Below are 72,089 nucleotides of genomic sequence, written 5' to 3'. Positions count from 1 at the left end.
TAGAAATGGTTTTCTCTGTCTGTTATTTTTTCACATCTAAATGTGGCCATACAACTCCCTTAAAGTGAAGGTAACTAAATGTGACCACATGTAACATGTGGATCTGCATTAGTATAGCATCACAAGTCCCAATGCAAAGTTACACCTCTCTTTTCTATTTTTCCAGTACATAAAACCGATCAGAATTCCAAAGAATGCCGAAGTCATGTCAGAATAGTTTTTTTTACAGGCTGTGAAGTAATATGGAGGACCCGGCTAGCCAGCCTATCCCCTACAATGTCAACTCTGACAGAAATATCTTCAAATAGATCACTTCAAATGAAACCAAATCGTGTGCACTCATGACTAGTGGTTGTCTGTCATAGTTGAAGTGTACCTATGATGAAAATTACAGGCCTATCTCATATTTTTAAGTGGGAGAACTTGCACAATTGGTGGCTGACTAAATACTTTTTTGCCCCACTGTATATATATTTATACACAGTGGGGAGAACAAGTATATGATACACTGTCGATTTTGCAGGTTTTCCTACTTACAAAGCATGTAGAAAAGCATGTAGGGGTCTGTAATTTTTATCATAGGTACACTTCAACTGTGAGAGACGGAATCTAAAACAAAAATCTAGAAAATCACATTGTATGATTTTGTGAGTACACCCCTCACATTTTTGTATATATTTGAGTATATCTTTTCATGTGACAACACTGAAGAAATTACAGTTTGCTACAATGTAAAGTAGTGAGTGTACAGCTTGTATAACAGTGTAAATTTGCTGTCCCCTCAAAATAACTCAACACACAGCCATTAATGTCTAAACCACTGGCAACAAAAGTGAGTACACCCCTAAGTGAAAATGTCCAAATTGGGCCCAAAGTGTCAATATTTTGTGTGGCCACCATCATTTTCCAGCATGGAGTACACGTCCTGGTAATCCGTCTGGCCCTGCGTTGTGATCTGAGGACCCATGGCAAACCTTTTCAGTCTCCTGAGGGGGAATAGGTGTTAGCGAGCTGTGTTAGCGAGCTGTGCGGCTAAGCAGCTAACTGCCTATGTAACAGTAGAACTTTAGACCGTCCCCTCGCCCATACCCGGGCGCGAACCCGGGACCCTTTGCACACATCCACAACAGCCACCCACGAAGCATCGTTACCCATCGCTCCACTACTTCAAGGTCTCAGAGCAAGTGACGTCACCAATTGAAACGCTATTTAGCGCGCACCGTTTACTAAGCTAGCAGTTTCACATCCGTTACACCTACTGATCAACCTATTGTGTGTATTGAACATTCATATTGGACTGTAGCAGCTAGCTGGCTACTGATCAACCTATTGTGTGTATTGAACATTCATACTGGACAGTTTTACCTATAGAGTAGCACCACCACCCATCAGCCCATTCTCTTCTTGATGTCAAAGTATTGTTGCTATAGGAGTTTTTGATTAATAATCCTATTTATTTCAAGCCCCACTAAGATGTCACCATACTATTCTTTTAAAGCACCACGATGTAAGACATACATCATCAGAGTGGGCCTCCAACTTAAATGTAAACAATGGAGCAAATGCATCACATGTGAACATCACTTGATTATCGGAGGGGTGTATTATGACATCATATAGAACTACTCAGACATTCCAAATCAGGCTTCATCCATATCATGAAGGTGGATATTGATCCAACCATTTCCAAAGTAATGACCGGGCTGATGGAAACAGGATATGCCTGTACACTTTTCTAAATGCCGACAGACGATTTGTTACTTCGTTTGACATGGTGGGGTCATTTTGTGTCAGTAAAAATGTATAAACGAGAAGTGGCGGCATTAATCCTTTATGCGCAAATATTGACTTAATAACGATCATGTCTTAGTTAACTTGGAGTCACGTGATGATATATTGTGTGGTCCTCCCACTACGATTTAGGAACCCATGCAGTTTATTAGGCTACAGATTAAATAAATGATGAACTTCACAGGGTGGTGAAAGTGCATGTGTTGAGCTTGATGCTCCTTTCCAATACATTTTGATGGTCTTCTTCTGGTGACATGATGATGATTGATGCTTGGTTGCCATTTGACAAATAAAATAATATCTCTCTTATCCATAATAATCTCATCATGTAGGTAGCCTACCAACACTGTATATGTGAGCTGTTGGCTACAGTGCACGGGACAAGAGGACTTTTGCTATATAACTCAACGGTTTTTCAAAACCATCAGTAGAGTTGAAAATGCGATGGAAACCCATTTAACTTGCATTTTTCATTCAGTTCATGGGAATTCAACAGGAAAACATTTTTTTCCGTGCACTACGTCATCACGCAAATACTTTTATCCGCAATAAATCTGTTTGATGCAAACATTTCCGGTGGGAAAATTCATATATTGTTTCATGCAGATTTGAGAATATCCACATGAAAATCTGTCTACATGGAAATTTAGCTACTAAGGTGGATATTGAACCAACACCTGCCGCTTATTCAAACCAGCCCACTTGGCAAAGACCCCAGTTCAACATTCAGTTTCTCGTTACATTTCTTTGAAACGGATTTTGGTTGCAAGTTGGGTGAAACACAAAATATCACCTGTCACTGGATTTAGGTTGCCAGTTGTGTGAAAATTAATAAAAAATACCTTATATAAATCCAATCCGTTTTCCACATTGAATAAACATCATCACATGGATTTGTTTTGTTGAAATCAAATCAAATAAATGTTATTGGTCACATACACATGGTTAGCAGATGTTATTGGTCACATACACATGGTTAGCAGATGTTATTGGTCACATACACATGGTTAGCAGATGTTATTGGTCACATACACATGGTTAGCAGATGTTATTGGTCACATACACATGGTTAGCAGATGTTATTGGTCACATACACATGGTTAGCAGATGTTATTGTGAGTGTGGCGAAATGCTTATGCTTCTAAATCCGACAGTACAGTAGTATCAAACAGATAATATCTAACAAATTCCACAACTAAACCTAATACACATAATCCAGTAAAGGAAATAGAAGTATAAAACATGGATGAGCAGAAACACAGCAGCTAAGCTGCAATATATAGTGAAGGATACAGTGTACTGTACAGTATATACAGTTGAAGTTTACAAACACTTAGGTTGGAGTCATTAAAACACATTTTTTTACCCACTCCACAAATTTCTTGTTTACAAACTATAGTTTTGGCAAGTCGGTTAGGACATCTACTTTGTGCATGACATTGTTCCAACAATTGTTTACAGACAGATTATTTTACTTATAATTCACTGTATCACAATTCCAGTGGGTCACTAGTTTACATACACTAATTTGACTGTGCCTTAAAACAGCCTTGGAAAAGTCCAGAAAATGTCATAGCTTTCGAAGCTTCTGATAGGCTAATTGACATCATTTGAGTCAATTGGAAGTGTACCTGTGGATGTATTTCCAGGCCTACCTTCAAACTCAGTGCCTCTTTACTTGACATCATGGGAATTTGTTTTTAAAATCAGCAAATATCTCAAGAAAAAAAAAATGTAGACCTCCACAAGTCTGGTTCATCCAAATGGCTGAAGGTACCACGTTCATCTGTACAAACAATAGTACACAAGTATAAATACCATGGGACCACACAGCCGTCATACCGCTCAGGAAGGAGGCAGAATCTGCAGAACTTGCTTTGTGGAGAGTAGTGTCAAAAAAGCAGAGCATCTCTTTATTATGGCTAGACCTCTCACCATCTTTACAACCATTGAATCTATATGTTTTGACCATGACAGTTTACAATCTAAGGTAATGCCAAGTAATTTAGTATCCTCAACTTGTTCAACAGCCACACAATTCATTACCAGATTCAGCTGAGGTCTAGAACTTGAGGAATGATTTGTACCAAATACAATGCTCTTAGTTTTAGAGATGTTCAGGGCCAGTTTATTACTGGCCACGCATTCCAAAACAGACTGCAACTCTTTGTTCAGGTTTTCAGTGACTTCATTAGCTGTGGTTGCTGGTGCTTATATAGTTGAATCATCAGCATACATGGACACACATGCTTTGTTTAATGCCAGTGGCAGGCCATTGGTAAAAATAGAAAAGAGTAGAGGGCCTAGAGAGCTGCCCTGCGGTACATCACACTTCATATGTTTGACATTAGAAAAGCTTCCATTAAAAACCCTCTGAGTTCTATCAGATAGATAGCTCTGAATCCACATTATGGCAGAGGTTGAAAAGCCATAGCACAAACAATTTAAAACAACAGGTTATGGTCAATAATATCAAAGGCTGCACTGAAATCTAACAATAGAGCTCCCACAATCTTCTTGTTATCAATTTCTCTCAACCAATCATCAGTCATTTGTGTCAGTGCAGTACATGTTGAGTGCCCTTCTCTATAAGCATGCTGAAAGTCTGTTGTTCAGTTATTTACAGAGAAATAGCATTGTATTTGTTCAGACACAATTTTTTCCAACAGTTTGCTAAGAGCTGGCTGCCAGCTTATAGGTCTGCTGTTAGAACCAGTAAAGGCCGCTTTACCACTCTTGGGTAGTGGAATTACTTCGGCTTCCCTCCAGGCCCGAGGACAAAGACTTTCCTCTAGGCTCATATTAAAAATATGACAGATAGATGGAAAGCTACTGAGGACAGTAGCGGACTCTATAGCCACTCCTAAGTTGTCAATGCCAGGAGGTTTGTCATTATTGATCGGTAACAATTGTTCCACCTCTCCCACACTAACTTCACAAAATTCAATACTTGCACTGCTTTTCTATCATTATGTTTTTTACAAGTTTTTTTTCATCATTCTTTATATCATTGATCTTGGCTTCATAATAAAGTTGATTATTTTTTTGAGTTTGGTCACATAATTTCTCAATTTGCAGTATGTAAGCCAGCCAGATGTGCAGCCAGACTTATTAGCCACTCCTTTTGCCCCATCTCTTTCAAACATACAGTTTTAAATTCCTCATCAATCCATGGAACAGTTCTAACAGTCCCTTTTTTCCTTTGGTTGCTAAGAGCTGGCTGCCAGCTTATAGGTCTGTTGTTAGAACCAGTAAAGGCCGCTTTACCACTCTTGGGTAGTGGATTAATTTGGCTTCCCTCCAGGCAAGAGAACAAAGACCTTCCTCTAGGCTCATATTAAAAATATGTCAGATAGCTATATCTGTCTATATCTATTATCCACTCCTTTGGCCCCAACTTTTTCAAACATACAGTTTTTAAATTCCTGATCAATCCATGGAGCCTTAACATATCTAACAGTCAGTTTCTTAACAGGTACATGTTTATCAATAATTGGAAGAAGCAATTTCATCTGGTAAAAACAGGTCAACACATTATCAGTCAACAATATAAGAACAATGGGAGCACTGTGTATGTTCTCTGATGAGTTGTGAGTCAATGAGATGTGAAATATCAATATGCACGCTAAGAGAAGTAATTTCTCTCTCTTGTGTGGATTCTCTAATGACGTTTAAGTGATTATTATGAGTAATATGTTTTCCCAAAATCTGAGCTTTTATCCTCTGTGTCTCATGTTCTTTTAGGCTTCCTAATTTGGCAAAAGTTTGCACCCTGGGAGGAGTGGTAATGCATCTCCCCTGTGTGTATTCTCTTGTGCTGGTTCAGGGTCCCTAACTGGCTAAAACACTTGCCACACTGGGAGCAGTGGTAAGGCTTCTCCCCTGTGTGAATTCTCTCATGTTGTTTCAGGCTCCCTAACTGGCTAAAACACTTGCCACACTGGGAGCAGTGGTAAGGCTTCTCCCCTGTGTGAATTTTCTCATGGGCTTTCAGGTGTCCTTTCTGGTTAAACATCTTTCCACATTGTGAGCAGTGGTAAGGCTTCTCCCCTGTGTGAATTTTCTCATGAGCTTTCAGGTGTCCTTTCTGGTTAAACATCTTTTCACATTGTGAGCAGTGGTAAGGCTTCTCCCCGGTGTGAATTTTCTCATGTTTTTTCAGATCCCCTGACTGGTTGAAACTCGTTCCACACTGGGAGCAGTGGTAAGGCTTCTCCCCTGTGTGTATTCTCGTGTTTTTTCAGATCCCCTGACCAGTTGAAACTCTTCCCACATTGTGAGCAGTGGTAAGGCTTCTCCCCTGTGTGAATTCTCTCATGCTGTTTCAGCTCCCCTGACTGGTAGAAACACTTTCCACACTGGGAGCAGTGGTACGGCTTGTCCCCTGTGTGTATTCTCTCATGTTTTTTCAGATCCCCTGACCGGTTGAAACTCTTCCCACACTGGGAGCAGTGGTAAGTCTTCTCCCCTGTGTGTATTTTCTCATGAGCTTTCAGGTGTCCTTTCCGTTTAAACATCTTTCCACATTGTGAGCAGTGGTAAGGCTTCTCCCCTGTGTGTATTCTCTCGTGTTTTTTCAGATCCCCTGACCCATTGAAACTATTTCCACACTGGGAGCACTGGTGTCGTCTTGCTGGTTTGGACGTCCCTGGCTCTGGTTCCTCTGAGTCTGGTCTTTCTCCTGCCAAAGACAGTGTTTTTAAAAATAGAGACCCGAATGAAATCTCCACATGATAAAACAACAGTGCTACTAGAGTAAACCCTAATCAGATCTCTCAACCTGAGGCCAAACAAATGTAGAGCTTCCTGGTAATTACTTATATGTTTACACTACTTATTTTATTCATCCTGTTTTACAAGTCAGAACACAAAAAATTAAACAGTTCTAGCACACTGAAGACACAGACTTTGCTAGATTCCAATCGAGCAGGTGGTTCTAAATATATAACTTTCATAGCTGTATGATACAGAATGTGACCTACACACTTCCTTAAACATAAAACAACTAAAGAAGTAATTTTGTGTAATAGTTTTTACATCGAAGACACAAAGCACATCAGTAACATCTCCCCGTTGTCGAAAGGGTTCGACACAATGTTTAAATGGCCCAATTTCTTACTTAGACGTTCACGGGTTTTTAGCATTTTGACTATCGCTGATGTCATATTTTGGGTAAAGTAAAAAATAATGTGAAATATTTGGAAAGATGTTCCTAAAACTGATAGTAACTACAATAAACAAATTATAAATGCAACATGTAAAGTGTTGGATGTTTCATGAGCTGAAACAAAAGACTGCAGAATTTTACACATCCCAGTTAGTTAACATTTATTCTCTGCCAAGATAATCCATCAACCTGACAGGTGTGGCATATCAAGAAGCTGATTGAACAGCTTGATTATTACACAGGTGCACCTTGTGCAGGGGAAATTAAAAGGGCACTCTAAAATGTGCAGTTTTGTCACACAACAATGCCACAGATGTCTCAGAGGGAGCGTGCAATTGGCATGCTGACTGCAGAAATGTCCATTTTGATATTGTTTTACATTGGAGAGAGACAAAGCACATCAGTAATATTTCCCCGTTGTCGATAGGGTGGACACAGAGAAAAAATAGAACGTCTTTAGAACGTTGTTTGAGGCTTCCACTGTGAAGGAGGGGGGAATGAGAGCTGTTTCAACCAGAGGTCTGCCAGAGTAGCATGAGCTGATCACGCGCTTACACGTGAGAGAGACCTGCGTTCCATTGCAATTCTAAAGACAAAGGATTCTCTGGTTGGAACATTGTTGAAGATTTATGTTCACAACATCCTAAAGATAGATTCTACACATCGTTTGACATGTTTCTACGAATTGTAATATATCTTTTTAAATTTTTCATCTGAACTTTCGCCTGGACTTGCCCGCGCCTCGTGAGTTTGGATTTGTTTACCAAACGCGTTAACAAAAGGAGGTATTTGGACATAAATTATGGACTTTATTGAACAAATCAAACATTTATTGTGGAACTGGGATTCCTGGGAGTGCATTCTGATGAAGATCATCAAAGGTAAGTGACTATTTATAACGCTATTTCTGACTCCACAACATGGCGGGTATCTGCATGGCTTGTTGTTGTGTCTGAGCGCCATACTCAGATTATTGCATGGTTTGCTTTTTCCGTAAAGCTTTTTTGAAATCTGAGAAGTGTATCTATAAGGATACGAGAGAAGTGTATCTATAATTCTGTGCATAATACTTGTATCTTTTATTAAAGTTAATATGAGTATTTCTGTAAATTGATGTGGCTCTCTGAAAATTCGCCAGATGTTTTCGAGGCACAACATAACTGACCATAAAGCGCCAATGTAACCTGAGATTTTTGGATATAAATATGAACTTTTTTGAACAAAACATACATGTATTGTGTAACATGAAGTCCTATGAGTGCCATCTGATGAAGATCATCAAAGGTTAGTGATTAATTTTCTCTCTATTTTTGCTTTTTGTGACTCCTCTCTTTGGCTGGAAAATGGCTGTGTGTGTTTTTGTGACGAGGCTCTGATCTAACATAATTATATGGTGTGGTTTCGCTGTGAAGCTTTTTTTTTTTATATATCGGACACGATGGGGAGATTAACAACAGGTTAAGCTTTAATTTGGTGTATTCAACTTGTGAATGCATGAAAGTTACATATTTCAAAAAATATTTTTGAATTTCGCGCTCTGCCTTTTCAGCGGAATGTTAGCCATAAGAAGTTCAGACTCCATAATGTTTCATCATTAGATGCTACAGTCCTCCTTTAAGACTCCATAATGTTTCATCATTAGATGCTACAGTCCTCCATTAAGACTCCATAATGTTTCATCATTAGATGCTACAGTCCTCCTTTAAGACTCCATAATGTTTCATCATTAGATGCTACAGTCCTCCTTTAAGACTCCATAATGTTTCATCATTAGATGCTACAGTCCTCCTTTAAGACTCCATAATGTTTCATCATTAGATGCTACAGTCCTCCTTTAAGACTCCATAATGTTTCATCATTAGATGTTACAGTCCTCCTTTAAGACTCCATAATGTTTCATCATTAGATGGTACAGTCCTCCTTTAAGACTCCATAATGTTTCATCATTAGATGGTACAGTCCTCCTTTAAGACTCCATAATGTTTCATCATCAGATGCTACAGTCCTCCTTTAAGACTCCATAATGTTTCATCATTAGATGTTGCAGTCCTCATTTAAGACTCCATAATGTTTCATCATTAGATGCTACAGTCCTCCTTTAAGACTCCATAATGTTTCATCATTAGATGTTACAGTCCTCCTTTAAGACTCCATAATGTTTCATCATTAGATGTTACAGTCCTCATTTAAGACTCCATAATGTTTCATCATTAGATGTTACAGTCCTCCTTTAAGACTCCATAATGTTTCATCATTAGATGGTACAGTCCTCCTTTAAGACTCCATCATGTTTCATCATTAGATGTTACAGTCCTCATTTAAGACTCCATAATGTTTCATCATTAGATGTTACAGTCCTCCTTTAAGACTCCATAATGTTTCATCATTAGATGGTACAGTCCTCCTTTAAGACTCCATCATGTTTCATCATTAGATGGTACAGTCCTCCTTTAAGACTCCATCATGTTAAGAATGTGTCTGGAAGCGCTACTCTATCTATTCTACTCTCATCCTTTCAGTTTTAATAATATTTCATAATAATAATGTTATAATAGGTAATAACTAACTTTAATAACTAGGGTTAATACCTGCCTGGCGCCCCAACAAAAATATTTCTTTACCCCCCTCTAACAATACCGCTACAGAATTAGCATAGTAGGCCATGTAATTTAAGGTAATCTGAAATATTTAGGACTAACTTATTCCTTGACACCCATTCTGAAACTCACTGCAGCTCTTTGTAAGTGTTGCTGTCATTTCAGTTTCCGTGGTAGCTGACGTGTACAGTGTTGAGTCATCCGCATACAGACACACACTGGCTTTACTCAAATGTCGTTGGCATGTCGTTGGTAAAGATTGAAACAAGTAGGTGCCAAACAGCTGCCCTGTGGAATTCCTGATTCTACCTTGATTTTGTTGTACAGGCTTCCATTAAAGAACACTCTCTGTGTTCTGTTAGACAGGTAGCTCTGGGGTGGCAGGTAGCCTAGTGGTTAGAGCGGTAGGCCAGTAAACGAAATGTTGCTGGATTGAATCCCCGAGCTGACAAGGTAAAACTCTGTCCTTCTGCCCCTGAACAAGGCAGTTGGCCTAGGAACAGTGGGTTGTCATTGAAAATAAGAATTTGTTCTTAACCGACTTGCCTTGTTAAATAAAGATTCCTTTAAAAAAAAATGACCTCTTTATCCACAATATAGCAGGGGGTGTAAAGCCATATGTTTTTTCAGCAGCAGACTACGATCGATAATGTCAAAAGCCGCACTGAAGTCTAGCAAAACAGCCCAAACAATATTTTTATCGTCATCAATTTCTCTCAGCCAATCAGTCATTTTTAAGTGCTGTGTTCATTGAATGCCCTTCCCTATAAGCCTGATCACAGCTTTCCTCAGTATTAGTTAATTAATTAACAGTGTCTAGAGTTTAGTTTGCCTGTTCAACAGTCAATGTAATATCCATAATGTTTTAAGGATAAGTTTTTGTAAAACAAGCACCTTACATTGGATCATCTTGAAATTTTCTCTCTAAATCTAACTTTCATCAAGGTTTTATATGGTCTATTGGTTTCTCTCTTTTCATTGGCAGAATCCTTTTTCAGTGTTATGATATTCATAACATCCATATCCACCAGTCTATCTTCCTGTCAACTAACATAACTCTGCTGGTTGTCCTGGTAACAGATACCAGTGGGCAGATCTATTGTATTTGTTCAAACTAAATTACAGCACTTACTTTGATGAGTCAAATCTGATCCTTTCATCTCTTCTCCTCCTCTCACAGTTCCACTCAGCCCCGTTGTTTTCCTGCAGTCCACCAGCAGCACAGACAACCTCTTCATACCCAGCGGTAAGGTGCTACCAGGAGAGGCACGACACATGGACTCCGGGAGGGTGGAAGGCCTAGCGTTGTCCTAGTAACCATAAAGAGGGGACACAGATGCACATCATTATGGATGCTGATGTCACAGTTGTCATAAAGTGTTTTATAGAAAACCAGCCCAAGCCGATAAAGCAAGCTGTATGCTAGACCAGACCAAGCTGTACCATCTGGTGTTCTGATCTGGAGAGACTCTTCTCTGAGTCGTCAGCATCAGGATGTTGTTGAGGCTCCGCAGAGGATCCACCATAGTCATGTCTCTCTCCTGTGTGAATGAGAACATCAAACAGATGGTAAACTTATGATCTTCTATTGCAATCACAGAGTCTTACAAGAGGCATGAATGTCTAAAAAGAGCCTAAAATGGCCACTTTCATCTTGATTTCCTAAAAAAATATTTGTGATGCAAATGTAAAAGGGTTGTTCCACAAAATGGGTGCCTTTTTTATATTTTAAGTAGAACATACGCACCAATATTGAATTTTAAAAGACTGTTATACTAGATGAGGGGAACTTTAATGTCGACCACATGGAGAATTCAATACATCTAATTGAAAAGTCGCAAAAGTATATTAACCAATGGCAGATCGACCATTTAACAATTCCTACAGTAAGAATGCCCATTAAAAACCCCACATTAGTTCAACAACTGCATAGTTTGTGTCCCTGTTTTTAAGACAGTACTCACTGGTGTCAATCGGATCTTCTGTCTCCTCCTTTTTCACTCTCAAAACGTCTTCATCCTTCACGTTTATTAAGATAGCATCCTCTTCCTCTCTGAAAGGTTCTTTCTCTTCTTTCACTATAACAGCCTCCTCTTCCTCCTTTTTCATTCTGAAAGATTATTTCTCCGTAAAACAGACCTCTTCATTAGCAAGGGAGGAGTAGTTCAGTGAGCTCATGGTCAGGGATGTTAGCTAGCTAGCTAGCTAGCATTAGCGACTAGCCTAGTGCTAACCTCAGTATCAATCTTTAACAAGTTTGCAAATTGAACAAGCACATTAGGTTAAAGTTCACCAGTAGATACGTCAACCGAAATTTGTCTAAAACACTGAGATTAGCTAATGTACAATAACATGGTCTAAAGAATCAATCTTTCAGTTTTATGTTGTCTAGCAGGCTACCGAGGTGGTTGAAAGAGTTGGCGCCTTGTTGTTCTTGAAGAAGCGTCCCGTCCAGTCCATTACACGTCACGCAAGAAGCATCACCTGAAAGACGCACATCGCCATCTGCTGGCTGGAGTGGGTAACGCAGTTTGGAAACAATAAGTACTACACTTTTTGTGTTGGAAAGAGCGTCATAATAATTTAACAATAAACTGATATATTTTCTCTTACGTCTTACAAATGATACTTTCCTGTACACAGACGTAGAAGCTTAATATGAATATGTGGATGATGAATAAATACTTCTACGAATAGGTAGTGTGTTAAAACACATTTGTGTTAATACTCTGTTCATTTTTCACATTCGTTTTTATTAGATGTGACCATACTTTTCCCTTAAAGCCACGCTCTATACGATACAAATCATACTGTAAACAATAGACCAAATGCATCACATGCAACAGAATCGTCTGAATGAATTCACCCCTGATGATGCGTAAACACAGTTCACTTTCACAACTGCCACGTTGTATTTCCTCTCACATCAATTCGCTCACCTTTTCCCTTCGCTTGTGGACGTCAATGCACAACACATCAGCTGTAGGTGACCAGGAGTTAAAACCTTTCCAAACCAAACCATTTCATATCTGCTACACACAGCCTACATCGTTGTCACCATATTAGCTAAAGTCAACACAGCTAATATAAGTAACTTGTTAGTAAACCTGCTACGATCATGACAGAGCTCCTCTGTGGAGATGCTACATGTTTCAGCATTAGATGCTACAGTCCTTCAACAATGGATGTCATATGAATCTTTACCACTTGGATCTGTAATAGGAGTAGTATTTTTCCTCGACTTACCTGTGTCCCCGCACATTGACTCTGTACCGGTACCTCCTGTATATACCCTCCACATTGACTCTGTACCGGTACCTCCTGTATATACCCTCCACATTGACTCTGTACCGGTAATACCTGTATGTAGCCTCCACATTGACTCTGTTCCGGTACCTCCTGTATATAGCCTCCACATTGACTCTGTACCGGTAATACCTGTATACAGCCTCCACATTGACTCTGTACCGGTACCTCCTGTATATAAGCCTCCACATTGACTCTGTACCGGTACCTCCTGTATATAGCCTCCACATTGACTCTGTACCGGTACCTCCCGTATATACCCTCCACATTGACTCTGTACCGGTAATACCTGTCTACAGCCTCCACATTGACTCTGTACTGGTAATACCTGTCTACAGCCTCCACATTGACTCTGTACTGGTAATACCTGTCTACAGCCTCCACATTGACTCTGTACTGGTAATACCTGTCTACAGCCTCCACATTGACTCTGTACTGGTACCTCCTGTATATAGCCTCCACATTGACTCTGTACTGGTAATACCTGTCTACAGCCTCGCTACTGTTATTTTCCTGCTGCTCTTTAATATTAATTTTTTGTATTTTTAGACATAACACTTATTTTTCTTAAAACTGCATTGTTGGTTAATTAAGGGCTTGTAAGTAAGTATTTCACTGTAAGCATTTCACTTGTATTTTGATTTCATTCATACATTTCTTACATTAATTTATTAATATGGAAAATATAAATATTGAAAATATAAATGTTTAGATTTTTTATATATATTGTTGAATATAATCTACTTTAAGGGTATATTAGTTCCAGGATCTCTGCTAGTCTTAAAGTTATGGGCAATTTAATACAGAGATATTAGCATAGTAGGACATGTAACTTAAGGTTACCTAACATAACCCCTGTTCTATGATATTATAAGCCTCGTTAGGGGCGGAGTCTAGGGAGATCCAATCAAACAACATCTGTCAAGCAACAGCTAATAGCAGATGACTCCACTTCCTATATAAGGGACATAGTCGCTCCCATCTTCACATCTAAGTACGTTTGTCTTCCATGTGTGAAAGGTAACCTAGTCAACTACCAACTACCATAGAGCTCATATACTTTACCGTGCCAAGTCTAGACAGGACCATCGCTCAGAGGTCCCCACTCTACTCACCGTATGTGTAGTGATGTCCAGTCAGTAGAACCTCATGAAGGTTCATCACCACAACATGCATCATTACAGATCTCTTGAACAGAGATGCCTTTAAACAATGTATATGTTGTAGCCAGACCTCTGGTGGATTGAGCCATCAAGCCCTCTGGAGGTGTCAGATCCTTGCTACTATAGAACCTCATGAAGGTATATCACCACAACATGCATCATTACAGATCTCTTGAACAGAGATGCCTTTAAACAATGTATATGTTGTAGCCAGACCTCTGGTGGATTGAGCCATCAAGCCCTCTGGAGGTGTCAGATCCTTGCTGCTATAGAACCTCATGAAGGTTCATCACCACAACATGCATCATTACAGATCTCTTGAACAGAGATGCCTTTAAACAATGTATATGTTGTAGCCAGACCTCTGGTGGATTGAGCCATCAAGCCCTCTGGAGGTGTCAGATCCTTGCTACTATAGAACCTCATGAAGGTTCATCACCACAACATGCATCATTACAGATCTCTTGAACAGAGATGCCTTTAAACAATGTATATGTTGTAGCCAGACCTCTGGTGGATTGAGCCATCAAGCCCTCTGGAGGTGTCAGATCCTTGCTACTATAGAACCTCATGAAGGTACATCACCACAACATGCATCATTACAGATCTCTTGAACAGAGATGCCTTTAAACAATGTATATGTTGTAGCCAGACCTCTGGTGGATTGAGCCATCAAGCCCTCTGGAGGTGTCAGATCCTTGCTGCTATAGGACCTCATGAAGGTTCATCACCACAACATGCATCATTACAGATCTCTTGAACAGAGATGCCTTTAAACAATGTATATGTTGTAGCCAGACCTCTGGTGGATTGAGCCATCAAGCCCTCTGGAGGTGTCAGATCCTTGCTACTATAGAACCTCATGAAGGTATTTTTTTATTTGCATTTATTTAACCTTTTTTTAACCAGGAACTAACTAACTATATTTAACCAGGAACTAACTAATTGAGAACAAGTTTTAATTTACAACTGCGACCTGGCCAAGATAAAGCAAAGCAGTGCGACAAAAACAACAACACAGAGTTACACATAAACAAATTGGCAGCAGAGAACTGGAAGGAAAGGCAGCCAAAGGAAGTGTTGGCTTTGGGAATGACCAGTGAAATATACCTGCTGGAGCGTGTGCTATGGGTGGGTGTTGCTTTGGTGACCAGTGAGCTGAGATAAGGCTGGGCTTTACCTAGCAAAGGCTTATAGATGACCTGGAGCCAGTGGGTTTGGCGACAAATATGTAGGGTAGTATATGGGGCTTTGGTGACAAAACGGATGGCACTGTGATAGACAACATCCAGGTTGCTTAGTAGGGTGTTGGAGGCTATTTTGTAAATGACATTGCCAAAGTCAAAGACCGGTAGGATAGTCAGTTTTACGAGGGTATGTTTGGCAGCATGAGTGAAGGAGGCTTTCTTGCGAAATCGGAAGCCGATTCTAGATGTAATTTTGGATTGGAGATGCTTAATGTGAGTCTGGAAGGAGAGTTTACAGTCTTACCAAACACCTAGGTATTTGTAGTTGTCCACATATTCTAGGTCAGAACCGTCCAGAGTAGTGATGCTAGTCTGGCAGGCGGGTGCGGGCAGCAATCGGTTGAAGAGCATGCATTTAGTTTTACTAGCATTTAAAAGCAGTTGGAGGCCACGGAAGGAGTGTTGTATGGCATTGAAGCTCGTTTGGAGATTTGTTAACACAGTGTCCAAAGAAGGGCCAGATGTATACAGAATGGTGTCGTCAGAGTAGAGGAGGATCAGAGAGTCACCAGCAGCAAGAGCGACATTGATATATACAGAGAAAAGAGTCGGCCCGAGAATTGAACCCTGTGGTACCCCCATAGAGACTGCCAAAGGTCCGGACAACAGGCCCTCCAATTTGACACACTGAACTCTATCTGAGAAGCAGTTGGTGAACCAGGCGAGGAAGTCATTTGAGAAGCCAAGGCTATTGAGTCTGCCGATAAAAATGCGGTGATTGACAGAGTCGATAGCCTTGGCCAGGTCGATGAAGACGGCTGCACAGTACTGTCTTTTATCGATGGCGGATATTATATCGTTTAGGACCTGGAGCGTGGCTGAGGTGCACCCATGACCAGCTCGGAAACCAGATTGCATAGTGGAGAAGGTACGATGGGATTCGAACTGGTCGGTGATCGTTTGTTAACTTGGCTTTTGAAGATTTTAGAAATGTTGGGCAGGATGGATATAGGTCTATAACAGTTTGGGTCTAGAGTGTCTCCCCCTTTGAAGAGGGGGTTGACCACAGCAGCTTTCAAATCTTTGGGGATCTCAGACGATACGAAAGAGAGGTTGAACAGGCTGGTAATAGGGATTGGAACACTTTCGGCAGATAATATTTAGAAAGACAGGGTCCAGATTGTCTGGCCCTGCTGATTTGTAGGGATCCAGATTTGTAGGGATCCAAAAAATCTAATGTATGTACCAACGACAGATTGACAATTAAACAATTTATACAGTACTGAACAACATATTCAAGTGTAGAACTTCAGTAGAATGCCCCTTTAAAACCCCACATTAGTTCAACAACAGTTTGTGCCCTTGTTTAAGACAGTACTCACTGGTGTTAATCTGATATTCTGTATCCTCCTCTTGCACTCCCAAAACGTCTTCCTCCTTCACTTTTATTGAGACAGCATCCTCTTCCTCTCTAAAAGGTTCTTTCACGATAACAGCCACCTCTTCCATTCTGAAAGGTTCTTTCTTGTCTTTCACTGTAACACCGTATGGGAAAGGGAGAAGGAGGAAGGGGGGTTGGACCCCCACCACACCCCACCCCACTCCACTGGGTAGCACAGAGCAACACTTTAAGGGGCATTGCATTCATAATGGCGCTGACTAGGGAAACGCTCCCGCTGTTCTTAGAGCCAGTCTGCACGTTCAAACTAAAACAATGTAACTAATAATGGTGTGAAAAATGCCCCTTAGATATTAATTCGGAGGGCAGATATTATTCAATATTAAAGCAGTAGACCTCTCACTAAAGGCCTCAGTCAAAAGTTATACTTAAATTCGAACTGGATTTAACAAAAAATTATATGAAAAGTGCACATTTGTAAATCCCAAACTCTAAAAGCAATTGGAAAGGTAGATACAAATGATTTGTGACGTGGTTAAAATAAAGAATGTAAACAAGATGCTGGAGCGGCAGGGTAGCCTAGGTTAGAGCGTTGGACTAGTAACTGGAAGGTTGCAAGTTCAAACCCCCGAGCTGACAAGGTCGACAATCTGAATCTGTCGTTCTGCCCCTGAACAGGCAGTTAACCCACTGTTCCTAGGCCGTCATTGAAAATAAGAATTTGTTCTTAACTGACTTGCCTAGTTAAATAAAGGTAAAATAAAAAATGAAAATTACAGTAGTGGTGGCATTTTCAAAACAGGTTTTCAAACACTTGTAGCCCGATTAGCAGGACAATAGACTCTTTATATCCCGGCTACTGTAGGTGTGAACATCCCCCTACCTGCAATGCTTAAGTACTCTTAAGTGTTACATTTCTAACTCAAAACAGCAGTACAGTATATCTTCATCAACATCTTTATGCTTTCTTTAATAATGATACAAATCCTCTTTCAAAATGCAGATGTTTATTTAGTTATGGATCCATAACGAACTACTATGGCAATAAATATCAATGAATGACATAAATATTGGAACAAAGTTGTCTAATGAAGGTAAACAAATTGTTGCTAACTGGAAAACACTCTTTCAAAACACACACGGTCATGTCGTACAGCGCCATTATGGCTATTAGCAAGAAGCTGGACAATAGACTTGCCTAGAAGGAGGATAGGGGGAGACTTCTATCATCAAATGTATTTCTTAGTTAGGTTGGCTGTATCACAACCGGCCGTGATTGGTTGAAATTTCAGTTTAATCCACCAGAAAAGACCAAACAAATAATACAGCAAAAAGTATTGTTATGTATCACATCTGACTGTGATTGGGAGTCCCACAGGGCGGAGCACAACTGGCCCAGCGTTTCTCTCCCTCTAAAAACAGAAATACATGTTTTGGCCTTTATAAATATTATTTTGGCCTTTATTCAGATTACAATCACTCACTTTCGTTTTCTGAAAACAAAATAACCTCAAAATATTGTTATATCCTATCAAGTTGATGGCACAGTCATATAGCCGCCACCTACATATAGCTGAGTGACTCACTCATCCATGGCTTTGGATCAAAATAAATAAGTATCAACATTCTTTCTGATAGTCTTTAATAAAGAAATATTTTGGTTATCCTGACCTGGACACCACGTACAGTATTTTAATAGCCCATTATGTGCTACTATCAGGACAATATACCTTCACCAACACCTCTCTGATGCAGGTTCGATACCCGCGCCGGCCGTCACTGGGAGACCAATGCGGCGGCTTTTGGTTTTAATTTAGAATCTTCTATATGTAATTATTGGCGGAGAGTCAGGTCATATTTTTCAATTTACTGTAGGTGTCATGAGTCTCACTAGTGTTGAGTAATGTGCTGTTTAAAGTGGTGTAGGTCTTATTTATTTAAAGAGCATATTGAAGCTAGAAGCAATAGGATTAGAACCAATAGGATTTGAAGCAAAAGCCTCCAACTATTTTAGCACTGTTTCGCGCTGCTCTGAGACAAGCATGGGGACTGGTCTTGATAAATGAATTAGATTGTTTTCTCCGTTTGGGTATTGGTTAGACTACAATTATACAATTATGGTGTAGAAATGTTATGTTCTTAGTGTAACCTTTATTTAACTAGGCAAGTCAGTTAAGAACAAATTCTTATTTACAAGAACAGCCTACTCCTTCCTCCCCGTCTGGGAATTGAACCTCGTTCTCCGGTGTGCCAGCACGACACAGGGATTCTTTAGTTAAATAGCCCAGTACTGTAGCCTACTCCAGACCGTCACGTTGTACAGGGCCATATTTTCCATCCTAACGGTAACCCAGAGGGTTTTTAGTTTTCTTTGTAATATAAACACCATAATATGAACTTATTGGGATAGGGGGCAGCATTTTCATTTTTGGATGAATAGAGTGAATAGAGTGCCCAGAGTGAACTGCCTCCTACTCAGTCCCAGATGCTAATATATGCATATTATTATTAGTATTGGATAGAAAACACTCTGAAGTTTCTAAAACTGTTTGAATGATGTCTGTGAGTATAACAGAACTCATATGGCAGGCAAAAACCTGAGAGAAAATCCAAACAGGAAGTGGGAAATCTGAGGTGTGTAGTTTTTGAACTCACCCCTATCGAATACACAGTGGGATATTGGTCATGTTGCTTCCACTAGATGTCAACCGTCTCTAGAACCTTGTTTGATGCTTCTACTGTGAAGTGGGGCTGAATGAGAGGGGAATGAGTCAGAGGTCTGCCTGAGTCCCACGAGCTGACCACGCGCGTTCATGACAAAGTTAGCTTGCTTTCCATTGCTTTTCTACAGACAATGGAATTCTCCGGTTGAAACTTTATTGAACATTTATGATAAAAACATCCTAAAGATTGATTCTGTACTTAGTTTGACAAGTTTCTTCGACCTGTAATATAACTTTTTGAACTTTTCGTCCGACTGGATTTGTTTACCAAACGCCCCAAGAAAAGAAGCTATTTGGTCATAAATGGACATAAATGATGGACATTAACAAACAAAACAAGCATTTATTGTGGAACTGATCATCAAAGGTAAGTGAATATTTATAATGCTATTTATGACTAATGTTGACTACTCAACATGGCAGATATTTCTCTGGCTGGTTTGGGCTCTGAGCGCCGTTCTCAGATTATGCTTTTTCCGTAAAGTTTTTTTGAAATCTGACACAGCGGTTGCATTAAGAAGAAGTGTATCTAAAGTTCCATGCATAACACTTGTATTTTCATCAACATTTATAATGAGTATTTCTGTGAATTCATGTGTCTCTCTGCACAATCACCGCATGTTGGAACTACTGAACGTAACGCGCCAATGTAAAATGAGATTTTTTTAATAAATATGAACTTTATCAATCAAAACATACATATATTGTGTAACATAAAGTCCTATGATTGTCATCTGATGAAAATCATCAAAGGTTAGTGATTCATTTGTATCTCTATTTGTGCTTTTTGTGGCTCCTCTCTTTGGCTGGAAAAATGGCTGGGTTTTTCTGTTAGTTGGTGGTGACCTAACATAATCGTTTGTGGAGCTTTCGCTGTAAAGCATTTTTGAAATCAGACACTGTGGCTGGATTAACGAGAATTATATCTTACACTTGTATGTTTGAGAAATTTGATTTATGAGATTTGTTGATTTTTATTTGGCTGAAATTTCATTGGCTGTTGGCGAGGGGTTCCGCTAGCGAAACTGGGTTCAGGTTAATCAAATTAATAAAGAAACATTTCTTGATATCAGTCCCATTTACATTGTTCTTACGAAAACAAGTTTTAAATGCTCTAGTACAGCCACTATTGAAGGCAATCAAATGCTTCTCAAAGATGCCCTCTGGTGGTCAAACTAGCACTTACTAGCATTATTGGTGACAGTGGTTGACACGTAAATAACATGCCATAGAATTCTGTGGCACCATGCAAGCTGTGCTGCAGTACGCTGCAACTTTTAAAGGACGAACCACTGTACTCCATATTCAATTCATGTTTTCTAATAAAAACACACAAATATATTTTTGAGTATACATTGTACAATTTAAATTCATATGGTATAAACAAGCAAACACATTCTCAGTCAACAATTAAAGACACTGGGAGCACTGTGTATGTTCTCTGATGCATTTTAAGAAGTCAAGGAGAAGTAATTATTCTCTCCTGTGTGAATTCTCACGTGCTTTTTCAGCTTTCCAGAATGGTTAAAACGCTTTCCACACTGGGAGCAGTGGTAAGGCTTCTCTCCTGTGTGTATTCGCTCATGAGCTTTCAGGGTTCCTACTTGGCCAAAACTCTTTCCACACTGGGAGCAGTGGTAAGGCTTCTCCCCTGTGTGTAGTCGCTGGTGAACTTTCAGGGTTCCTAAGTGACTAAAACTATTTCCACACTGGGAGCAGAGGTAAGGCTTCTCCCCTGTGTGAATTCTCACATGAATTTTAAGTGACTGTGAAGAGTAATAGGTCTTCCCACAGTCTGAGCATTTGTAAGGCTTCTCCCCTGTGTGCAGTCTCATGTGCTCTTTTAGGTTTCCTGAATAGTTAAAACTCTTTCCACACTGGGAGCAGTGGTAAGGCTTCTCCCCTGTGTGTATTCGCTCATGAGCTTTCATGTTTCCAAAGTGACTAAAACTCTTTCCACATAGGGAGCAGAGGTAAGGCTTCTCCCCTGTGTGAATTCTCATATGACTTTTAAGTGAGTGTGATGAGTAATATATCTTCCCACAGTCTGAGCATTTGTAAGGCTTCTCCCCTGTGTGTATACGCTCCTGAGCTTTGAGGGTGTCTAACCGCTTAAAACTCTTCCCACACTGGGAGCAATGGAAAGGCTTCTCCCCTGTGTGTATACGCTCATGAGCTTTGAGGGTGAGTAACCGCTTAAAACTTTTCCCACATTGGGAGCAATGGAAAGGCTTCTCCACTGTGTGTATACGCTCATGAGCTTTGAGGGTGTCTAACCGCTTAAAACTCTTCTCACACTGAGAGCAATGGAAAGGCTTCTCCCCTGTGTGAATTCTCACGTGACTTTTAAGTGAGTGTGATGAGTAAAATGCCATCCCACAGTCTGAGCATTTGTAAGGCTTCTCCCCTGTGTGTATACGCTCATGAGCTTTGAGGGTGTCTAACCGCTTAAAACTCTTCTCACACTGGGAGCAATGGAAAGGCTTCTCCCCTGTGTGTATACGCTCATGAGCTTTGAGGGTGTCTAACCGCTTAAAACTCTTCCCACACTGGGAGCAAAGGAAGGGCTCCTGCCCTGTGTGTATTCCCTCATGTATTTTCAGGCTTCCTGACTTGGTAAAACTCTTTCCAATCTGGGAGCAGAGGTGTTGTCTTGCTGGTTTGGACGTCTTTGGTTCGTCCAAGTTTGGTTTTCCTCCTGCCAAAGACAGAGTTTATTTTTAAGACAGAGCAGAATGAAATCTCCACATGATAAAACTGCCTTGCTATGAACTTTAAACCAAATCAGATCCCTCAATAACCTGAGGCCAGCTTTCAAACATTTCATCATTTAAAACCATTTTTGTGTGATTTTAAAACAAATGTTGTAGAGCATCCTGGTAATTACTGTTTACAAGACTTATTTGTATTTCTGTTTTACTAGTCAGAACACAAAACACTAGACAGTCCTATGACACTCAAGACACAGACATCGCTAGATTCCTATCAAGCAGGTGGTTGTAAATATATAACCTTCATAGCTGTATGATACAGAATGTGACCTACACACTTCCTTAAACATATAATAAGTCATTTAAAGTGGAAGTCCAAAACTTGTTTTTACGTGGAAGACACAAAGCACATCAGTAACATCTCCCCGTTGTTGAAAGGGTTCGACACATTGCTGTTAAAACCAATTTCTAATTTAGACGTTCACACATTTGGACTATCATTAATTTCATGATATTTTGGGAAAAGTAAAAAAGAATGTGAAATATTTGGGGTAGATGTTACAAAAAATATAAATATGTAAAGTGTTGGTCCCATGTTTCATGAGCTGAAATATCCCAGAATTCTTCCATACGCACTAAAGCTTATTTCTCTCAAATTCGGTGCAAAATGTGTTTATATCCCTGTTAGTTCAAATTTCTCCTTTGCCAAGATAATCCATTTACCTGACAGGTGTGGCCTAATGTTGAACACTTTTTAGGTTACTCTATGATTCCATAAGTGTTATTTCATAGATTTGATATATTCACTATTATTCTACAATGTAGAAAATAGTAAAAATAAAGAAAAACCCTTGAATGAGTAGTTGACTGGTAGTGTATATGGTCGATTCCATGGGAAAGTCAACCTGAACATGTGTAACGGAGGTGAGAACGTGCCGTAAACTCACTCCACAGCTTGAAACGTCACAGATGGAGCTGTCCAACTGGTACCTTTTAAACTCACTCCACAGCTTGAAACGTCACAGATGGAGCTGTCCAACTGGTATATTTTAAACTCACTCCACAGCTTGAAACGTCACAGATGGAGCTGTCCAACTGGTATATTTTAAACTCACTCCACAGCTTGAAACGTCACAGATGGAGCTGTCCAACTGGTACCTTTTAAACTCACTCCACAGCTTGAAACATCACAGATGGAGCTGTCCAACTGGTACCTTTTGTATCGCTCCAGCGGTTCATTGTCAAGGAGAGCGGTCACATGTGATGAGAAGCAGATGATCACTAGTTTGAGTCCAGTATGGGGACAGTGGAGGAAACTAAACTGTAAGCAACAAAACTAAGTCATCAAAACTAGTTTTTCAACCACTCCACAAATGTCATATTTCACTTATAATTCACTGTATCACAACTCCAGTGGGTCAGGAGTTTACATACACTAAGTTGACTGTGCCTTTAAACAGCTTGGAAAATTCCCGAAAATTATTATGTTATGGCTTTAGAAGCTTCTGATAGGCTAATTGACATCAATTGAGCCAATTGGAGGTGTACCTGTGGATGTATTTCAAAGGCCTACCTTCAAACTCAGTGCCTCTTTGCTTGACATTATGGGAAAATCAAAAGAAATCAGCCAAGACATCAGAAAAGAAAATGTAGACCTCTACAAGTCTGGTTTATCCTTGGGAGCAATTTCCAAACGCCTGAAGGTACCATGTTTATCTGTACAAACAATAGTACGCAAGTATAAACACCATGGGACCACGCAGCTGTCATACCGCTCAGGAAGGAGACGCGTTCGGTCTCCTAGAGATGAAACGTTTGACCCAAGTTAAATCATTTAAAGGCAATGCTACCAAATACGAATTGAGTGTATGTAAACTTCTGACCCACTGGAAATGTGATGAAAGAAATAAAAGCTGAAATAAATCTCTCAACTATTATTCTGACATTTCACATTCTTAAAATAAAATGGTGAACTAACCTAAAACAGGGAAATTTTACTATGATTAAATGTCAGGAATTGTGAAACTGAGTATAAATGTATTTGGCTAAGGTGTATGTAAACGTCTGACTACAACTGTACATTTGCATGTTTAACACGTTCTGTAGATCAGACGTTAATGAAGCAATGCAGAACAAATTGAAGTGTCTGGAGTTTTGTCTGCCGCTTCAAAAGTCTTGGGGGGGGGGGGGGGGTTCACTGGGACAGGCAATGTCACATCCATAATGTTGTTAGGACAAGTTTTGTAAAATTTGCACCTTACATCAGATCATCTTGAGACTTTCCGTCTAAAGCTAACTTTTTATATGGTCTATTGGTTTCTCTCTTTTCATTGGCAGAATCCTTTTTCAGTGTTATGATATTCATAACATCCATATCCACCAGTCTATCTTCCTGTCAACTAACAGAACTCTGCTGGTTGTCCTGGTAACAGATACCAGTCTATCTTCCTGTCAACAAACAGAACTCTGCTGGTTGTCCTGGTAACAGATACCAGTGGGCAGATCTATTATATTTGTACAAACTAAACTACAGCACTTACTTCGGTGAGTCAAATCTGATCCTTTCTTCTCTTCTCCTCCTCTCACAGTTCCACTCAGCCCCGTTGTTTTCCTGCAGTCCACCAGCAGCACAGACAACCTCTTCATACCCAGCAGTAAGTTGCTACCGGGAGAGGCTCGACACTGGGACTCCGGGAGGGAGGAGGGGCTAGCGTTGTCCTGGTAACCATAAAGAGGGGACACAGACACATATCTTTATGGATGCTGATATCACTGTTGTCATAAAGTGTTTTACAGAAACCCAGCCCAGCCCTCGATAGAGCAAGCTGTATGCTAGACCAGACCAAGCTGTTTGCTAGACCAGACCAAGCTGTATGCTAGACCAAACCAAGCTGTATGCTAGACCAGACCAAGCTGTACCATCTGGTGTTCTGATCTGGAGAGACTCTTCTCTGCCTCGTCAGCATCAGGATATTGTTGAGGCTCCCCAGAGGATCCAGGATAGTCATGTCTCTCTCCTGTGTGGACGAGAACATGAAACCGATTGTAAACTTATGATCTTCTATTGCAATCATAGGGTCTTACAAGAGGCATTAATATGTCTAAAAGGACCTAAAATGGCCACTTTCATCATGATTTCCGAAAATATTGTTTGTGATGCAAATGTAAAAGGTTTGTTCCACAAATTGGTTGGCTTTTGCGTCCCATTGATCTTTTAAGTAGAAAATTTGCACCAATATTGAATTTTAAAAGACTGTTACATTAGATGAGGTGCACTTTAATGTAGACCACATGGAGAATTCAATACATCTAAATCTAAGTCCCCAAAATATATGTACCAAATGCAGATTTTACATTTAACAATTTATAGAGTACGAAACTTATTAAAGTGTAGAACTTCAGTAGAATGCCCTTAAAAACCCCACATTAGTTAAACAACGGCATAGTTTGTGCCCCTGTTTAAGACAGTACTCACTAGTGTTAATCTGATATTCTGTCTCCTCCTCTTTCACTCCCAAAACGTCTTCCTCCTTCACCTTTACTGAGATAGAACCTTTTAGAGAGGAAGAGGATGCTATCTCTTCTTTCACTGTAACAGCCTCCTCTTCTTTCACTGTAACAGACTCCTCTTCTTTTACTGTAACACACTCCTCTTCTTTCACTGTAACAGCCTCCTCTTCTTTTACTGTAACACACTCCTCTTCTTTCACTGTAACACCCTCATCTTCCACGACAATGTTCAGTCCCAGAGCTTCTTTTTCCGTCCAGCAGACCACCTCTACATTAGCAGGGGAGGAGTAGTTTAGTGAACTCATGGTCAGGGATGTTAGCTAGTTAGCATTAGCGACTAGCCTAGTGCTAACCTCAGTATCAATCTTTAACACGTTTTCAAATTTAACAAGAACATTAGGTTAAAAGTCATCAGATGATAAGTCAACAGAAATGCGTTTAAAACACTGAGATTAGCTAATGTACACAAACACGGTGTAAAGCGGCAATATATCGGTTTTATATTGGCTAGCAAGCTACCGAGGTGGTTGAAAGAGAAGCCGTTTTGTTGTTCCTGAAGAAGTGTCCCGTCCAGTCCATTATACGTCACACAAGAAGCATCACCTGAAAGACGTCCATCGCCATCTGCTGATTGGAGTGGGTAATGCAGTTTGGAAACAATAGTTACGACACGTTGTATTAGAAAGAACGTAATTTAACAATAAACTGATACATTTTCTCTTGCTTCTTACAAATGATACGTTCCTGTACACAGACGTAGATCTTAATATGAATATGTGGATGATGAATAAATACTTCTATGAATAGGTAGTGTGTTAATATACATTTTCTCTGTTCATTTTTCACATTCGTTTTTATTAGATGTGACCATACTTTTCCCTTAAAGCCACGCTCTATAAGATACAAATCGTCCTGTAAACAAAAGAACAAATGCATCACATGCAAATAGCACTTGATTATCTGTAGTGCTTTACACTGGGTAGACAAAACATTAAGAACACCTGCTCCTTCCATGACTTAGAAAGACTAGGTGAATCCAGGCTAAAGCTATGATCCCTTATTGATGTCACTACTTAAATCCACCTCAGTCAGTGTAGATGAAGGGGGGAGTCAGGTTAAATAAGGATTTTTAAGCCGTGAGACATGAGACATGGACTGTGCATGTGTGCCATTCAGAGGGTAAATGGGGAAGACAAAATATTTAAGTTACTTTGAACGGGGTATGGTAGTAGGTGCCAGGCGCCTCGGTTTGTGTCAAGAACTGCAACGCTGCTGGGTTTTTCAGCTCAACAGTTCCCATGTGTACCAAGAATGGTCCACCATCCAAACAGTGGTGGTCAGTGCCGTTTAAGATGAGGGAGGACGATTTGTTTTTTCATGGGCATGGCCTTATTTCTACTACAGCATGTTGGACGACTGTCATTCATATTCCGTTCACCCTGTTCAATGTAACAGTGGTAGGTTTAGGCTACAACATGATACTACCTAGCCTATGCCTACACCTAGCAACCTAGCTTATGAATGAAAGTTTAGAATGTAGGTTCACACAGGTCGAGAGAAAATTTTGAGGTGACAGACAGTGACACATTCAATATCGCCTTGCACACTCTCGCCTGCATCTAGCTGAAATAGAGGTTCTATTGGACAAATTCACGTATGTTTATCCTGGTTGTGTTCTGTTTAAGAAACGTTTGTCAACAGAATCGGCTGAATGAATACGCCCCTGATCATGCATAAACACAGTTCACTTTCATTACAGACACGTTCTATTCCTTCTTGCATCTATGTGCTCTCCTCTTATCACCTTCTCCCTTTGTTTCTGGACTTCAATTGCACAACACAACACAACACATTCCCTCAGAAGAGACTAATTGAGAGGCTCCTGCTGCCCTCAAGGGCACATTGACAGATTTTTCACCTAGTCCTCTCTGGGATTCAAACCAGGGATCTTTCAGTTACTGGCCCAACACCATTAACTGCTAGGCTACCTGCAGCAGGAGTCCCATGTTGACAGGAGAGCCCACCTTTATTTCTCCCTCATTATGAACATTCATATTGGTCAACAGTCCTACTGTGTGTATTGAACATTGATATTGGACTGTAGCAGCTAGCTAACTGGCTACTGATCAACCTATTGTGTGTATTGAACATTGATATTGGACTGTAGCAGCTAACTGACTGGCTACTGATCAACCTATTGTGTGTATTGAACATTTGTATTAGACTGGACAGCTAGCTAACTAGCTACTGATCAACCTATTGTGTGTATTGAACATTGATATTGGACTGTAGCAGCTAGCTAACTGGCTACTGATCAACCTATTGTGTGTATTGAACATTGATATTGGACTGTAGCAGCTAGCTAACTGGCTACTGATCAACCTATTGTGTGTATTGAACATTGATATTGGACTGTAGCAGCTAGCTAACTGGCTACTGATCAACCTATTGTGTGTATTGAACATTCATATTGAACAGCCTTACCTATAGAGTAGCACCACCACCCATCAGCCCGTTCTCTTCTTGATGTCAAAGCTGCAGTGTATTGTTGCTATAGGAGTGTTTGATTAATAATAATTCAAATTGTGAAAATAGAAGTGTACAATTTATATATATTTTTTAAATCAACTTTAAAATACTGTTTGAGTCTATGCAGATGTATAATCTGAATAGGAAAATACATTATCAATAAATAGTTTACATCAACATACCGAGCCACAATCTGTAAAATGTGACCATACTATTCATTTAAAGCCCCTCTGTCAGATATAAATCATCAGAGTGGGAAACCAACTGACATGGAAACAATAGAGCAAATGTATCACTATCAGAGGGGTGTATTATGACATCATATAGAACTACTCAGACATTCCAAATATCACTTGATTATCAGAGGGGTGAATTATGACATCATATAGAACTACTCAGACATTCCAAATCAGGCTTCATCCATATCATGAAGGTGGATATTGATCCAACCATTTCAAAAGTAATGACCGGGCTGATGGAAACAGGATATGCCTGTACACTTTTATAAATGCAGATAGACAATTTGTTGGTTTGTTTTACATGGTGGGGTCTTTTTGTGTCAGTAAAAATGAATAAGTGAGAAATGGCGGTGGAAACTCCTTTACGTACAAATATTTATATAATAACCATCACATCTTAGTTAAACGTGGAGCCACGTGATGAAATGTTGATTGGTCCTCCCACTATGACTTGGGAAACCATGCAGTTTATTAGGCTACAGATGAAATAAGTTATGAACTTCACAGGGTGGTGAAAGTGCATGTGATGAGCTTGATGCTCCTTTCCAATACATTTTGAGGGTCTTATTCTGGTGACATGATGATCGATGCTTGGTTGTCATTTGACAAATAAAATAATATCTCTCTTATCCATAATAATCTCATCATGTAGGTAGCCTACCAACACTGTACAGTTGTGGCCAAAAGTTTGGAGAATGACACAAATATACATTTTCACAAAGTCTGCTGCCTCAGTTTGTATGATGGCAATTTGCATATACTCCAGAATGTTATGAAGAGTGATCAGATGAGTTGCAAATAATTGCAAAGTCCCTCTTTGCCATGCAATGAACTGAATCCCCAAAAAACATTTCCACTGCATTTCAGCCCTGCCACAAAAGGACCAGCTGACATCATGTCAGTGATTCTCTCGTTAACACAGGTGTGAGTGTTGACGAGGACAAGGCTGGAGATCACTCTGTCATGCTGATTGAGTTCGAATAACAGACTGGAAGCTTCAAAAGGAGGGTGGTGCATGGAATCATTGTTCTTCTTCTGTCAAACATGGTTACCTGCAAGGAAACACGTGCCGTCATCATTACTTTGCACAAAAAGGGCTTCACAGGCAAGGATATTGCTGCCAGTAAGATTGCAACTAAATCAACTGTTGTGTCTTTGGCAGAAATAGAAACAGAAATACCTTATTTACATAACAGTAATTATTCAGACCCCTTGCTATGAGACTGTCAGAGCAAAAACCAAGCCATGAGGTCGAAGGAATTGTCCGTAGAACTTCGAGACAGGATTACGTTGAGGCACAAATCTTGGGAAGGGTACCAAAACACTTCTGCAGCATTAAAGGACCCCAAGAACACACTGTGGTGAAGAAGGTGCAACAGAGCCTCTTCAACATCAGGAGGCACCTAAAACCCTCACACAGTTTTACAGATGCACAATGAAATGACCCCAAGAACACACTGTGGTGAAGAAGGTGCAACAGAGCCTCTTCAACATCAGGCTTGTCACCTAAAACCCTCACACAGTTTTACAGATGCACAATGAAAGCCATAGGAAGATGGTTGCAATTTCAGTTTAATCCACCAGAAAAGACAGAACATTCTGGTTACTAATTGATAAAAAAAGAAATAATAATAAAACCCCCATTATTTCTATTTCTACTTTGCACATTATTCCACTGCAAATCTACCATTCCAATGGTTTACTTGCTATATTGTATTTACTTCGCCACCATGGCCTTTTTTGCCTTTACCTTCCTTATCTCACCTCATTTGCTCACATTGTATATAGACTTGGTCTTCTACTGTATTATTGACTGTATGTTTGTTTTACTCCATGTGTAACTCTGTGTTGTTGTATGTGTGGAACTGCTTTGCTTTATTTTGGACAGGTCGCAATTGTAAATGAGAACTTGCCTACCTTGTTAAATAAAGGTGAAAAAAATTAATAATAATTAAAGACCAAAATTGGTTAAAGAAAATTATGAACCTCTGCAGATCTAGCTACGAAGAGACAGAATCATTTGATCATTTTAGATAATTTGTTTTGGTACTGTCCATATGTAGCTTGTTTTTGGTCGCAGGTGAAGGAATGGCAACATTTACCTGGAGCTAACTCTGCAGACAGCACTACTGGGGGATTTGAAAAGTCATAGTCAATTGATCAATAATATAATAATACTTTTAGCAAACATGTTTATTTTTAATTTACTAGCAACTATGAGAATATAAAGGTCAAGAACTTTTGTGAAACAGCACAGTTAAAAATATATGGCAAATAGAAATCAAACGGGGTGGTCTTCAGAGATAGATGGGAGAAGTTTAGGGTAACTGAAGGATAGGACTGGATGGTCTTCAGAGATAGATGGGAGAGGTTTAGGGTAACTGAAGGATAGGACTGGATGGTCTTCAGAGATAGATGGGAGAGGTTTAGGGTAACTGAAGGATAGGACTGGGTGGTCTTCAGAGATAGATGGGAGAGGTTTAGGGTAACTGAAGGATAGGACTGGATGGTCTTCAGAGATAGATGGGAGAGGTTTAGGGTAACTGAAGGATAGGACTGGATGGTCTTCAGAGATAGATGGGAGAGGTTTAGGGTAACTGAGGATAGGATTAAAAACAAACTAAATATAACTATTGTATAACACATTGTCTGTAAAATGTACATGGTACGTATAAGCTGGACATAGAAGCCTGAAAGTTGTTGTGCATTCGTTTCCTCCAATTAGGGAAGGGGTGATAGGGTTAGTGGAAAACAAAGGAAAATATATGTTTATACATACAGTGCCTTTAGAAAGTATTACAAATGTATATGTATTTTTAAACAGAAATAACTTATTTACATAAGTATTCAGACCCTTTGCTATGAGAATCAAAATTGAGCTCAGGTGCATCTTGATTCCATTGATCATCCTTGAGATGTTTCTAGAACTTCATTGGAGTCCACCTGTGGTAAATTCAGTTGATTGGACATGATTTGGAAAGGCACACACCTGTCTATATAAGGTCCCATCGTTTACAGCGCAAGTCAGAGCAAAAACCAAGCCATGAAGTGGAAGGAATTGTCCGTAGAGCGCCGGCACAGATATGGGGAAGGGAGACAACAACAAAAAAATGCCGCATTGAAGTTCCCAAAGAACACAGTGGCTACCATCGTTCTTAAAAGGAAAAGTTTGGAACCACCAAGGCTCTTCCTAGAGCTGGCCGCCTGGCCAAACTGCGCAATCAGGGGAGAAGGGCCTTGGTCTGGGAGGTTACCAAGAACCTGCTTGTCACTCTGACAGAGATATAGAGTTCCTCTGTGAAGATGGGAGACACCAACACTTGCCTAAATAGCCCATATGCCACCATAGGAAGTGTTATGTGTTGTTCGCGATGAGCCTTTGTCAATTTAGCTCAGAGTATGCCACACTATTCTATCTGTCACCCTTAATTTTTTATTTTTTTAAATTCACCTTTATTTAACCAGGTAGGCTAGTTGAGAACAAGTTCTCATTTACAACTGCGACCTGGCCAAGATAAAGCATAGCAGTGTGAACAGACAACACAGAGTTACACATGGAGTAAACAATTAACAAGTCAATAAAACAGTAGAAAAAAAAGAGAGTCTATATACATACCTAATCCTGCCTAATAGGCAGGCCAATCCTGGAAGGGAAGTATTGGCTGTAAGAAGTAAGAACATAACATCTGGTTATTTTTAAATTACTTCTTATGACATTGCTTGCCAGACTGAACATTGAATTCATATTTTCCAATTTGCGTTACCCACTCCAGTCAGCAGATGGCGATATGAATTTTTCAGGTGATGCTTCTTGCGTGACGTATAATCTAGTGGACGGGACATGAGGCTTCTTCAACAGCGACAAAAGGCTTCTGATTTAACCACGCTGTGCCTTGCTAGCAAACCTAAAAACCGAAACATTGGAGCTCTTTAGACCAATCTTGTGTATATTACTCTTAGTGTTTTCAACATAATTCTGTTTACATATCTACTGGTTCATTTAAACGTAATTTGCTTGTTAAATTATCAAATGTGTTACATTGATACTGCACTAGGCTAATCTCCCGGAGCATAAACTCACTAATCTAGACGGAGAAAGAAACTGGTGAAAGGAGGCAAAGAAGCTTGAAGAATGAATAAGGAGGCTATCACATTGAAACAAGAGGATGATATTACAGTGAAAGAGGAATATGGGAACGAGGTTGTCAAAGTGGAAAAAGAGGTAGAAGCTTTCAGAATCAAAAAGGAGGAAGATGCCGTAAAATTGAAAGAGGAGGAAGACCCTTTTGGAGTAAAAGAGGAGGATATCTCAATAAAAGAGGAAGACGTTTTGGGAGTGAAAAATGAGACTGAAGATCCGATTACCACCAGTGAGTACTGTCTTAAAAACGGGCACAAACTATGCAGTTGTTTTTAAAGGGGCATTATACTGAAGTTCTACACTTGAATATGTTGTTCAGTACTGTAGGAATTGTTTATTAAGGGGCAATCTGCCATCGGTACATATATTTTTGGAACTTCAAAAATTGATTTATTGAATTCTCTATGTGGTCTATATTAAAGTGCACTTATTCTAGTATAGCCGGGTTTTAAAATATAGTATACACTGCATTTCTACTTAAAATATCAAGTGGACGCAAAATGCACCCATTTTGTGGAACGGCCCTTTCACATTTGCATCACAGTGGTGGGAAAAGTAGCCAAGTAAAAGTGAGTCACCCAGTAAAATACTACTTGAGTAAAAGTTAAAATATACTGAACTATCAAAAGTATATAAATCATTTCAAATTCCTTATATTAAGCAAACCAGATGGTGCCATTTTCTTGTTTGTTTTTATTTTATTGACGGATAGCCAGGGACACACTCCAACTCTCTGACAATATACAATTGAAACGTGTGTTTAGTGAGTCCGCCAGATCAGAGCCAGTAATGATTACCAGGGATGTTCTCTTGATTAGTGAGTGAATTGGACCATTTTCCTGTCCTGCTAAGCCTTTGAAATGTAATGAGTACTTTTGGGTGTCAGGGAAATGTATGGAGTAAAAAGTACATTTTCTTTATGTACGTAGTGAAGTAAAAGTACAATTAGTCAAAAATAGTAAAGTACAGATTCCCCAGAAAGCTACTTAAATAGTACTTTAAAGTATTTTTACTGAAGTACTTTACACCACTGATCACAAACAATATAAAAAACACAATTAAAGTGGCTAATTTAGTCCCCTTTTAGATATGTATTCATTCCTCCTGTAAGACTCTGTGATTGCAATAGAAGTAGATAAGTTTACCATATTTTTGATGTTCTCATTCACGCAGGAGACAGACATGACTATTGTGGATCCTCTGGGGAGCCTCAACAACATCCTGATGCTGACGAAGTAGAGAAGAGTCTCTCCAGATCAGAACACCAGATGGTACAGCTTGGTCTGGTCTAACATACAGCTTGCTCTCAGGGTCTGGTCTGGGCTTCTGTAAAGCACTTTTTCAACAGTGACATCAGCTTCCATAATGATATGCGTCTGTGTCCCCTCTTTATGGTTACCAGGACAACGCTAGCCCCTCCTCCCTCCCGGAGTCCCCGTGTCGTACCTCTCCCGGTAGCACCTTACTGCTGGGTATGAAGAGGTTGTCTGTGCTGCTGGTGGACTGCAGGAAAACAACAGGGCTGAGTGGAACTGTGAGAGGAGGAGAAGAGATGAAAGGATCAGATTTGACTCATCAAAGTAAGTGCTGTAGTTTAGTTTTAACAAATATAATAGATCTTCCCACTGGTATCTGTTACCAGGACAACCAGCAGAGTTCTGTTAGTTGACATGAAGATGGACTAGTATCTTTTACCAGTGGGGCTGTCCCCGACTAATACAAATCTTGTTTGACTTTAGCCACCTGTTCTTTTCACCAATCAATTGGTGCAAATTTTAAACATGTATTTCTATATATACACTACCGTTGAAAAGTTTGGGGTCACTTAGAAATGTCCTTGTTTTTGAAAGAAAATATATTTTTTTGGTCCATTAAAATAACATTGACAATCAAAGCCACAAATGCTGATGCTCCAGATACTCAACTGGTCTACAGGAGGCCAGTTTTATTGCTTCTTTAATCAGAACAACAGTTTTCAGCTGTGCTAACATAATTGCAAAAGCGTTTTCTAATGTTCAATTCGCATTTTAAAATGATAAAACTTGGATTAGCTAACACAACGTGCCATTGGAACACAGGACTGATGGTTGATAATAATGGACCTCTATGTAGATAATAATGGGCCTCTATGTAGATAATAATGGGCCTCTATGTAGATAATAATGGGCCTCTGTGTAGATAATAATGGGCCTCTGTAGATAATAGTGGGCCTCTGTATAGATAATAATGGGCCTCTGTATAGATAATAATGGGCCTCTGTATAGATAATAATGGGCCTCTGTATAGATAATAATAGGCCTCTGTATAGATCATAATGGGCCTCTATGTAGATAATCTGCCATTTTCCGCTACAACATTCGCAATGTCTACACTGTATTTATGATAAATGTAATGTTATTCTAATTGACAAAAGGACATGTATATCCTAACACGATCCGTTTTGTAAACAGCATTCTGCATGAATTCCGACTCTTTCAACTTGCAACAAAACAATTTTATGAAATCAAATTTTGTTAGCAATCAAACATAGCTTAACACGGTCAAGTTGGGTTTCTGTGCAATCCTCAGACACTCTAGAAGGCAACCAAACATGTTTCATAATTCTACATTACGTATTGGCTATACAAGACCTGAATTAGCCCATGAAGGGTCTTGGACCAATGACCACCTATCGTTTTGAAACCTCGCTAGATAGCCAATGAGCTGGGATTTCCAGCAGTATGTGAACGCCGTTTGTAGGACAAACAGCCATCATGCTAGAGCTGTGCACAACAGAGTTCATTCTCTGGTGAAAGGAAACCAGATGCACGGTAGTTTACGTTTCACAGCAGTTCGTTCTCTTCTACAGACTTCTCAAGTCTGAAAAAGTTAAACATGGTTACTAAGAGTGGAAAAGCTAAATCTCAGTCCAAGTATAATCATTTTGATGATATTATTGCAGAAATTGACCAACAGAGTGACACAGAAGGAATGGATGAGGACTCTGCGAGTGACCAGAGTTTTGAGTAAGTAAAACAAGTTTTTACTTCTCATGCTAATGCAGTTGTTTAAATGGTTGCATATTTATTTATATATACACACACACACACACACACAGTCAAAGTTTACATACACTTAGTTTGGAGTCCTTAAAACTCGTTTTTCAACCACTCCACAAATTTCTTGTTAACCTCTCTGGTACAAGTGCGTCCCACCTCGACAACAGCCAGTGAAATTGCAGGGCGCCAGATTAAAAACAACAGAAATCCCATAATTAAAATTCCTCAAACATACAAGTATTATACACCATTTTAAATATAAACTTGTTGTAAATCCAGCCATATTGTCCTGTTTCAAATAGGCTTTACGGCGAAAGCACACCAAACAATTGTTAGGTCAGCCCCTAGCCACAGAACCATACAGCCATTTTCCAACCAAGGAGAGGTGTCACAAAAGTCAGAAATAGCGATTAAAATTAATCACTTACCTCTGATCATCTGGTGTCACTCCCAGGTCTCCATGTTAAACGATAAATGTTTGTTTTGTTCGATAATGTCCCTCTTTATGACCAAAAAAAAACCTTTTTGTTCGCACGTTTAGTCCAGTAATCCGAATGCACAAGGTGCGGGCACAAAGTCCAGACAAAAAGTTTTTTTAAAGTACAATAAAAGTTTGTAGAAACAGGTCAAACTGTAGTATGATCTAAAATAAGGACGCGCGACAACGAGGTTCTAGCTCCAGCCTGTTTATTAACCTAACCCTCGCATGTCCTACATAGGTACGGATACCCCCAAGGGACATCCTACTACATCTTCCCCTCTCCCATGAACAAGAACTCAACATGCATAATCACTGAAGCATAACTGAAATGCAATTTGGAAACCAGTATTATTCTCTAACATGCTAATTCCCATCCTGAAACCGTATGAAAGCATTCAATCACACAGTATGAACATTAACTTAGGTACAGTCTCTTTTTGCTGGGTATGTTCCCCAGCAGTATGTTTTCTCCACGTAACATAGTCTTTCAGCCACTGGTGGCTTCACATCCCTTTCTGGGTGCGCTTTTGGCTCTGAGCATTCTCTCTCCTTCACCCTCTTTTTGTGCATTTTCTGTGGCCTCAGTCTGTGTGGCTGGTAGATCTGGAAGAGCTCTGAGGTGTGTTTTGTTCCTTCGTACCTCTTCTGAGCCTGTGTCCACCACATAGGAGCGTGGGGCATCCGCTTTCCTCAGCACTATTGCTGGTGTCTTTGAGTTTGTAATCCACACACGTTGACCTTCGGTCAGCTCTGGCCTCTCCTTAGCACGGTGTCTCCAATTTAAAGTCTCCAGTTTGCGTTTGTTTCAGCCGTTTGTCCCTCTCAGCGAAGGCCTTCCTGTTAGGCCATCGGGGTTTAAGCTGAGCCGGCGAGACAGGCAATGGGGAACGCAGCCTCCTGCCCATCAGGAGCTCGGCAGGCGACGGCCCATAATGCAGTGGTGTAACTCTGTAAGCTAACAGAGCCCTGTATGGATCCTTGTTCTTTTTTCAGCAGTCCCTTGACTGCTTTCACAGCTCTCTCTGCCTCACCATTACTCTGCGCATGGTAGGGGCTACTGGTCACATGTATGAAGTCATATTCTGCGGCAAAAGCAGAAAAGGAGCTTGCAGAGAACTGGGGAGCGTTATCTGTAACCAGGACCTCAGCGACCCCTTGCCTGGAAAACATTTACTTTAATCCATTGATAAGACCAGCTGATGTGGTTATGGGTGTCTCTGCTATGTCTTAAGTCTTTGTTTGGTGGATAGGCTTTCAATGGAAAAACAGCCTTTCATAATAATAGTCCTTCCTGGTTGGATTTTCCTCGTTTTCACCTGCCATATCCATTCTGTTATACTCGCAGACATTATTTTAATTTTTGGAAACTTTAGTTTTCTACCCAAATCTACTAATTATATGCATACCCTAGCTTATGGACCTGAGTAGCAGACAGTTTAAAAACCTGTCTAGGACAGGCGTTCCTCTAGGGAAACGTTTCAACAGAAATTGCCCGAAATGTCATTATTATAAATATTTAACTTCAATTAAATCAGAAGTGCAATACACCAAATGAAAGCTAAACCTCTGGTTAATCTAGCCACCATGTCAGAATTCAAAAAGCTTTACTGCAAATGTGATTATTGATCAGAAATAGCAATACAATTCATCAATTACCTTTTGAAGATCTTCTTCTTTTGGCAACACTAAAGGTCACGACAAAACAATAGTGTCGTTTTGTTCGATATAATCCATTTTTATAGCCTAACAGGAAACATTTTGTAAACGGCTTGTCGTAAATTCAGTGTCCTTCAACTTTGGACGTAACGTTCGATGTAATTACTCAATCTAAACGGACGTTTATCGAGTCATGTTTGGTTTCATTGCATTCCTCTGTTTGTTAGTAAAACAACCACACTTCATGGTTCTTTTCCGGGACATAATGACCAAAAGGAACTGATTTGAACACGGCAAACAATGACCTAATTGCGCACCAATGATGTGATCGGTTCTTCGTTGATTGACTGTATTTTGGACCAATGACCACTGATCGTCTTGAAATCTAGCTGGGTAGATAGCCAATGAGCTCAGGTAAACGACAACATGTGATGGTTCTATCCAGGAAGACTATTGTTTGTGGGAAACTCAAGCGTATAGACACAACCATTCGCCATTGAAAACTCTACGAGGCCACGCTGGTTACGTGCAGCATTTCAGAGAAGAATTATGGCAAGTAAATCTTTAAAATCGAAGACAAAGTATACAGATCTACACGATATCATTGATGAGATTGATAGAGATAGTGACAGTGAATTACTACAAGATGAGTCAGACCAGACAGTGACTATTCTTTTGACTCTAAATGGAGAAGATTCTGTGTTGGATTGGTGAGTAACGTTGTTTGAAATGAATCATATTAAATATTATTCATTTGAGTTGTTTCAGATATTTTTATATTTTTTGCCAGATATAAAATATGACATGAAATATAAAGTACACATAAGTATAAAGTAAGCATTGCTCTACATTGTGGGTGTATCTGTGTGTCTGTATATATTACATATATTTTTACATGTCCATTCCATGTTTAGATAAAATACAACACCTCACCTTAGTGGATGTTTACTTACTCTATATATAATCTGTGTCTGTTTTGTCTTTATTTCACAGTCCCAGCGATTCTGATTGGGAGCCCATACTGCCAAGGTGCAAATCCCCCACTGAAGCTGGTCCATCCAGCCGGACCCCTGCTGTCTCCGGCACCACACCTACCCCCGCCCGGCCATCAAGAGGTGTGGAGCCGGTGACAAAGAAGCGGAGGAAGGGAACCTCTGTCCCTTCTGCTCCTTCAACCAGTGGTGTGCACATGCTTAAATTCCTTATTGCAGGCAGGAATGAGTGCAAAAGGGGCTTAGTAAGGAGGCTTCGTTGTGCTCTTTGCAAAAAGAAATCCTCTGTCGGCTGCACCACCTGTTCAGTGACCCTCTGCTTCACAGCAGAAAGAGACTGCTATGGGCTATGGCATCAGCAGCGCAATATTGTGTAGAGGGTCTTCACATTATTGAACATTGAACGTGTAAATAGTTACCCTTGTTATTTAAAAAAAAATGTAATTATTCATTTAAAATTTTGGTATTTTAAATTTTTTTCTTCAATTTTTCCAATATATTTTTGGGGGTATTTTTGTATATAGTTATTTGCATCGATGTTCCAATTCGGTACATTTGGGAAACTTGTGAGGGACACCTGGGTGACTTCATGCCCAATGGCATGTGCCTCAGTCATTCCTAGAGGTATCTGTCTGAAACTTTGGTCAAATACTGTTGCCTACTTATGTTCTTATTTGAAATTAGCCCCAGTATCATAACTGAATGTTTGGCTGTTCTTGTTTATTTTAAAGATGCGACAACATTAAAATAACAGAAAAACGTCTGTTTATTTCCTTGTATTTTCTTCTACCAGATTTGTGTTATATTCTCCTACATTCAATTCACATTTACACAAACTTCAGTGTTTTTTTTTTCAAATGGTACCAAGAATATGCATATCCTTGCCTCTGGGCCTGAGCTACAGGCCGTTAGATTAGGGTATATCTTCAGGCGGCAATTGCACAAAGTAGGGGGTAGCTCTAAGAGGTTATTAATTTGGGCACGCTTTTCATCCGGAGGTGAAAATACTGCCCCCTGCACAAGAGGTTAACAAACTATAGTTTTGGCAAGTCAGTTAGGACTTCTACTTTGTGAATGACACAAGTAATTTTTCCAACAATTGTTTAGACAGATTATTTCACTTATAATTACTGTATCACCATTCCAGTGGGTCAGAAGTTTACATGCACTAAGTTGACTGTGCCTTTTAATAAACAGCTTGGAAAATTCCAGAAAATTGTCATGGCTTTAGAAGCTTCTGATTATTCTAATTGACATTTGAGTCAATTGGAGTTGTACCCGTGGATGTATTTCAAGGCCTACCTTCAAACTCAATGCCTCTTTGCTTGACATAATTGGAAAATCAAAAGAAATCAGCCAAGACCTCCGATGAAGGAATATAGACCTCCACAAGTCTGGTTCATCCTTGGGAGCAATTTCCAAATGCCTGAAGGTACCACGTTCATCTGTACAAATAATAGTATGCAAGTATACACACCATGGGACCACGCAGCCGTCATACCGCTCAGGAAGAAGACGTGTATATGTATATACTGTACTCTATATCATCTACTGCATCTTTATGTAATACATGTATCACTAGCCACTTTAACTATGCCACTTTGTTTACATACTCATCTCATGTATCTTGCCTATGCCGCTCTGTACCATCACTCACTCATATCTTTATGTACATATCCCCTTACACTTGTGTCTATAAGGTAGTAGTTTTGGAATTGTTAGCTAGATTACTTGTTGGTTATTACTGCATTGTCGGAACTAGAAGCACAAGCATTTCGCTACACTCGCATTAACATCTGCTAACCATGTGTATTTGATTTGATTTGTTCTGTCGCCTAGAGATGAACGTGCTTTGGTGCGAAAAGTGCAAATCAATCCCAGAACAACAGCAAAGGACCTTGTGAAGATGCTGGAGGAAACAGGTACAAAAGTATCTATAGCCACAGTAAAACGAGTCATATATCAACATAACCTGAAAGGCCGCTCAGTAAGGAAGAAGCCACTGCTCCAAAACCCCCATAAAAAAAGGCAGACTACGGTTTGCAACTGCACATGGGGACAAAGATTGTACTTTTGTAGAAAAGTCCTCTATTCTGATGAAACAAATATAGAACGGTTTGTCCATAATGACCGTTTGGAGGAAAAAGGGGGGTGGCTTGCAAGCCGGAGAACACCATCCCAACAGTGAAGCACGGGGGTGACAGCATTGTGTTGTGGGGGTGGTTTGCTGCAGGAGGGACTGGTTGCACTTCACAAAATATATGGCATCATGAGGATGGAAAATTATGTGGATATATTGAAGCAACATCTCAAGACATCAGTCAGGAAGTTAAAGCTTGGTCGCAAATGGGTCTTCCAAATGGACAATGACGCCAAGCATACTTCCAAAGTTGTGGCAAAATGGCTTAAGGACAACAAAGTCAAGGTATTGGAGTGGGCATCACAACACCCTGACCTTAATGCTATAGAAAACAGATCATTTTACCCTTTTAAAAATAGTTATAGGGGGAGGTCCGGGGGATGTTTGTCTTTGAAAGGGTCATTGTAATATTTAAGATATTTCTCGTCGGAAGGCATGGACCAAAGCGCAGCGTGGTAAGTGTTCATGATTTTTATTTAATCAAAAAACATTCCAACAAAATAATAAAGAGAAGAACAAACAGTTCTGTAAGGCAAATCAACTATACAGAAAACAAATACCCCAAAAACACAGGTGGAAAAAGGCTGCCTAAATATGATTCCCAATTAGAGACAACGATAGACAGCTGCCTCCGATTGGGAACCACACTCGGCCAAAACAAAGAAATACAAAAACACAGAAAAAGGAACATAGAATGCCCACCCTAGTCACACCCTGGCCTAACCAAAATAGAGAATGAAAGCTTCTCTATGGCCAGGGCATGACAGCCGTTCTGTTCTGGGCCAGCTGCAGCTTTACTAGGTCTTTCCTTGCAGCACTGGACCACACGACTGGACAATAATCAAGATTAGACAAAACTAGAGCCTGCAGAACTTGCTTTGTGGAGAGTAGTGTCAAAAAAGCAGAGCATCTCTTTATTATGGCTAGACCTCTCCCCAGCTTTACAACCATTGAATCTATATGTTTTGACCATGACAGTTTATAATCTAAGGTAATGCCAAGTAATTTAGTCTCCTCAACTTGTTCAACAGCTACACAATTCATTACCAGATTCAGCTGAGGTCTAGAACTTAAGGAATGATTTGTACCAAATACAATGATCTTAGTTTTAGAGAGGTTCAGGACCAGATTATTACTGGCCACGCATTCCAAAACAGACTGCAACTATTTGTTAATGGTTTTAGTGACTTCATTAGCTGTGGTTGCTGGTAGCTTATATAGTTGAATCATCAGCATACATGGACACACATGCTTTGTTTAATGCCAGTGGCAGGCCATTGGTAAAAATAGAAAAGAGTAGAGGGCCTAGAGAGCTGTCCTGCGGTACATCACACTTCATATGTTTGACATTAGAGAAGCTTCCATTAAAAACCCTCTGAGTTCTATTAGATAGATAGCTCTGAATCCACATTATGGCAGAGGTTGAAAAGCCATAGCACACACATTCTTAAACAACAGGTTATGGTCAATAATATCAAAGGCTGCACTGAAATCTAACCACAATCTCCCACAATCTTCTTGTTATCAATTTCTCTCAACCAATCATCAGTCATTTGTGTTAGTGCAGTACATGTTGAGTGCCCTTCTCTGTAAGCATGCTGAAAGTCTGTTGTTCATTTGTTTACAGAAATATAGCATTGTATTTGTTCAAACACAATTTTTTCCAACAGGTTGCTAAGAGCTACGTTTTTTTTTTTCATAATTCTTCATATAATTGATATTGGCTTCCTAATAAAGTTTATTATTTTTGTTGAGTTTGGTCACATAATTTCTCAATTTGCCGTACATAAGCCAGCCAGATGTGCAGCCAGACTTATTCGCTACTCATTTTGCCACATCTCTTTCAAACATACAGTTTTTTAAATTCCTCATCAATCCATGGAACCTTAACAGTTCTAACAGTCAGTTTCTTAACAGGTACATGTTACTCAATAATTGGAAGAAGCAATTTCATATGGTAAAAACAGGTCAACACATTATCAGTCAACAATATAAGACAATGGGAGCACTGTGTATGTTCTCTGATGAGTTGTGAGTCAATGAGATGTGAAATATCAATATACATGCTAAGAGAAGTCATTTCTCTCTCCTGTGTGGATTCAGGAGTGGTAATCTCCCCTCTGTGTATTTTCTCGTGTTGGATCAGGTTGTTTTAGGTTGTTTTTCTGGTTAAAACTCTTTCCACAATGCGGGCAGTGGTAAGCCTTCTCCTCTGTCTCGTGTTCTTTCAGGCTTCCTAAATGGGCAAAAGTTTTGCACCCTGGGAGGAGTGGTAATGCATCTCCCCTGTGTGTATTCTCTCATGTCTTTTAAGATTCCCTGACCAGCAGAAAAACTTTCCACACTGGGAGCAGTGGTAAGGCTTCTCCCCCGTGTGTATTCTCTCATGTTGTTTCAGGCCCCCCAACTTGTTAAAACACTTTCCACACTGGGAGCAGTGGTAAGGCTTTTCCCCTGTGTGTATTCTCTCGTGACTTTTCAGCTCCCCTGACCTGTTGAAACACTTGCCACACTGGGAGCAGTGGTAAGGCTTCTCTCCCGTGTGTATTAGCTCATGAGCTTTCAGGTGTCCTGACAGACTGAAACACCTTCCACACTGGGAGCAGTGGTATGGCTTCTCCCCCGTGTGTATTCTCTCGTGTTGTTTCAGGTCCCATAACCGGTAACAACCCTTTCCACACTGGGAGCAGTGGTAAGGCTTCTCTCCTGTGTGTATTCTTTCGTGTTTTTTTAGATCAACTGACCGTTTGAAACACTTTCCACACTGGGAGCAGTGGTAAGAATTCTCCCCTGTGTGTATTAGCTCATGGGTTTTCAGGTGTCCTGACTGGTTGAAACACTTTCCACACATGGAGCAGCGATAAGGCTTCTCCCCAGTGTGTATTCTCTCATGTTGTTTCAGATCCCCTGACAGGTTGAAACACTTGCCACACTGAGAGCAGTGGTAAGGCTTCTCCCCTGTGTGTATTCTCTTGTGTTGTTTCAGATTCCCTGACCAGGTGAAAAACTTTCCACATTGGGAGCAGTGGTAAGGCTTCTGCCCTGTGTGTATTCTCTCATGTTGTTTCAGGTCCCCTGACTGGTTAAAACACTTGCCACACTGCGAGCAGTGGTAAGGCTTCTCCCCTGTGTGTATTCTTTTGTGTTTTTTCAGACCCCCTGACCGGCTGAAACACTTTCCACACTGCGAGCAGTGGTAAGGCTTCTCCCCAGTGTGTATTCTCTCATGCTGTTTCAGGTCCCCTAACCAGTTACAACCCTTTCCACAGTAGGAGCACTGGTGTCTTCTTGCTGGTTTGGACGTCCCTGGCTCTGGTTTCTCTGAGTCTGGTCTTTCTCCTGCCAAAGACAGTGTGTTTTTTAAAATAGAGACCTAAATGAAACCTCCACATGATAAAACGGCCTTGCTACGAGGGTAAATCCTAATCAGATCCCTCAATAACCTAAGGCCAGTTTTAACAATCTTAGTGTGATTTTAAAACAAATGTAGAGTTTCCTGGTAATTACTGATAATGTTTACACTACTTATTTATTCATTCTGAATATGAATATACACTGCTCAAAAAAATAACGGGAACACTAAAATAACACATCCTAGATCTGAATGATCTTTACATAGTTGAATGTGCTGACAACAAAATCACACAAAAATCAATGGAATATCAACCCATGGAGGTCTGGATTTGGAGTCACACTCGTCACACGGCGTCTCCAGACTCTGTCACGTCTGTCACATGTGCTCAGTGTGAACCTGCTTTCATCTGTGAAGAGCACAGGGGGCCAGTGGTGAATTTGCCAATCTTGGCAAATGCCAAACGTCCTGCATGGTGTTGGGCTGTAAGCACAACCCCCACCTGTGGACGTCGGGCCCTCATACCACCCTCATGGAGTCTGTTTCTGACCGTTTGAGCAGACACACGAAAATTTGTGGCCTGCTGGAGGTCATTTTGCAGGGCTCTGGCAGTGCTCCTCCTTGCACAAAGGCGGAGGTAGGGGTCCTGTTGCTGGGTTGTTGCCCTCCTACGGCCTCCTCCACGTCTCCTGATGTACTGGCATGTCTCCTGGTAGCGCCTCCATGCTCTGGACACTACGCTGACAGACACAGCAAACCTTCTTGCCACAGCTCGCATTGATGTCCCATCCTGGATGAGCTGCACTACCTGAGCCACTTGTGTGGGTTGTAGACTCCGTCTCATGCTACCACTAGAGTGAAAGCACCACCAGCATTCAAAAGTGACCAAAACATCAACCAGGAAGCATAGGAACTGAGAAGTGGTCTGTGGTCCCCACCTGCAGAACCACTCCTTTATTGGGGGTGTCTTGCTAATTGCCTATAATTTCCACCTGTTGTCTATTCCATTTGCACAACAGCATGTGAAATTTATTGTCAATCAGTGTTGCTTCCTAAGTGGACAGTTTGATTTCACAGAAGTGTGATTGACTTGGAGTTACATTGTGTTGTTTCAGTGTTCCCTCTATTGTTTTGAGCAGTTTATATAACTTTCATAGATGTATGATACAGAATTCGACCGACAGTCGTGGCCAAAAGTTTTGAGAATGAAAAATATTACTTTCCACAAAGTTTGCTGCTTCAGTGTCTTCAGATATTTTAGTCAGATGTTACTATGGAATGATGAAGTATAATTACAAGCATTTCATAAGTGTCAAAGGCTTTTATTTACAATGACATGAAGTTGATGCAGTGTCAATATTTGCAGTGTTGACCCTTCTATTTCAAGACCTCTGCAATCCGCCCTGGCATGCTGTCAATTAACTTCTGGGCCACATCCTGACTGACGGCAGCCCATTCTTGCATAATCAATGATTGTAGTTTGTCAGAATTTGTGGGTTTTTGTTTGTCCACCCGCCTCTTGATGATTGACCACAAGTTCTCAATGGGATTAAGGTCTGGGGAGTTTCCTGGCCATGGACCCAAAATATTGACGTTTTGTTACCCGAGCCACTTAGTTATCACTTATGCCTTATGGCAAGGTGCTCCATCTTGCTGGAAAAGGCATTGTTCGTCACCGAACTGTTCCTGGATGGTTGGGAGAAGTTGCTCTCGGAGGATGTGTTGGTACCATTCTTTATTCGTGGCTGTGTTCTTAGGCAACATGGTGAGTGAGCCTACACCCTTGGCTGAGAAGCAACCCCACACGTGAATGGTCTAAGGATGCTTTACTGTTGGTGAGCGCAACCATCAGTCCTGTGTCATGCCTTGTCTTCTCCGGACAAGCTTTTTTCCGGATGCCCCAAACAATCGGAAAGGGGATTCATCAGAGAAAATGACTTTACCCCAGTCCTCAGCAGTCCAATCCCTGTAACTTTTACAGAATAGCAGTCTGTCCCTAATGTTTTTCCTGGAGAGAAGTGGCTTCTTTGCGGCCCTTCTTGACACCAAAAGTCTTCTCTTCACTGTGCGTGCAGATGCACTCACACTTTCCTGCTGCCATTCCTGAGCAAGCTCTGTACTGCCCCGATCCCGCAGCTGAATCAACTTTAGGAGACGGTCCTGGCACTTGCTGGACTTTCTTGGGTGCCCTGAAACCTTCTTCACAACAATTGAACCGCTCTCCTTGAAGTTCTTGATGATCGGATACATGGTTGATTTAGGTGCAATCTTACTGGCAGCTATATCCTTGCCTGTGAAGCCCTTTTTGTGCAAAGCAATGATGACGGCACATGTTTCCTTGCAGGTAACCGTGGGTGACAAATGAAGAACAATGATTCCAAGCACCACCTCCTTTTGAAGCTTACAGTTCATTTGCATGGCAAAGAGGGACTTTGCAATTTATCAGATCACTCTTCATAACATTCTGGAGTATATGCAAATTGCCATCATACAAACTGAGGCAGCAGACTTTATGAAAATTAACATTTGTGTCATTCTCAAAACTTTTGGCCACGACTGTACACACTTCCTTAAACATAAAATAAGTAAATAAGTAATTTTAAGTGGAAGTCCAAAACTAGTTTTTACGTCGCAGATACAAAGCACATCAGTAAAATCTCCCCGTTGTTGAAAGGGTTCGACACCTGCTGTTTTAGTGGCCCAATTTATTATTTAGAAGGTCACAGATTTTCAACATTTTGATTATCAATGATGTCATATTTTGTAAAGTAAAAAATAAGGTGAAAAATTTGGAAAGATGTTCCTAAAACTGATAGTAACTGCAATAAACAAATTATAAATGCAACATGTAAAGTGTTGGATGTTTAATGAGCTGGGAAAAAAAGATTGCAGAATTTTTTACATATAACAAATAACATGTATTCTCTGCCAAGATAATTCATCCACCTGACAGGTGCGGCATATCAAGAAGCTGATTGAACAGCTTGATTATTACACAGGTGCACCTTGTGCAGGGGAAATTAAAAGGGCACTCTAAAATGTGCAGTTTTGTCACACAACAATGCCACAGATGTCTCAGAGGGAGCGTGCAATTGGCATGCTGACTGCAGGAATGTCCATTTTGATATTGTTTTACATTGGAGAGAGACACAAAGCACATCAGTAATATTTCCCCGTTGTCGATAGGGTGGACACAGAGAAAAATTAGAACGGTCTTTAGAACGTTGTTTGAGGCTTCCACTGTGAAGGAGGGGGGAATGAGAGCTGTTTCAACCAGAGGTCTGCCAGAGTAGCATGAGCTGATCACGCGCTTACACGTGAGAGCGACCTGCGTTCCATTGCAATTCTAAAGACAAAGGATTCTCTGGTTGGAACATTGTTGAAGATTTATGTTCACAACATCCTAAAGATAGATTCTACACATCGTTTGACATGTTTTTACGAATTGTAATATATCTTTTTGAATTTTTCATCGGAACTTTCGCCTGGACTTGCCCGCGCCTCGTGAGTTTGGATTTGTTTACCAAACGTGTTAACAAAAGGAGGTATGAAAGTTACATATCTCTAAAAAATATTTTTGAATTTCACGCTCTGCCTTTTCAGCAGAATGTTGACTCCATAATGTTTCATCATTAGATGCTACAGTCCTCTAAGACTCCATAATGTTTCATCATTAGATGGTACAGGCCTCCTTTAAGACTCCATAATGCATAGTAGGCCATGTAATTTAAGGTAATCTGAAATATTTAGGACTAACTTATTCCTTGCCACCCATTCTGAAGTGTTGCTGTCATTTCAGTTTCCGTGGTAACTGACGTGTACAGTGTTGAGTCATCCGCATACAGACACACACTGGCTTTACTCAAATGTCGTTGGCATGTCGTTGGTAAAGATTGAAAAAGGTAGGTGCCAAACAGCTGCCCTGGGAATTCCTGATTCTACCTTGATTGTGTTGTACAGGCTTCCATTAAATAACATTCTCTGTGTTCTGTTAGACAGGTAGCTCTGGGGCGGCAGGTAGCCTAGTGGTTAGAGCGGTAGGCCAGTAACCAAAAGGTTGCTGGATCTTATCCCCGAGATGACAAGGTAAAACTCTGTCGTTCTGCCCCTGAACAAGGCAGTCCTAGGTCGTCATTGAAAATAAGAATTTGTTCTTAACTGACTTGCCTAGTTAAATAAAGGTTAGCTTTTTTTTATTTAACACTTTATCCACAATATAGCAGGGGGTGTAAAGCCATACGGGACCCTGGGCATCTTTCTTTTGGTGTTTCCAGATTCAGTAGAAAGGCCTCTTTAGTGTCCTAAGTTTTCATAACTGGGGGTGTAAAGCCATACGTTTTTTTCAGCAGCAGACTACGATCGATAATGTCAAAAGCCGCACTGAAGTCTAACAAAACAGCCCCAACAATATTTTTAATGTCATCAATTTCTCTCAGCCAATCAGTCATTTTTAAGTGCTGTGTTTATTGAATGTCCTTCCCTATAAGCCTGATCACAGCTTTCCTCAGTATTAGTTCATTAATTAACAGTGTCTAGAGTTTAGTTTGCCTGTTCAACAGTCTTGTAAAGATAGGGGGGTTGACTGGGACAGGCAATGTAATATCCATAATGTTTTAAGGATAAGTTTTTTGTAAAACATGAACCTTACATCAGATTATCTTGAAACTTCCTCTCTAAAGCTAACTTTCATCAAGGTTTTATATGGTCTATTGGTTTCTCTCTTTTCATTGGCAGAATCGTTTTTCAGTGTTATGATATTCATAACATCCATATCCACCAGTCTATCTTCCTGTCAACTAACAGAACTCTGCTGGTTGTCCTGGTAACAGTTACCAGTGGGCAGATCTATTGTATTTTTTCAAACTACACTACAGCACTTACTTTGATGAGTCAAATCTGATCCTTTCATCTCTTCTCCTCCTCCCACAGTTCCACTCAGCCCCGTTGTTTTCCTGCAGTCCACCAGCAGCACAGACAACCTCTTCATACCCAGCAGTAAGGTGCTACCGGGAGAGGTACGACACGGGGACTCCGGGAGGGAGGAAGGGTTAGCGTTGTCCTGGTAACCATAAAGAGGGGACACAGACACATATCATTATGGATGCTGATGTCACTGCTGCCATAAAGTGTTTTACAGAAACCCAGCCCAGCCCTCGATAGAGCAAGCTGTATGCTAGACCAGATCAAGCTGTACCATCTGGTGTTCTGATCTGGAGAGACTCTTCTCTGCCTCGTCAGCATCAGGATGTTGTTGAGACTCCGCAGAGGATCCAGGATAGTCATGTCTCTCTCCTGTGTGGACGAGAACATGAAACCGATTGTAAACTTATGATCTTCTATTGCAATCATAGGGTCTTACAAGAGTCATTAATATGTCTAAAAGGGCCTAAAATGGCCACTTTCATCATGATTTCCGAGAATATTGTTTGTGATGCAAATGTAAAAGGGTCGTTCCACAAATTGGTTGGCTTTTGCGTCCCATTGATCTTTTAAGTAGAAAATATGCACCAATATTGAATTTTAAAAGACTGTTACATTAGATGAGGTGCACTTTAATGTAGACCACATGGAGAATTCAATAAATCTAAATCTAAGTCCCCAAAATATATGTACCAAATGCAGATTTTACATTTAACAATTTATAGAGTATGAACCTTATTAAAGTGTAGAACTTCAGTAGAATGCCCTTAAAAACCCCACATTAGTTAAACAACGGCATAGTTTGTGCCCCTGTTTAAGACAGTACTCACTAGTGTTAATCTGATATTCTGTCTCCTCCTCTTTCACTCCCAAAACGTCTTCCTCCTTCACCTTTACTGAGATAGCATCCTCTTCCTCTCTAAAAGGTTCTATCTCTTCTTTCACTGTAACAGCCTCCTCTTCTTTCACTGTAACAGCCTCCTCTTCTTTCACTGTAACAGCCTCCTCTTCTTTCACTGTAACAGCCTCCTCTTCTTTCACTGTAACACACTCCTCTTCTTTCACTGTAACAGCCTCCTTTTCTTTCACTATAACAGCCTCCTCTTCTTTCACTATAACAGCCTCCTCTTCTTTCACTATAACAGCCTCCTCTTCTTTCACTGTAACAGCCTCATCTTCCACGACAATGTTCAGTCCCAGATCTTCTTTTTCCGTCCAGCAGACCACCTCTTCTTTAGCAGGGGAGGAGTAGTTTAGTGAACTCATGGTCAGGGATGTTAGCTAGCTAGTTAGCATTAGCGACTAGCCTAGTGCTAACCTCAGTATCAATCTTTAACACGTTTTCAAATTGAACAAGAACATTAGGTTAAAGGTCATCAGATGATAAGTCAACAGAAATGCGTTTAAAACACTGAGATTGGCTAATGTACAATAACATGGTCTAAAGAATCAATCTTTCAGTTTTATGTTGTCTAGCAGGCTACCGAGGTGGTTGAAAGAGAAGCCGTTTTGTTGTTCCTGAAGAAGCGTCCCGTCCAGTGCATTACACGTCACGCAAGAAGCATCACCTGAAAGTGGCACATCGCCATCTGCTGGCTGGAGTGGGTAACGCAGTTTGGAAACTAGTTACGGCATGTTGTATTGGAAAGAACGTCTTAATAATTTAACAATAAACTGATACATTTTCTCTTGCGTCTTACAAATAATAAGTTCCTGTACACAGACGTAGAAGCTTAATATGAATATGTAGATGATTAATAAATACTTCTATGAATAGGTAGTGTGTTAATACACATTTGCTCTGTTCATTTTCACAATTCGTTTTTATCTACATGTGACCATACTATTCCCTTAAAGCCACGCTCTATAAGATACAAATCATCCTGTAAACAACAGAACAAATGCATCACATGCAAATAGCACTTGATTATCTGTAGTGCTTTACACTGGGTAGACAAAACATTAAGAACACCTGCTCCTTCCATGACTTAGAAAGACTAGGTGAATCCAGGCTAAAGCTATGATCCCTTACTGATGTCACTAGTTAAATCCACCTCAGTCAGTGTAGATGAAGGGGGGAGTCAGGTTAAATAAGGATTTTTAAGCCGTGAGACATGAGACATGGACTGTGCATGTGTGCCATTCAGAGGGTAAATGGGGAAGACAAAATATTTAAGTTACTTTGAACGGGGTATGGTAGTAGGTGCCAGGCGCACCGGTTTGTGTCAAGAACTGCAACGCTGCTGGGTTTTTCAGCTCAACAGTTCCCATGTGTACCAAGAATGGTCCACCATCCAAACCGTGGCGGTCAGTGCCGTTTAAGATGAGGGAGGACCATTTTGTTTTTCATGGGCATGGCCTTATTTCTACTACAGCATGTTGGATGACTGTCATTCATATTCCATTCACCTTGTTCAATGTAACAGTGGTAGGTTTAGGCTACAACATGATACTAACATTTCCTGTATACTCATCATGAGGTAGCAACCTAGCTTATGAATGAAAGTTTAGAATGTAGGTTCACACAGGTCGAGAGAAAATGTTGAGGTGACAGACAGTGACACATTCAATATCGCCTTGCACACTCTCGCCTGCATCTAGCTGAAATAGAGGTTCTATTGGACAAATTCACGTATGTTTATCCTGGTTGTGTTCTGTTTAAGAAACGTTTGTCAACAGAATCGGCTGAATGAATACGCCCCTGATCATGCATAAACACAGTTCACTTTCATTACAGACACGTTGTATTCCTTCTTGCATCTATGTGCTCTCCTCTTATCACCTTCTCCCTTTGTTTCTGGACTTCAATTGCACAACACAACACAACACATTCCCTCAGAAGAGACTAATTGAGAGGCTCCTGCTGCCCTCAAGGGCACATTGACAGATTTTTCACCTAGTCCTCTCTGGGATTCAAACCAGGGATCTTTCAGTTACTGGCCCAACACCATTAACCGCTAGCCTACCTGCAGCAGGAGTCCCATGTTGACAGGAGAGCCCACCTTTATTTCTCCCTCATTATGAACATTCGTATTGGACAGCCTTACCTATAGAGTAGCACCACCACCCATCAGCCAGTTCTCTTCTTGATGTCAAAGCTGCAGTGTATTGTTGCTATAGGAGTTTTTGATTCATAATAATTCAAATTGTGAAAATAGAAGTGTACAATTTATATATATTTTTAATCAACTTTAAAATACTGTTTGAGTCTATGCAGATGTATAATCTGAATAGGAAAATACATTATCAATAAATAGTTTACATCAACATACCGAGCCACAATCTGTAAAATGTGACCATACTATTTATTTCAAGACCCTCTGTCAGATATAAATCATCAGAGTGGGAAACCAACTGACATGGAAACAATGGAGCAAATGTATCACAATCAGAGGGGTGTATTATGACATCAGATAGAACTGCTCAGACATTCCAAATATCACTTGATTATCAGAGGAGTGTATTATGACATCAGATAGAACTACTCAGACATTCCAAATCAGGCTTCATCCATATCATGAAGGTGGATATTGATCCAACCATTTCCAAAGTAATGACCAGGCTGATGGAAACAGGATATGCTTTTACAATTTTATAAATGAAGACAGACAATTTGTTGGTTTGTTTTACATGGTGGGGTCTTTTTGTGTCAGTAAAAATGAATAGGTGATAAATGGCGGTGGAAACTCCTTTATGCGCAAATATTTATTTAATAACCATCATATCGAAGTTAACTTGGAGTCATGTGATGAAATGTTGATTGGTCCTCCCACTATGACTTGGGAAACCATGCAGTTTATTAGGCTACAGATGAAATAAGTTATGAACTTCACAGGGTGGTGAAACTACATGTGATGAGCTTGATGCTCCTTTCCAATACATTTTGATGGTCTTATTCTGGTGACATGATGATCGATGCTTGGTTGTCATTTGACAAATAAAATAATATCTCTCTTATCCATAATAATCTCATCGTGTAGGTAGCCTACCAACACTGTACAGTTGTGGCCAAAAGTTTGGAGAATGACACAAATATACATTTTCACAAAGTCTGCTGCCTCAGTTTGTATGATGGCTATTTGCATATACTCCAGAATGTTAAGAAGAGTGTTCAGATGAATTGCAAATAATTGCAAAGTCCCTCTTTGCCATGCAAATGAACTGAATCCCAAAAACCATTTCCACTGCATTTCAGCCCTGCCACAAAAGGACCAGCTGACATCATGTCAGTGATTCTCTCGTTAACACAGTGTGTTGACGAGGACAAGGCTGGAGATCACTCTGTCATGCTGATTGAGTTCGAATAACAGAATGGAAGCTTCAAAAGGAGGGTGGTGCTTGGAATCATTGTTCTTCCTCTGTCAAACATGGTTACCTGCAAGGAAACACGTGCCGTCATCATTACTTTGCACAAAAAGGGCTTCACAGGCAAGGATATAGCTGCCAGTAAGATTGAAACTAAATCAACTGTTGTGTCTTTGACTATGCCGGATTAAGTGATATAACATGCTATTCTATAAAATCCTTTCTCTGTAATAGTATTACCTGATTGAGCTAATCATGTAAATGTAATTAACTAGAGAGTCGGGGCACCACAAAATAATATTTATAGAGCAGTTATCTTTCGAATAAACTCTTAAAGACCTAGCAATATTTTACATCAATAGCAGTCAATATTAATCGTCACCTTATTTCAGTCTCATCTGAAAGTTGTAAATTCTTGGTTATCTTCACGAACCCTGGTGAACAAGTTGAATCAGCAATACAACATTGGGTTTATTTATTTACTAAATACCTAACTAATCACACAGAATTACATATACACATAATTAATCATACCTTGATCACAAATTATGTCATAAAGGAAAACGTCCCTAGCGGACAAAGCAGATATGACAGCTGGTTACACAAAAGAAAATGGGTGAAAATGAATGGAAGAGCGGGAAGTCTGAGGAACAAAGGGAGAAGCTGTGCTATTGTAAATACAGTATCTTATGCATTCTAAATTATCACCCATTTGGAAAAGGAAAATGCAATAAATATTTACTCTGAGCTGCGCTTCAGTAGGTTGGTGGTAGCTGGAAAGCCGTGTTGCCCAACAGAGTCCTTTGAAGAGTGTCTCTGGTGGTGAACGGGAAACGTTGTAGTAACGTCATTGTGTGGTAGACGGGATACTCTGTCTGTTCTTTCCTAGCCCACATTTGCAGCTGCTGTTGCTAACTCAACGGCTAGGAGGTATCACTTCTGTAGTGAATGAGAGTTAAAAGTTCATACCATTCGCAACCAAAGCTCACGCTGAGGTTGGCTTCGTTCTGTAGTTAATATCTGAACCATTCTGACATCGGATCGTCATCCTAATGTCTCCAAGACAGGAGGTTACATTTTCGTCAAGGCTTTATATAGTGGAGGGAGAAGGGTGTGTTTGCATAGTTTTATAACCCATGTCTCTTCACAGGGGCGGGCCACTGATTGAGCAGAGCCCTAACCTTATGAAAACCCAAATCTCTCATTTGGAAGCTAAAATTACATTTAATCTTTTCACCAATAATTTTATATTCAAACATTTAAGTTGAACAACAATTCCATGTGAATCCGATAACTACAATGTGCAGACTTTCCACTGTAGAGTTTATGTCATTCTATCATTGATGAGAATGTCTCAGATAACAATCGAACTGACATCATATTCATTAAGTACCACCGCATATGTTCAACTGGTCCGATTACCAAAATATGGTTCATTTCCCCCCACATTCTGATGTTCCCAGAATCTCTATGTTAACCAAGGGATTTACAAATGTCACATCAGTAGGGTAGAGAGAGGAAAAGGGGGGGGGGGGGTATTTATGACTGTCATAAACCTACCCCCAGGCCAGCGTCGTGACACAACCATATATCGGATCATCAAGAACTTCAAGGAGAGTGGTTCAATTGTTGTGAAGAAGGCTTCAGGGCGCCCAAGAAAGTCCAGCAAGCGCCAGGACCGTCTCCTAAAGTTGATTCAGCTGCGGGATCGGGGCACCACCAGTACAGAGCTTGCTCAGGAATGGCAGCAGGTAGGTGTGAGTGCATCTGCTCGTACAGTGATGCAAAGACTTTTGGAGGATGGCCTGGTGTCAAGAAGGGCAGCAAAGAAGAAACTTCTCTCCAGGAAAAACATGAGGGACAGACTGATATTCTGCAAAAGGTACAGGGATTGGACTACTGAGAACTGGGATAAAGTCATTTTCTCTGATGAATCCTCTTTCCGATTGTTTGGGGCATCCGGAAAAAAGCTTGTCCGGAGAAGACAAGGTGAGTGCTACCATCAGTCTTGTGTCATGCCAACAGTAAAGCATCCTGAGACCATTCATGTGTGAGTTGCTTCTCAGCCAAGGGAGTGGGCTCACTCACAGTTTTGCCTAAGAACACAGCCATGAATAAAGAATGGTACCAACACATCCTCCAAGAGCAACATCTCCCAACCATCCAGGAACAGTTTGGTGACGAACAATGCCTTTTCTAGCATGATGGAGCACCTTGCCATAAGGCAAAAGTGATAACTAAGTGGCTCGGGGAACAAACATCGATATTTTGGGTCCATGGCCAGGAAACTGAGAGAGGGGCCCAAGCCCACCCAAGCTATTTTATTAAAAGATAAAAAACAGAAATACCTTATTTACATAACAGTAATTATTCAGACCCCTTGCTATGAGACTGTCAGAGCAAAAACCAAGCCATGAGGTCGAAGGAATTGTCCGTAGAACTTCGAGACAGGATTACTTCTTGGGAAGGGTACCAAAACACTTCTGCAGCATTAAAGGACCCCAAGAACACACTGTGGTGAAGAAGGTGCAACAGAGCCTCTTCAACATCAGGAGGCACCTAAAACCCTCACACAGTTTTACAGATGCACAATGAAATGACCCCAAGAACACACTGTGGTGAAGAAGGTGCAACAGAGCCTCTTCAACATCAGGCTTGTCACCTAAAACCCTCACACAGTTTTACAGATGCACAATGAAAGCCATAGGAAGTTGGTTGCAATTTCAGATTAATCCACCAGAAAAGACAGAACATTCTGGTTACTAATTGATAAAAATAATAATAATAATAAAACCCCCATTATTTCTATTTCTACTTTGCACATTATTCCACTGCAAATCTACCATTCCAATTGTTTACTTGCTATATTGTATTTACTTCGCCACCATGGCCTTTTTTGCCTTTACCTTCCTTATCTCACCTCATTTGCTCACATTGTATATAGACTTATTCTTCTCCTGTATTATTGACTGTATGTTTGTTTTACTCCATGTGTAACTCTGTGTTGTTGTATGTGTGGAACTGCTTTGCTTTATCTTGGACAGGTCGCAATTGTAAATGAGAACTTGCCTACCTTGTTAAATAAAGGTGAAAAAAAGTAATAATAATTAAAGACCAAAATTGGTTAAAGAAAATTATGAACCTCTGCAGATTTAGCTACGAAGAGACAGAATCATTTGATCATTTTAGATAATTTGTTTTGGTACTGTCCATATGTGGCTTGTTTTTGGTCGCAGGTGAAGGAATGGCAACATTTACCTGGAGCTAACTCTGCAGACAGCACTACTGGGGGATTTGAAAAATTATAGTAAATTGATCAATAATATAATAATACATTTAGCAAACATGTTTATTTTTAATTTACTATCTGCAGAAACTATGAGAATATAAAGGTCAAGAACTTTTGTGAAACAGCACAGTTAAAAATATATGGCAAATAGAAATCAAACGGGGTGGTCTTCAGAGATAGATGAGAGAGGTTTAGGGTAACTGAAGGATAGGACTGGATGGTCTTCAGAGATAGATGGGAGAGGTTTAGGGTAACTGAAGGATGGGACTGGATGGTCTTCAGAGATCGATGGGAGAGATTTAGGGTAACTGAAGGATAGGACTGGCTGGTCTTCAGAGATAGATGGGAGAGGTTTAGGGTAACTGAAGGATAGGACTGGCTGGTCTTCAGAGATAGATGGGAGAGGTTTAGGGTAACTGAAGGATAGGACTGGCTGGTCTTCAGAGATAGATGGGAGAGTTTTAGGGTAACTGAAGGATAGGATTAAAAACAAACTAAATATAACTATTGTATAACACATTGTCTGTAAAATGTACATAGTATGTATAAGCTGGACATAGAAGCCTGAAAGTTGTTGTGCATTAGTTTCCTCCAATCAGGGAAGGGGTGACAGGGTTAGTGGAAAACAAAGGAAAATATATGTTTATACATACAGTGCCTTTAGAAAGTATTACAAATGTATATATTTTTTAAACAGAAATAACTTATTTACATAAGTATTCAGACCCTTTGCTATGAGAATCGAAATTGAGCTCAGGTGCATCTTGTTTCCATTGATCATCCTTGAGATGTATCTACAACTTGATTGGAGTCCACCTGTGGTAAATTCAATTGATTGGACATGATTTGGAAAGGCACACACCTGTCTATATAAGGTCCCACAGTTTACAGTGCAAGTCAGAGCAAAAACCAAGCCATGAAGTGGAAAGAATTGTCCGTAGAGCGCCGGCACAGATATGGGGAAGGGAGACAACAACAAAAAATATGCCGCATTGAAGTTCCCAAAGAACACAGTGGCTACCATCGTTCTTAAAAGGAAAAGTTTGGAACCACCAAGGCTCTTCCTAGAGCAGGCCGCCTGGCCAAACTGCGCAATCAGGGGAGAAGGGCCTTGGTCTGGGAGGTTACCGAGAACCTGATGGTCACTCTGACAGAGATATAGAGTTCCTCTGTGGAGATGGGAGACACCAACACTCGCCTAAATAGCCCATATGCCACCATAGGAAGTGTTATGTGTTGTTCGCGATGAGCCTTGGTCAATTTAGCTCAGCGTATGCCACCCTATTCTATCTGTCACCTTTTATTTAACCAGGTAGGCTAGTTGAGAACAAGTTTTCATTTACAACTGCGACCTGGCCAAGATTAAGCATAGCAGTGTGAACAGACAACACAGAGTTACACATGGAGTAAACAATTAACAAGTCAATAACACAGTAGAAAAAAAAATTGTCTATATACATACCTAATCCTGCCTAATAGGCAGGCCAATCCTGGAGGAAAGTATTGGCTGTAAGAAGTAAGAACATAACATCTGGTTATTTTTAAATTACTTCTTATGACATTGCTTGCCAGACTGAACATTGTAGTTCATATTTTCTAGTCTGCGTTACCCACTCCAGTCAGCAGATGGCGATATGAATTTTTCAGGTGATGCTTCCTACGTGACGTATAATCTAGTGGACGGGACAGGAGGCTTCTTCAACGGCGACAAAAGGCTTCTGATTTAACCACGCTGTGCACATTGGAGCTCTTTAGACCAATCTTGCGTATATTACTCTTAGTGTTTTAAACATAATTCGGTTTACATATCTACTGGTTCATTTAAACGTAATTTGCTTGTTAAATTATCAAATGTGTTACATTGATACTGCATTAGGCTAATCTCCCGGAGCATAAACTCACTAATCTAGACGGAGAAAGAAACTGGTGAAAGGAGGCAAAGAAGCTTGAAGAATGAATAAGGAGGCTATCACATTGAAACAAGAGGATGATATTACAGTGAAAGAGGAATATGGGAACGAGGTTGTCAAAGTGGAAAAAGAGGTAGAAGCTTTCAGAATCAAAAAGGAGGAAGATGCCGTAAAATTGAAAGAGGAGGAAGACCCTTTTGGAGTAAAAGAGGAGGATATCTCAATAAAAGAGGAAGACGTTTTGGGAGTGAAAAATGAGACTGAAGATCCGATTACCACCAGTGAGTACTGTCTTAAAAACGGGCACAAACTATGCAGTTGTTTTTAAAGGGGCATTATCCTGAAGTTCTACACTTGAATATGTTGTTCAGTACTGTAGGAATTGTTTATTAAGGGGCAATCTGCCATCGGTACATATATTTTTGGAACTTCAAAAATGGATTTATTGAATTCTCTATGTGGTCTATATTAAAGTGCACTTATTCTAGTATAGCCGGGTTTTAAAATATAATATACAGTGCATTTCTACTTAAAATATCAAGTGGACGCAAAATGCACCCATTTTGTGGAACGGCCCTTTTACATTTGCATCACAGTGGTGGGAAAAGTAGCCAAGTAAAAGTGAGTCACCCAGTAAAATACTACTTGAGTAAAAGTTAAAATATACTGAACTATCAAAAGTATATAAATCATTTCAAATTCCTTATATTAAGCAAACCAGATGGTGCCATTTTCTTGTTTGTTTTTATTTTATTGACGGATAGCCAGGGACACACTCCAACTCTCTGACAATATACAATTGAAACGTGTGTTTAGTGAGTCCGCCAGATCAGAGCCAGTAATGATTACCAGGGATGTTCTCTTGATTAGTGAGTGAATTGGACCATTTTCCTGTCCTGCTAAGCCTTTGAAATGTAATGAGTACTTTTGGGTGTCAGGGAAATGTATGGAGTAAAAAGTACATTTTCTTTATGTACGTAGTGAAGTAAAAGTACAATTAGTCAAAAATAGTAAAGTACAGATTCCCCAGAAAGCTACTTAAATAGTACTTTAAAGTATTTTTACTGAAGTACTTTACACCACTGATCACAAACAATATAAAAAACACAATTAAAGTGGCTAATTTAGTCCCCTTTTAGATATGTATTCATTCCTCCTGTAAGACTCTGTGATTGCAATAGAAGTAGATAAGTTTACCATATTTTTGATGTTCTCATTCACGCAGGAGACAGACATGACTATTGTGGATCCTCTGGGGAGCCTCAACAACATCCTGATGCTGACGAAGTAGAGAAGAGTCTCTCCAGATCAGAACACCAGATGGTACAGCTTGGTCTGGTCTAACATACAGCTTGCTCTCAGGGTCTGGTCTGGGCTTCTGTAAAGCACTTTTTCAACAGTGACATCAGCTTCCATAATGATATGCGTCTGTGTCCCCTCTTTATGGTTACCAGGACAACGCTAGCCCCTCCTCCCTCCCGGAGTCCCCGTGTCGTACCTCTCCCGGTAGCACCTTACTGCTGGGTATGAAGAGGTTGTCTGTGCTGCTGGTGGACTGCAGGAAAACAACAGGGCTGAGTGGAACTGTGAGAGGAGGAGAAGAGATGAAAGGATCAGATTTGACTCATCAAAGTAAGTGCTGTAGTTTAGTTTTAACAAATATAATAGATCTTCCCACTGGTATCTGTTACCAGGACAACCAGCAGAGTTCTGTTAGTTGACATGAAGATGGACTAGTATCTTTTACCAGTGGGGCTGTCCCCGACTAATACAAATCTTGTTTGACTTTAGCCACCTGTTCTTTTCACCAATCAATTGGTGCAAATTTTAAACATGTATTTCTATATATACACTACCGTTGAAAAGTTTGGGGTCACTTAGAAATGTCCTTGTTTTTGAAAGAAAATATATTTTTTTGGTCCATTAAAATAACATTGACAATCAAAGCCACAAATGCTGATGCTCCAGATACTCAACTGGTCTACAGGAGGCCAGTTTTATTGCTTCTTTAATCAGAACAACAGTTTTCAGCTGTGCTAACATAATTGCAAAAGCGTTTTCTAATGTTCAATTCGCATTTTAAAATGATAAAACTTGGATTAGCTAACACAACGTGCCATTGGAACACAGGACTGATGGTTGATAATAATGGACCTCTATGTAGATAATAATGGGCCTCTATGTAGATAATAATGGGCCTCTATGTAGATAATAATGGGCCTCTGTGTAGATAATAATGGGCCTCTGTAGATAATAGTGGGCCTCTGTATAGATAATAATGGGCCTCTGTATAGATAATAATGGGCCTCTGTATAGATAATAATGGGCCTCTGTATAGATAATAATAGGCCTCTGTATAGATCATAATGGGCCTCTATGTAGATAATCTGCCATTTTCCGCTACAACATTCGCAATGTCTACACTGTATTTATGATAAATGTAATGTTATTCTAATTGACAAAAGGACATGTATATCCTAACACGATCCGTTTTGTAAACAGCATTCTGCATGAATTCCGACTCTTTCAACTTGCAACAAAACAATTTTATGAAATCAAATTTTGTTAGCAATCAAACATAGCTTAACACGGTCAAGTTGGGTTTCTGTGCAATCCTCAGACACTCTAGAAGGCAACCAAACATGTTTCATAATTCTACATTACGTATTGGCTATACAAGACCTGAATTAGCCCATGAAGGGTCTTGGACCAATGACCACCTATCGTTTTGAAACCTCGCTAGATAGCCAATGAGCTGGGATTTCCAGCAGTATGTGAACGCCGTTTGTAGGACAAACAGCCATCATGCTAGAGCTGTGCACAACAGAGTTCATTCTCTGGTGAAAGGAAACCAGATGCACGGTAGTTTACGTTTCACAGCAGTTCGTTCTCTTCTACAGACTTCTCAAGTCTGAAAAAGTTAAACATGGTTACTAAGAGTGGAAAAGCTAAATCTCAGTCCAAGTATAATCATTTTGATGATATTATTGCAGAAATTGACCAACAGAGTGACACAGAAGGAATGGATGAGGACTCTGCGAGTGACCAGAGTTTTGAGTAAGTAAAACAAGTTTTTACTTCTCATGCTAATGCAGTTGTTTAAATGGTTGCATATTTATTTATATATACACACACACACACACACACAGTCAAAGTTTACATACACTTAGTTTGGAGTCCTTAAAACTCGTTTTTCAACCACTCCACAAATTTCTTGTTAACCTCTCTGGTACAAGTGCGTCCCACCTCGACAACAGCCAGTGAAATTGCAGGGCGCCAGATTAAAAACAACAGAAATCCCATAATTAAAATTCCTCAAACATACAAGTATTATACACCATTTTAAATATAAACTTGTTGTAAATCCAGCCATATTGTCCTGTTTCAAATAGGCTTTACGGCGAAAGCACACCAAACAATTGTTAGGTCAGCCCCTAGCCACAGAACCATACAGCCATTTTCCAACCAAGGAGAGGTGTCACAAAAGTCAGAAATAGCGATTAAAATTAATCACTTACCTCTGATCATCTGGTGTCACTCCCAGGTCTCCATGTTAAACGATAAATGTTTGTTTTGTTCGATAATGTCCCTCTTTATGACCAAAAAAAAACCTTTTTGTTCGCACGTTTAGTCCAGTAATCCGAATGCACAAGGTGCGGGCACAAAGTCCAGACAAAAAGTTTTTTTAAAGTACAATAAAAGTTTGTAGAAACAGGTCAAACTGTAGTATGATCTAAAATAAGGACGCGCGACAACGAGGTTCTAGCTCCAGCCTGTTTATTAACCTAACCCTCGCATGTCCTACATAGGTACGGATACCCCCAAGGGACATCCTACTACATCTTCCCCTCTCCCATGAACAAGAACTCAACATGCATAATCACTGAAGCATAACTGAAATGCAATTTGGAAACCAGTATTATTCTCTAACATGCTAATTCCCATCCTGAAACCGTATGAAAGCATTCAATCACACAGTATGAACATTAACTTAGGTACAGTCTCTTTTTGCTGGGTATGTTCCCCAGCAGTATGTTTTCTCCACGTAACATAGTCTTTCAGCCACTGGTGGCTTCACATCCCTTTCTGGGTGCGCTTTTGGCTCTGAGCATTCTCTCTCCTTCACCCTCTTTTTGTGCATTTTCTGTGGCCTCAGTCTGTGTGGCTGGTAGATCTGGAAGAGCTCTGAGGTGTGTTTTGTTCCTTCGTACCTCTTCTGAGCCTGTGTCCACCACATAGGAGCGTGGGGCATCCGCTTTCCTCAGCACTATTGCTGGTGTCTTTGAGTTTGTAATCCACACACGTTGACCTTCGGTCAGCTCTGGCCTCTCCTTAGCACGGTGTCTCCAATTTAAAGTCTCCAGTTTGCGTTTGTTTCAGCCGTTTGTCCCTCTCAGCGAAGGCCTTCCTGTTAGGCCATCGGGGTTTAAGCTGAGCCGGCGAGACAGGCAATGGGGAACGCAGCCTCCTGCCCATCAGGAGCTCGGCAGGCGACGGCCCATAATGCAGTGGTGTAACTCTGTAAGCTAACAGAGCCCTGTATGGATCCTTGTTCTTTTTTCAGCAGTCCCTTGACTGCTTTCACAGCTCTCTCTGCCTCACCATTACTCTGCGCATGGTAGGGGCTACTGGTCACATGTATGAAGTCATATTCTGCGGCAAAAGCAGAAAAGGAGCTTGCAGAGAACTGGGGAGCGTTATCTGTAACCAGGACCTCAGCGACCCCTTGCCTGGAAAACATTTACTTTAATCCATTGATAAGACCAGCTGATGTGGTTATGGGTGTCTCTGCTATGTCTTAAGTCTTTGTTTGGTGGATAGGCTTTCAATGGAAAAACAGCCTTTCATAATAATAGTCCTTCCTGGTTGGATTTTCCTCGTTTTCACCTGCCATATCCATTCTGTTATACTCGCAGACATTATTTTAATTTTTGGAAACTTTAGTTTTCTACCCAAATCTACTAATTATATGCATACCCTAGCTTATGGACCTGAGTAGCAGACAGTTTAAAAACCTGTCTAGGACAGGCGTTCCTCTAGGGAAACGTTTCAACAGAAATTGCCCGAAATGTCATTATTATAAATATTTAACTTCAATTAAATCAGAAGTGCAATACACCAAATGAAAGCTAAACCTCTGGTTAATCTAGCCACCATGTCAGAATTCAAAAAGCTTTACTGCAAATGTGATTATTGATCAGAAATAGCAATACAATTCATCAATTACCTTTTGAAGATCTTCTTCTTTTGGCAACACTAAAGGTCACGACAAAACAATAGTGTCGTTTTGTTCGATATAATCCATTTTTATAGCCTAACAGGAAACATTTTGTAAACGGCTTGTCGTAAATTCAGTGTCCTTCAACTTTGGACGTAACGTTCGATGTAATTACTCAATCTAAACGGACGTTTATCGAGTCATGTTTGGTTTCATTGCATTCCTCTGTTTGTTAGTAAAACAACCACACTTCATGGTTCTTTTCCGGGACATAATGACCAAAAGGAACTGATTTGAACACGGCAAACAATGACCTAATTGCGCACCAATGATGTGATCGGTTCTTCGTTGATTGACTGTATTTTGGACCAATGACCACTGATCGTCTTGAAATCTAGCTGGGTAGATAGCCAATGAGCTCAGGTAAACGACAACATGTGATGGTTCTATCCAGGAAGACTATTGTTTGTGGGAAACTCAAGCGTATAGACACAACCATTCGCCATTGAAAACTCTACGAGGCCACGCTGGTTACGTGCAGCATTTCAGAGAAGAATTATGGCAAGTAAATCTTTAAAATCGAAGACAAAGTATACAGATCTACACGATATCATTGATGAGATTGATAGAGATAGTGACAGTGAATTACTACAAGATGAGTCAGACCAGACAGTGACTATTCTTTTGACTCTAAATGGAGAAGATTCTGTGTTGGATTGGTGAGTAACGTTGTTTGAAATGAATCATATTAAATATTATTCATTTGAGTTGTTTCAGATATTTTTATATTTTTTGCCAGATATAAAATATGACATGAAATATAAAGTACACATAAGTATAAAGTAAGCATTGCTCTACATTGTGGGTGTATCTGTGTGTCTGTATATATTACATATATTTTTACATGTCCATTCCATGTTTAGATAAAATACAACACCTCACCTTAGTGGATGTTTACTTACTCTATATATAATCTGTGTCTGTTTTGTCTTTATTTCACAGTCCCAGCGATTCTGATTGGGAGCCCATACTGCCAAGGTGCAAATCCCCCACTGAAGCTGGTCCATCCAGCCGGACCCCTGCTGTCTCCGGCACCACACCTACCCCCGCCCGGCCATCAAGAGGTGTGGAGCCGGTGACAAAGAAGCGGAGGAAGGGAACCTCTGTCCCTTCTGCTCCTTCAACCAGTGGTGTGCACATGCTTAAATTCCTTATTGCAGGCAGGAATGAGTGCAAAAGGGGCTTAGTAAGGAGGCTTCGTTGTGCTCTTTGCAAAAAGAAATCCTCTGTCGGCTGCACCACCTGTTCAGTGACCCTCTGCTTCACAGCAGAAAGAGACTGCTATGGGCTATGGCATCAGCAGCGCAATATTGTGTAGAGGGTCTTCACATTATTGAACATTGAACGTGTAAATAGTTACCCTTGTTATTTAAAAAAAAATGTAATTATTCATTTAAAATTTTGGTATTTTAAATTTTTTTCTTCAATTTTTCCAATATATTTTTGGGGGTATTTTTGTATATAGTTATTTGCATCGATGTTCCAATTCGGTACATTTGGGAAACTTGTGAGGGACACCTGGGTGACTTCATGCCCAATGGCATGTGCCTCAGTCATTCCTAGAGGTATCTGTCTGAAACTTTGGTCAAATACTGTTGCCTACTTATGTTCTTATTTGAAATTAGCCCCAGTATCATAACTGAATGTTTGGCTGTTCTTGTTTATTTTAAAGATGCGACAACATTAAAATAACAGAAAAACGTCTGTTTATTTCCTTGTATTTTCTTCTACCAGATTTGTGTTATATTCTCCTACATTCAATTCACATTTACACAAACTTCAGTGTTTTTTTTTTCAAATGGTACCAAGAATATGCATATCCTTGCCTCTGGGCCTGAGCTACAGGCCGTTAGATTAGGGTATATCTTCAGGCGGCAATTGCACAAAGTAGGGGGTAGCTCTAAGAGGTTATTAATTTGGGCACGCTTTTCATCCGGAGGTGAAAATACTGCCCCCTGCACAAGAGGTTAACAAACTATAGTTTTGGCAAGTCAGTTAGGACTTCTACTTTGTGAATGACACAAGTAATTTTTCCAACAATTGTTTAGACAGATTATTTCACTTATAATTACTGTATCACCATTCCAGTGGGTCAGAAGTTTACATGCACTAAGTTGACTGTGCCTTTTAATAAACAGCTTGGAAAATTCCAGAAAATTGTCATGGCTTTAGAAGCTTCTGATTATTCTAATTGACATTTGAGTCAATTGGAGTTGTACCCGTGGATGTATTTCAAGGCCTACCTTCAAACTCAATGCCTCTTTGCTTGACATAATTGGAAAATCAAAAGAAATCAGCCAAGACCTCCGATGAAGGAATATAGACCTCCACAAGTCTGGTTCATCCTTGGGAGCAATTTCCAAATGCCTGAAGGTACCACGTTCATCTGTACAAATAATAGTATGCAAGTATACACACCATGGGACCACGCAGCCGTCATACCGCTCAGGAAGAAGACGTGTATATGTATATACTGTACTCTATATCATCTACTGCATCTTTATGTAATACATGTATCACTAGCCACTTTAACTATGCCACTTTGTTTACATACTCATCTCATGTATCTTGCCTATGCCGCTCTGTACCATCACTCACTCATATCTTTATGTACATATCCCCTTACACTTGTGTCTATAAGGTAGTAGTTTTGGAATTGTTAGCTAGATTACTTGTTGGTTATTACTGCATTGTCGGAACTAGAAGCACAAGCATTTCGCTACACTCGCATTAACATCTGCTAACCATGTGTATTTGATTTGATTTGTTCTGTCGCCTAGAGATGAACGTGCTTTGGTGCGAAAAGTGCAAATCAATCCCAGAACAACAGCAAAGGACCTTGTGAAGATGCTGGAGGAAACAGGTACAAAAGTATCTATAGCCACAGTAAAACGAGTCATATATCAACATAACCTGAAAGGCCGCTCAGTAAGGAAGAAGCCACTGCTCCAAAACCCCCATAAAAAAAGGCAGACTACGGTTTGCAACTGCACATGGGGACAAAGATTGTACTTTTGTAGAAAAGTCCTCTATTCTGATGAAACAAATATAGAACGGTTTGTCCATAATGACCGTTTGGAGGAAAAAGGGGGGTGGCTTGCAAGCCGGAGAACACCATCCCAACAGTGAAGCACGGGGGTGACAGCATTGTGTTGTGGGGGTGGTTTGCTGCAGGAGGGACTGGTTGCACTTCACAAAATATATGGCATCATGAGGATGGAAAATTATGTGGATATATTGAAGCAACATCTCAAGACATCAGTCAGGAAGTTAAAGCTTGGTCGCAAATGGGTCTTCCAAATGGACAATGACGCCAAGCATACTTCCAAAGTTGTGGCAAAATGGCTTAAGGACAACAAAGTCAAGGTATTGGAGTGGGCATCACAACACCCTGACCTTAATGCTATAGAAAACAGATCATTTTACCCTTTTAAAAATAGTTATAGGGGGAGGTCCGGGGGATGTTTGTCTTTGAAAGGGTCATTGTAATATTTAAGATATTTCTCGTCGGAAGGCATGGACCAAAGCGCAGCGTGGTAAGTGTTCATGATTTTTATTTAATCAAAAAACATTCCAACAAAATAATAAAGAGAAGAACAAACAGTTCTGTAAGGCAAATCAACTATACAGAAAACAAATACCCCAAAAACACAGGTGGAAAAAGGCTGCCTAAATATGATTCCCAATTAGAGACAACGATAGACAGCTGCCTCCGATTGGGAACCACACTCGGCCAAAACAAAGAAATACAAAAACACAGAAAAAGGAACATAGAATGCCCACCCTAGTCACACCCTGGCCTAACCAAAATAGAGAATGAAAGCTTCTCTATGGCCAGGGCATGACAGCCGTTCTGTTCTGGGCCAGCTGCAGCTTTACTAGGTCTTTCCTTGCAGCACTGGACCACACGACTGGACAATAATCAAGATTAGACAAAACTAGAGCCTGCAGAACTTGCTTTGTGGAGAGTAGTGTCAAAAAAGCAGAGCATCTCTTTATTATGGCTAGACCTCTCCCCAGCTTTACAACCATTGAATCTATATGTTTTGACCATGACAGTTTATAATCTAAGGTAATGCCAAGTAATTTAGTCTCCTCAACTTGTTCAACAGCTACACAATTCATTACCAGATTCAGCTGAGGTCTAGAACTTAAGGAATGATTTGTACCAAATACAATGATCTTAGTTTTAGAGAGGTTCAGGACCAGATTATTACTGGCCACGCATTCCAAAACAGACTGCAACTATTTGTTAATGGTTTTAGTGACTTCATTAGCTGTGGTTGCTGGTAGCTTATATAGTTGAATCATCAGCATACATGGACACACATGCTTTGTTTAATGCCAGTGGCAGGCCATTGGTAAAAATAGAAAAGAGTAGAGGGCCTAGAGAGCTGTCCTGCGGTACATCACACTTCATATGTTTGACATTAGAGAAGCTTCCATTAAAAACCCTCTGAGTTCTATTAGATAGATAGCTCTGAATCCACATTATGGCAGAGGTTGAAAAGCCATAGCACACACATTCTTAAACAACAGGTTATGGTCAATAATATCAAAGGCTGCACTGAAATCTAACCACAATCTCCCACAATCTTCTTGTTATCAATTTCTCTCAACCAATCATCAGTCATTTGTGTTAGTGCAGTACATGTTGAGTGCCCTTCTCTGTAAGCATGCTGAAAGTCTGTTGTTCATTTGTTTACAGAAATATAGCATTGTATTTGTTCAAACACAATTTTTTCCAACAGGTTGCTAAGAGCTACGTTTTTTTTTTCATAATTCTTCATATAATTGATATTGGCTTCCTAATAAAGTTTATTATTTTTGTTGAGTTTGGTCACATAATTTCTCAATTTGCCGTACATAAGCCAGCCAGATGTGCAGCCAGACTTATTCGCTACTCATTTTGCCACATCTCTTTCAAACATACAGTTTTTTAAATTCCTCATCAATCCATGGAACCTTAACAGTTCTAACAGTCAGTTTCTTAACAGGTACATGTTACTCAATAATTGGAAGAAGCAATTTCATATGGTAAAAACAGGTCAACACATTATCAGTCAACAATATAAGACAATGGGAGCACTGTGTATGTTCTCTGATGAGTTGTGAGTCAATGAGATGTGAAATATCAATATACATGCTAAGAGAAGTCATTTCTCTCTCCTGTGTGGATTCAGGAGTGGTAATCTCCCCTCTGTGTATTTTCTCGTGTTGGATCAGGTTGTTTTAGGTTGTTTTTCTGGTTAAAACTCTTTCCACAATGCGGGCAGTGGTAAGCCTTCTCCTCTGTCTCGTGTTCTTTCAGGCTTCCTAAATGGGCAAAAGTTTTGCACCCTGGGAGGAGTGGTAATGCATCTCCCCTGTGTGTATTCTCTCATGTCTTTTAAGATTCCCTGACCAGCAGAAAAACTTTCCACACTGGGAGCAGTGGTAAGGCTTCTCCCCCGTGTGTATTCTCTCATGTTGTTTCAGGCCCCCCAACTTGTTAAAACACTTTCCACACTGGGAGCAGTGGTAAGGCTTTTCCCCTGTGTGTATTCTCTCGTGACTTTTCAGCTCCCCTGACCTGTTGAAACACTTGCCACACTGGGAGCAGTGGTAAGGCTTCTCTCCCGTGTGTATTAGCTCATGAGCTTTCAGGTGTCCTGACAGACTGAAACACCTTCCACACTGGGAGCAGTGGTATGGCTTCTCCCCCGTGTGTATTCTCTCGTGTTGTTTCAGGTCCCATAACCGGTAACAACCCTTTCCACACTGGGAGCAGTGGTAAGGCTTCTCTCCTGTGTGTATTCTTTCGTGTTTTTTTAGATCAACTGACCGTTTGAAACACTTTCCACACTGGGAGCAGTGGTAAGAATTCTCCCCTGTGTGTATTAGCTCATGGGTTTTCAGGTGTCCTGACTGGTTGAAACACTTTCCACACATGGAGCAGCGATAAGGCTTCTCCCCAGTGTGTATTCTCTCATGTTGTTTCAGATCCCCTGACAGGTTGAAACACTTGCCACACTGAGAGCAGTGGTAAGGCTTCTCCCCTGTGTGTATTCTCTTGTGTTGTTTCAGATTCCCTGACCAGGTGAAAAACTTTCCACATTGGGAGCAGTGGTAAGGCTTCTGCCCTGTGTGTATTCTCTCATGTTGTTTCAGGTCCCCTGACTGGTTAAAACACTTGCCACACTGCGAGCAGTGGTAAGGCTTCTCCCCTGTGTGTATTCTTTTGTGTTTTTTCAGACCCCCTGACCGGCTGAAACACTTTCCACACTGCGAGCAGTGGTAAGGCTTCTCCCCAGTGTGTATTCTCTCATGCTGTTTCAGGTCCCCTAACCAGTTACAACCCTTTCCACAGTAGGAGCACTGGTGTCTTCTTGCTGGTTTGGACGTCCCTGGCTCTGGTTTCTCTGAGTCTGGTCTTTCTCCTGCCAAAGACAGTGTGTTTTTTAAAATAGAGACCTAAATGAAACCTCCACATGATAAAACGGCCTTGCTACGAGGGTAAATCCTAATCAGATCCCTCAATAACCTAAGGCCAGTTTTAACAATCTTAGTGTGATTTTAAAACAAATGTAGAGTTTCCTGGTAATTACTGATAATGTTTACACTACTTATTTATTCATTCTGAATATGAATATACACTGCTCAAAAAAATAACGGGAACACTAAAATAACACATCCTAGATCTGAATGATCTTTACATAGTTGAATGTGCTGACAACAAAATCACACAAAAATCAATGGAATATCAACCCATGGAGGTCTGGATTTGGAGTCACACTCGTCACACGGCGTCTCCAGACTCTGTCACGTCTGTCACATGTGCTCAGTGTGAACCTGCTTTCATCTGTGAAGAGCACAGGGGGCCAGTGGTGAATTTGCCAATCTTGGCAAATGCCAAACGTCCTGCATGGTGTTGGGCTGTAAGCACAACCCCCACCTGTGGACGTCGGGCCCTCATACCACCCTCATGGAGTCTGTTTCTGACCGTTTGAGCAGACACACGAAAATTTGTGGCCTGCTGGAGGTCATTTTGCAGGGCTCTGGCAGTGCTCCTCCTTGCACAAAGGCGGAGGTAGGGGTCCTGTTGCTGGGTTGTTGCCCTCCTACGGCCTCCTCCACGTCTCCTGATGTACTGGCATGTCTCCTGGTAGCGCCTCCATGCTCTGGACACTACGCTGACAGACACAGCAAACCTTCTTGCCACAGCTCGCATTGATGTCCCATCCTGGATGAGCTGCACTACCTGAGCCACTTGTGTGGGTTGTAGACTCCGTCTCATGCTACCACTAGAGTGAAAGCACCACCAGCATTCAAAAGTGACCAAAACATCAACCAGGAAGCATAGGAACTGAGAAGTGGTCTGTGGTCCCCACCTGCAGAACCACTCCTTTATTGGGGGTGTCTTGCTAATTGCCTATAATTTCCACCTGTTGTCTATTCCATTTGCACAACAGCATGTGAAATTTATTGTCAATCAGTGTTGCTTCCTAAGTGGACAGTTTGATTTCACAGAAGTGTGATTGACTTGGAGTTACATTGTGTTGTTTCAGTGTTCCCTCTATTGTTTTGAGCAGTTTATATAACTTTCATAGATGTATGATACAGAATTCGACCGACAGTCGTGGCCAAAAGTTTTGAGAATGAAAAATATTACTTTCCACAAAGTTTGCTGCTTCAGTGTCTTCAGATATTTTAGTCAGATGTTACTATGGAATGATGAAGTATAATTACAAGCATTTCATAAGTGTCAAAGGCTTTTATTTACAATGACATGAAGTTGATGCAGTGTCAATATTTGCAGTGTTGACCCTTCTATTTCAAGACCTCTGCAATCCGCCCTGGCATGCTGTCAATTAACTTCTGGGCCACATCCTGACTGACGGCAGCCCATTCTTGCATAATCAATGATTGTAGTTTGTCAGAATTTGTGGGTTTTTGTTTGTCCACCCGCCTCTTGATGATTGACCACAAGTTCTCAATGGGATTAAGGTCTGGGGAGTTTCCTGGCCATGGACCCAAAATATTGACGTTTTGTTACCCGAGCCACTTAGTTATCACTTATGCCTTATGGCAAGGTGCTCCATCTTGCTGGAAAAGGCATTGTTCGTCACCGAACTGTTCCTGGATGGTTGGGAGAAGTTGCTCTCGGAGGATGTGTTGGTACCATTCTTTATTCGTGGCTGTGTTCTTAGGCAACATGGTGAGTGAGCCTACACCCTTGGCTGAGAAGCAACCCCACACGTGAATGGTCTAAGGATGCTTTACTGT

The 72,089-nt window shown here is 40.4% G+C and overlaps 3 protein-coding genes and 1 pseudogene across 3 annotated transcripts; 2 read left to right on the top strand and 2 right to left on the bottom strand.

Moving 5' to 3' along the window:
- Positions 1 to 4,607: 4,607 nt before the first annotated feature.
- Positions 4,608 to 25,210, bottom strand: LOC118947708 (annotated as a pseudogene).
- A 6,950-nt stretch (positions 25,211 to 32,160) lies between these two features.
- LOC118947706 lies at positions 32,161 to 39,393 on the top strand. The gene is made up of 5 exons (XM_036972705.1): positions 32,161 to 32,692; positions 33,637 to 33,734; positions 33,866 to 34,043; positions 35,405 to 35,468; positions 38,632 to 39,393. The coding sequence occupies exons 1-5, from the start codon at positions 32,455 to 32,457 to the stop codon at positions 39,005 to 39,007; spliced, it is 954 nt and encodes a 317-aa protein (XP_036828600.1). The 5' UTR covers positions 32,161 to 32,454; the 3' UTR covers positions 39,008 to 39,393.
- Positions 39,394 to 42,490: 3,097 nt separating this feature from the next.
- On the bottom strand, positions 42,491 to 70,277 carry LOC118947703 (zinc finger protein 271-like; the record flags this gene model as incomplete). Its single annotated transcript, XM_036972701.1, has 3 exons — positions 42,491 to 44,109; positions 49,004 to 49,055; positions 69,144 to 70,277. Coding segments are annotated over 3 exons (2,289 nt in total), but the record flags the coding sequence as incomplete, so codon positions are not given.
- LOC118947707 lies at positions 58,346 to 65,528 on the top strand. Its single transcript, XM_036972706.1, has 5 exons — positions 58,346 to 58,827; positions 59,772 to 59,869; positions 60,001 to 60,178; positions 61,540 to 61,603; positions 64,767 to 65,528. Exons 1-5 carry the CDS (start codon positions 58,590 to 58,592, stop codon positions 65,140 to 65,142), a joined length of 954 nt encoding a protein of 317 aa, XP_036828601.1. The 5' UTR covers positions 58,346 to 58,589; the 3' UTR covers positions 65,143 to 65,528.
- Positions 70,278 to 72,089: the final 1,812 nt, after the last annotated feature.

This window comes from Oncorhynchus mykiss, unplaced genomic scaffold (assembly GCF_013265735.2).
Source record: "Oncorhynchus mykiss isolate Arlee unplaced genomic scaffold, USDA_OmykA_1.1 un_scaffold_190, whole genome shotgun sequence".
Taxonomy (NCBI): Eukaryota; Metazoa; Chordata; class Actinopteri; order Salmoniformes; family Salmonidae; genus Oncorhynchus; species Oncorhynchus mykiss.
The sequence above is the reverse complement of the archived record's forward strand: the minus strand, read 5'-3'. Positions and strand labels throughout refer to the sequence as shown.

Coding starts and splice junctions, on each gene's coding strand:
- LOC118947706 (XM_036972705.1), top strand. CDS start 32,455: ATGAATAAGGAGGCTATCACATTGAAACAAGAGGATGATATTACAGTG. Junction 32,693..33,636: donor TGAAGATCCGATTACCACCA/GTGAGTACTGTC, acceptor TCATTCACGCAG/GAGACAGACATGACTATTGT. Junction 33,735..33,865: donor CCAGATCAGAACACCAGATG/GTACAGCTTGGT, acceptor TATGGTTACCAG/GACAACGCTAGCCCCTCCTC.
- LOC118947707 (XM_036972706.1), top strand. CDS start 58,590: ATGAATAAGGAGGCTATCACATTGAAACAAGAGGATGATATTACAGTG. Junction 58,828..59,771: donor TGAAGATCCGATTACCACCA/GTGAGTACTGTC, acceptor TCATTCACGCAG/GAGACAGACATGACTATTGT. Junction 61,604..64,766: donor GCGAGTGACCAGAGTTTTGA/GTAAGTAAAACA, acceptor TTTATTTCACAG/TCCCAGCGATTCTGATTGGG.